Source organism: Daucus carota, chromosome 6, assembly GCF_001625215.2.
Source record: "Daucus carota subsp. sativus chromosome 6, DH1 v3.0, whole genome shotgun sequence".
NCBI lineage: Eukaryota > Viridiplantae > Streptophyta > Magnoliopsida > Apiales > Apiaceae > Daucus > Daucus carota.
In genome coordinates this window covers 5,031,184-5,094,137 of record NC_030386.2, presented here as the reverse complement: position 1 = coordinate 5,094,137, position 62,954 = coordinate 5,031,184, and the positions used below count along the sequence as shown (strand labels likewise).

The 62,954-nt window shown below is 35.3% G+C and overlaps 11 protein-coding genes and 1 long non-coding RNA gene across 22 annotated transcripts in view; 6 read left to right on the top strand and 6 right to left on the bottom strand.

Annotated features, from left to right (window-relative positions):
* LOC108227820 (uncharacterized) overlaps nt 1-4,685 on the bottom strand; it is a 4,842-nt gene extending 157 nt beyond the window's left edge. The window contains exons 1-9 of one of the 5 annotated variants that reach the window (XM_017403178.2): nt 4,459-4,685; nt 3,589-3,702; nt 3,251-3,324; nt 2,925-3,027; nt 1,668-1,718; nt 1,125-1,266; nt 890-1,028; nt 368-473; nt 1-296 (exon numbers count right to left, since the gene is read on the bottom strand). The exon at nt 1-296 is cut by the window's left edge and continues 157 nt beyond it. In XM_017403178.2, coding sequence (XP_017258667.1) covers nt 142-296; nt 368-473; nt 890-1,028; nt 1,125-1,266; nt 1,668-1,718; nt 2,925-3,027; nt 3,251-3,324; nt 3,589-3,702; nt 4,459-4,576 — 1,002 coding nt within the window. In that variant the 5' untranslated portion in view covers nt 4,577-4,685 and the 3' untranslated portion in view covers nt 1-141. Of the gene's footprint in view, nt 297-367; nt 474-889; nt 1,029-1,124; nt 1,267-1,667; nt 1,744-2,924; nt 3,028-3,250; nt 3,325-3,588; nt 3,703-4,458 lie in introns of all 5 variants that reach the window. The other 4 variants (XM_017403176.2, XM_017403177.2, XM_017403179.2 and 1 more) reach the window with 4 other exon arrangements.
* Nucleotides 4,686-6,803: 2,118 nt separating this feature from the next.
* On the top strand, nt 6,804-8,109 carry LOC108226924 (uncharacterized). Its single transcript, XR_001807757.2, has 4 exons — nt 6,804-6,983; nt 7,076-7,131; nt 7,699-7,740; nt 7,828-8,109. It is a non-coding gene; the product is annotated as an uncharacterized LOC108226924 (long non-coding RNA).
* Nucleotides 8,110-11,027: 2,918 nt separating this feature from the next.
* LOC108193060 (kinesin-like protein KIN-13B) lies at nt 11,028-17,422 on the top strand. Its single transcript, XM_017359633.2, has 12 exons — nt 11,028-11,344; nt 11,509-11,658; nt 12,247-12,441; nt 12,637-12,744; nt 13,845-13,922; nt 14,029-14,110; nt 14,440-14,599; nt 14,686-14,988; nt 15,527-15,745; nt 15,830-16,175; nt 16,260-16,325; nt 16,826-17,422. Exons 1-12 carry the CDS (start codon nt 11,189-11,191, stop codon nt 16,997-16,999), a joined length of 2,037 nt encoding a protein of 678 aa, XP_017215122.1. The 5' UTR covers nt 11,028-11,188; the 3' UTR covers nt 17,000-17,422.
* Nucleotides 17,423-18,035: 613 nt separating this feature from the next.
* Nucleotides 18,036-22,456, top strand: LOC108226763 (putative Peroxidase 48). The gene is made up of 4 exons (XM_017401758.2): nt 18,036-18,639; nt 19,812-20,000; nt 20,149-20,314; nt 21,747-22,456. The coding sequence occupies exons 1-4, from the start codon at nt 18,226-18,228 to the stop codon at nt 22,274-22,276; spliced, it is 1,299 nt and encodes a 432-aa protein (XP_017257247.1). The 5' UTR covers nt 18,036-18,225; the 3' UTR covers nt 22,277-22,456.
* A 355-nt stretch (nt 22,457-22,811) lies between these two features.
* Nucleotides 22,812-23,282, bottom strand: LOC108225666 (uncharacterized). Its single transcript, XM_017400592.1, has one exon. The coding sequence runs from the start codon at nt 23,280-23,282 to the stop codon at nt 22,812-22,814; it is 471 nt and encodes a 156-aa protein (XP_017256081.1).
* A 2,468-nt stretch (nt 23,283-25,750) lies between these two features.
* On the bottom strand, nt 25,751-30,783 carry LOC108225225 (uncharacterized). Its single transcript, XM_017400052.2, has 9 exons — nt 30,490-30,783; nt 29,521-30,162; nt 29,306-29,394; nt 28,174-28,524; nt 27,604-27,897; nt 27,268-27,510; nt 26,968-27,189; nt 26,275-26,848; nt 25,751-26,178 (listed from the first exon to the last, which is right to left on the bottom strand). The coding sequence occupies exons 1-9, from the start codon at nt 30,617-30,619 to the stop codon at nt 25,970-25,972; spliced, it is 2,754 nt and encodes a 917-aa protein (XP_017255541.1). The 5' UTR covers nt 30,620-30,783; the 3' UTR covers nt 25,751-25,969.
* A 4,273-nt stretch (nt 30,784-35,056) lies between these two features.
* LOC108225665 (rop guanine nucleotide exchange factor 12) lies at nt 35,057-37,856 on the top strand. Its single transcript, XM_017400591.2, has 7 exons — nt 35,057-35,333; nt 35,450-35,602; nt 35,701-35,852; nt 35,935-36,009; nt 36,098-36,358; nt 36,450-36,770; nt 37,253-37,856. The coding sequence occupies exons 1-7, from the start codon at nt 35,057-35,059 to the stop codon at nt 37,643-37,645; spliced, it is 1,632 nt and encodes a 543-aa protein (XP_017256080.1). The 3' UTR covers nt 37,646-37,856.
* A 196-nt stretch (nt 37,857-38,052) lies between these two features.
* Nucleotides 38,053-39,069, bottom strand: LOC108224294 (photosystem I reaction center subunit VI, chloroplastic). The gene is made up of 3 exons (XM_017398835.2): nt 38,853-39,069; nt 38,636-38,762; nt 38,053-38,399 (listed from the first exon to the last, which is right to left on the bottom strand). The coding sequence occupies exons 1-3, from the start codon at nt 38,978-38,980 to the stop codon at nt 38,220-38,222; spliced, it is 435 nt and encodes a 144-aa protein (XP_017254324.1). The 5' UTR covers nt 38,981-39,069; the 3' UTR covers nt 38,053-38,219.
* Nucleotides 39,070-43,101: 4,032 nt separating this feature from the next.
* Nucleotides 43,102-48,423, bottom strand: LOC108224279 (APO protein 4, mitochondrial). Of its 5 annotated transcripts, none has more exons than XM_064079930.1 (4): nt 48,046-48,423; nt 46,352-47,230; nt 44,346-46,248; nt 43,102-43,934 (listed from the first exon to the last, which is right to left on the bottom strand). In XM_064079930.1, exons 1-2 carry the CDS (start codon nt 48,330-48,332, stop codon nt 46,483-46,485), a joined length of 1,035 nt encoding a protein of 344 aa, XP_063936000.1. In that variant the 5' UTR covers nt 48,333-48,423; the 3' UTR covers nt 43,102-43,934; nt 44,346-46,248; nt 46,352-46,482. The 5 variants fall into 5 exon arrangements, with proteins under 5 accessions (XP_063936000.1, XP_063936002.1, XP_063935998.1 ...); XM_064079932.1 differs by having other exon boundaries at nt 44,346-44,649; XM_064079928.1 differs by having other exon boundaries at nt 44,346-47,230.
* A 467-nt stretch (nt 48,424-48,890) lies between these two features.
* LOC108225364 (pentatricopeptide repeat-containing protein CRR2, chloroplastic-like) lies at nt 48,891-51,359 on the top strand. Its single transcript, XM_017400209.2, has one exon. The coding sequence runs from the start codon at nt 49,120-49,122 to the stop codon at nt 50,971-50,973; it is 1,854 nt and encodes a 617-aa protein (XP_017255698.1). The 5' UTR covers nt 48,891-49,119; the 3' UTR covers nt 50,974-51,359.
* Nucleotides 51,360-51,480: 121 nt separating this feature from the next.
* On the bottom strand, nt 51,481-55,506 carry LOC108225040 (protein tesmin/TSO1-like CXC 6). Of its 3 annotated transcripts, XM_017399841.2 has the most exons (9): nt 55,362-55,506; nt 55,062-55,239; nt 54,472-54,540; nt 54,096-54,267; nt 53,560-53,898; nt 53,204-53,247; nt 53,009-53,100; nt 52,189-52,560; nt 51,481-51,897 (listed from the first exon to the last, which is right to left on the bottom strand). In XM_017399841.2, the coding sequence occupies exons 2-9, from the start codon at nt 55,136-55,138 to the stop codon at nt 51,815-51,817; spliced, it is 1,248 nt and encodes a 415-aa protein (XP_017255330.1). In that variant the 5' UTR covers nt 55,139-55,239; nt 55,362-55,506; the 3' UTR covers nt 51,481-51,814. The 3 variants fall into 3 exon arrangements, with proteins under 3 accessions (XP_017255330.1, XP_017255329.1, XP_017255332.1); XM_017399840.2 differs by lacking the exon at nt 55,362-55,506 and having other exon boundaries at nt 55,062-55,320; XM_017399843.2 differs by lacking the exons at nt 54,472-54,540; nt 55,362-55,506 and having other exon boundaries at nt 55,062-55,319.
* Nucleotides 55,507-56,139: 633 nt separating this feature from the next.
* LOC108225664 (uncharacterized) lies at nt 56,140-59,505 on the top strand. Its single transcript, XM_064079806.1, has 4 exons — nt 56,140-57,760; nt 57,852-58,388; nt 58,470-58,938; nt 59,028-59,505. The coding sequence occupies exons 1-2, from the start codon at nt 56,288-56,290 to the stop codon at nt 58,059-58,061; spliced, it is 1,683 nt and encodes a 560-aa protein (XP_063935876.1). The 5' UTR covers nt 56,140-56,287; the 3' UTR covers nt 58,062-58,388; nt 58,470-58,938; nt 59,028-59,505.
* Nucleotides 59,506-62,954: the final 3,449 nt, after the last annotated feature.

Sequence of the window (62,954 nt, the reverse complement as noted above, 5' to 3'; positions counted from 1 at the left end):
TAACTGACTAACTGATTTTAAGGAAAACTATAGCCACTAGCTCCGATCTTAAATTTACCCAAGACAAGAGAGTTGCCGATGGTTGAGAAGAGAAAACATCAAGCAACCAACTATCCAAGTATAGAGAGTTTTAACTAGTATTCATTTTTTCTCATACTTGATCTCCCAAATCTCGACATCTTCTCCTCTCTCGTATTCTCTCACATATTGTGGAACTTGTGTGAGATCGATGCATGTCCCGACAAAGCATGGATAAGAATCATTGTGATAACCTTCACATCCTGCATAATCCCCTGCTGAATAAAGCCAGGTCTCATTTTAGTCCTGCAACTATAGAAGGGAGGGTAACAAATAATAGAATTACTACCTTGCTCATTTTTCAGATATTTCTGGAAATGAGAGTAACCATTTGCTACAACACTAAGATCATCAAGAGTGAAGTTGTAACGTTTTTCCAACGCCATATACAACACCTGAAATAAGAAAGAAAAGACGCGTTGTTATAACTCTTACACAAGCCACTTCACAAGTCAATATTCTTACGGCCGAAGGGTCAAACATAGCCTCCATTTAAAGGGTGATTGCAAGGACTAAAATATCTTACGCTGCGATTACTTTATGAATTCCATGACAACGTAATCAATTAGAAATATAAAAGAGATTGAGCTAGACATAAACTAGTACCGAATTAGAATAAATTCCACCCTAAAGATATATACACAAGACATCATAATATTTTGGTTTGACTCCAACCTTAGATCCTAGAATCCCTTTACCAAACTTATATTGCTCAAGTGTAGTATAGTATTCTATGATGAACAAAATCTAGAGAATAAACATTACTCATGACAAGTATCGACCCAAGATGATATATCTAAAAGCATTCTACCTTATCTGAACTTCGTGACATTAATCTCTCCAAAGTACTGAAGAATGCATCAGTGAGATCATCACTGTAAATTACATCGGCAGCTACAAGCAAAGAAGCTCCCTGAAAATCTTCAAGTTCTTGAGAGGTCCAATCATACCTACATATGACAGAACAATGCTAAGGTGACCAGGCAATAGACTAAAGACATCAAGAACTGTTAAATCGGTTACAGAAGTTATGACGGAGGATTGACCTTCCCTGAGATGCAGCACATTTTTCCAGAGGAGGCCACGAAGCCTTCCAATCAAGTTCACGTACATAAACCGATGCAGAAAATCTTTCAGAATTAAGATGAACGTTCTGAGAACAGTTATCGAGCACTTCATCGCCATGGTCTGTCATAGGGCAGAATGTTAATAACCAGTTTCTTGTCTACTGAACCTCTAAATATGTAACCATACAAAGGTTATCTTAATTTTATAGAAAAGTTAAGACACCCAAAGATCCAGGCAAATATACAACCACATATATACACTTCACTGAAAACAGGTTGCTAAAATTTTTATTCAGAAGGAAATCTCTTCATAAGAGAATATCAGAACTACACAAGTAACCAAAACTAAAAAGAATTTTCTTAATCATGAACCATGAAGTGAATAACAAATAAGCTAAAAGTAAAGCAACTTAGCACAGACGACACGAGTAACAAAGTAAACAAACTAATAAAATTCAAAGTACTCAAAAGAACAAGCTGCAGAAGACAAATGAATGAAACTAAGACAGTTCAGTCACTGACCAGTTAGGAAAACCTTTTTAGCAACACGTGCAAGCAACATGCCAGCCAACCCTGGTAAAGATAGTGTTAGATCTACCTGTCATACAATAAATACAAATTTATATGGTGGCCATAATAGGGAAAAGCATAAATATTCAGTAAGAACATACTTGAGTGCATTTCAATTTCTTGAGAGATGTACACACAACAGAATGTTCACTAAAAGAAACGACAACTACATTACTCCAACTAGCAAAAATGTAGTATCATCTAACTTTACAACAAGGCCAGAATTTCAAAGATCAAACTGTGTGCAACTTTAACCATTTTAATTAATTACTGCAAAAAAATTAACTTTAATAGGTAGATAAATTTAATCTCAGAATTTCATTAATTAACTGGGAACAGAGTCAAATACAACACTTCTCTGTGGAATGTGGAGAGTATTAAACAGTATTATATAACTAGCCTTAAAGATGTACACGAATCACCATCTTCCCTGATAAAATTCATGCAAATCTGCTTTTCATCTAACATATATAACATAATTCATCAATCTTGATTTATATTAGCATAACAAAACAAAGAACAAATCCAGTTATAAATTAGATGTAGCTTCTTATATAATCTTTTGTGATTTGGTCAATTTGATCAGAAATACACAACATAAAAATGTTTGAGTGTGAAGGAGGGAGTATAAATTTTTGATATTTTTACATTGATTTGAAATTCATAAATTGTATGTTACTTCAATTAAATAGTTAAGATATATAAAATAATTGATAAGAATATTAGATAATTTATATATTTAAAGAGAGTTGATCCAATTTACTTCACTTTTTTATGTACAGGGCATGTTCAAGCATGAAACCTTCCTACACTAGTTTGGTGTACTTATCACGTGTTCTTAGTCAACTCAATACGTGAAGCTGCAAGATCACTGATCCTGGTATTCTATATTGGAATATATTGACACAATATAATACCTATATAATGTAGTAAAGATGAGGGAAGACATGTCATAATATGTAAAGGAAAAAAACATTAGGTTTCATATTCTTAAAGCAGATTAAAGCAATTCAATAATTCATTTATATATCCCAAATTGAGAATTTACTTGCATACAATACATTTGAAGTAAACAAAACTGATCCTATTCTAATATTTCTGATGCAGCAGCATCCTTTACAGGGATGGGTATTACTGACAAGAGTTTAAACTATGTGGTATCAGCATAGTAACTAAGACACACACTAAAAAGGTTTTAAAAAACTTTACCAGTACCAGCTCCAAGCTCAGCAGCAATGATTCCATCAAAATCAGATGTTGTAAACATTTTATGCATCACATAATCAGCTAGTACTAGTTCCGCCCTCCATACCTACCAACGGTGTCATATTAATGTACGTACCCGGACCCAGCATCAAATAAACAACAAAATATCAAGAAAAGGGAAGGCGGTAAAACACACACATAGATAGAGGCTAGAGGTAAGTGATGATATTATCTAAGATGACATGTGGAGTTATGACTTGAGATTACAATTTTTTAGCCAATTTGAAGAATTAGCATGGTTGTAGAGCATCAAATGATCAAGTTTTCACCTGCAAGCCAACACTTGGGATGGACGAAGTGATATTGTGCTGGATGATCATGACAAACTTGTACTTGGAATCTTCTGCAACACAGATAAAATAAACAGCAATAAATATACCGTCAGTAGAAACAAGTTGACTTTTATGCCATTATAAACACATTTGGAAAAAGGAAGGGTAAACAATGATATGTCATCTTCTGTAAACTATTTACTGGCTTAATAAAGGGGCCGAATTGACTATAAGCATGATATGCTAGGAGTTGAAACTTTAAGAGACATTTGCAAAAGCATAACAAATGAGAAAGAATCCATGTACGATAGTCCTTGAAGTTTACTAAGACTTACCATTCCGACGTCTTAGTATAAGATCACCATCCTCATCCAAACTTATAACTTGTTGAGTAGAAGTTAGTTCACCTCCTCTGACACCATCAAATTTACTTCCCACAAGCTCAACTTCTGTATGCCATGATAATTACAACTTCTTTATACAACCATTTGTAAAAAATATTATTAAACTATTCTCTTAGTCAAAATATCTGACAAGGTCCGAAACACACCTATTATTCATGGTGACAATGACCTGATTAACCTAAATATGACCTGAAACGACTTTTATTTTCCCATTCTATTCTTCCGCGCTTGTGTTTGAATATATTATGATCCTGGTAAAGCCATCATCCCAACACCTTGAGGTTTTGGGAAAATTGGTCACTTAACATCGTATCAGAGCTCAGTCTCGCGCCTTGAGATTTTGGGAGAACTGATCACTTAACAACTTGTGTACATATTCATTGTCATCAAATTCCACCGGCTTTTTAGATATTTACTATTAAGGCCCAAATTCAAATTTAACAATTATCCTTAATCTATGACTTGCACAAAATAGTCCAAATTTAAATATTCCTCATGTAAGAGTTTGTTACCTAAAGTATTGAACCCTAATAGATACTTACCTCCCAATTTTCAGGGAATGTAAGAAAATAAAATCGCAAACAAATTAATTCATAAAATGATAGTACTAATATAATTAGGCGAGAGAGGGAGGGGGAGAGAGAGGGGGGGGAGGGGATAGAGAGAGGGGCGAGAGAGAGAGGGAGAGGGAGAGAGAGAGAGAGAGAGAGAGAGAGAGAGAGAGAGAGAGAGGGAGAGAGGGAGGGAGAGAGGGAGGGAGGGAGGGGATAGAGAGAGGGGCGAGAGAGAGAGAGAGAGTACCAGGTGGAGGAGGAAGTGAAATGGTAAAGGTGGAGAAATAAGGGCCAGAAAAATGAGGAGGGCAGCCCAGGTGAACCTCGCTCATCACTACCTCCCCCTCTTCCGTCGATATGTCCATCGTTACCGATTTTCTCTACTCGCCGGACTATTCCACCAGGGTATATAACAGAGATGTTAGCATCGGAGTAAAAAAACTGAACAAGCTTGAAGGAAGTGTACGAATTAAATTGTGTTCACTTTAATAAAATCGAACGGTTTAGCCGGTGTTGTATTTCTATTGTCAGGGCTGTAATTCGAGTCGAGCCGGGCGAGTTTCGAGCCGAGCTTAATTCGAGCCAAGTTTAATCGAGTCGAGCCGAGCCGGCTCGATTAACTAATCGAGCCTAAATCCTTACCCGAACTCGACTCGGTTAATTTCACGAGTCGAGTCGAGCCGGCTCGTTTAGCTAAACGAGCCGGTTTTAACGAGTCGAGCGAGCCAGCTCGCATTATTTTACACTTAATCGAGCCCAAACCTCTACCCGAACTCGGCTCGTTTAATTTCACGAGTCGAGTCGAGCCGACTCGTTTAATTAAACGAGCCGAAACCTTTGCCCGAACTCGGCTCGTTTAACGAGTCGAGTCGAGCCGAGCCCATTTAAACGAGTTCGAGCCGGGCGAGCTCGCGAGCTGCCCGACTCGAATTACAGCTCTATCTATTGATTTGCAAATGGAATGAGCAGATAATGAAATAAAAATTTATATAAATTTTTGTGGACAAATATTGATTGTGAGAAAATAATTATTAACTATTAGTGAGTTTAAATTTTTTATTTGTAAGAATACATGGTGTTAAAATAGACTGAGCATTATTTCTGAATCATGTGTTTTAGATTTTTTTAGTTCAAATAAATGAAATGAAATAGTTGAAGAAATAAAAATATTATACATTTTTCTCTAGTCATCCCCGTTTAAACTACAAATTATTTCATTCCGTATCATTTCATTCCATACAAGTGTAAGGAAATTTAGGAGACGTTTGGTTGGGTTTGGGAGATATACGGAATGTAATCATAAACGGATTATAAAAAAAAAAAAAAAAAGTAATGAAGTTGAATTATTTTACTTCTTTGATTTTGATCTGAAGATAAAAAGAAAAACTATATGAAAAGTTATTTATCTGATTTCGATATTATATAATTTTAAAAAAATATGAAAAGTTGAATTAGATGATTATATAAGCATTTAGATCATATGCTATTCGAGTATGTTAGTAGGTCTCCGAATAATATAAAATATGACACATTTGTGAACTACTTATTCTACTTATTCGAGGCGGGTAGCTCGTGAACTCGTCCGGCTCAAACTCGTTTAACTGGGTTCGTCTCGGCTCGTCAAACGAGCTCAATTTGGACAAATTAGGTTTCAGCTCGTTTAATTAAACAAGTCGGCTCCACTCGACTTGTGAAATTAGACGAGTCAAGCTCAGGTAAAGCTTTAGCCTCGATTAAGTGTAAAATTATACGAATTGCCTTGTTCGACTCATTAAAACCGACTCATTTAGCTAAACGAGCCGGCTCGACTCGATCTGTGAAATTTTATGAGTCGAGTTCGGGTTGAGATTTAGACTCGATTAACCAAAAGAGTCAGTTCGACTTGACTCGATTAAATTTGACTCGAATTCGGCTCGACTCGAAACTCGACTTACCCGACTCGGATTACACTAAATTGTAAATCACCCCGAGTTTATGAATGTACTTGCTTCAGATATTATTTGATCAATGCAAGTAAGATTTCTTTCAAAAAAAAAATATTGGTATGTTGAAAATTAATTTTGATTATTTTTATTCACAAAATTCTTATATAAAAACAATTTCTCTAAATTAATTAATTTCTTATTTACTGGAAATGCCATTTTAGAGGATTCCACCGGAATCGGCACACATACAAATTTAATTTTAGGTTATTAAAAATTTCACTATATCCACATAATCAACTTTTATCAAAATGATAATTAAATAATTTAAATTAAAAAAAATATATGAATAGGTCTATTAATATCAAACACAAGTTCACACAAATCGATCAAATAAAAATTACATAAAATTGAAATAAGAATTATAATCAAACATCAAAACCTGTATCATTCAAGAATCATGTCTCAAAGGATTCAACAAAATTTACGTAATCAATATTTGTATTTTATTTTAGTTATGCCATTGTAGATGCCAGGTTAAACAATAGGAGTATTATTAAAGAAAATTAGTTTTATAGTTTTTCTACATTGATATATTTTAATTTAAAGAATATATTACTATTATTTTCTCAGAAAACATAAACATATTAGATTTAGAAGTTTACATCTCTGGAAATCAGAAAGAAAATAGAAAAGGTGTTGAAAAATTTAGGGTTATATATACACAGACGAAGCGCTCATACAAAGACAATCAATCTGTATTATTAGCTAGCTTTAGGGTTGGGTTATATTTATAATCAGGGCCAATCCTAACCCTAGACATCAACCATGTCGTCTAAAGGCAAGCAAGGTTGGTTTTCTTTTAACAAGTTATTTTATATATTTTTTAAGCAACAATGAGAAGAATTAAAATTAATTATAGATTGTTGTAATTTTGCGCAGGTGGAAAAGCAAAGCCATTGAAACAGCCCAAGGCTGATAAGAAAGAATACGACGAGGTATATTATAATTCTGTCTCTAGTTTTGCATGGACTTTACTGTTGTTTTGCCCTTTTTTATTCGATATTTAAGGTGGTTATTTATTTATTATTTATTTGTTCTTAGCTCTGAGTTATAAGGGGAGGGAACATATAAAATCTAAGAGTTTGTTGGTTGCTATAATGTTCTCTGAATTTGAATTTAATTTCCTCGAGGCCTCTGTATATTGTGATTATAATGGTTGCAGTGAGTTTGGATCGTTTTAGCGTTCTTAGGTATATACAGAGAACTATATGTCCCGAAGTTGTTCCAACAATGTAGAATGTTGGTTTAGAAGTATCATTACAACACATACTCGTCCCTTGTATTTAATTAATATATTGTCCTGGAGATTTTTATGGTATTGTTTTTGCATTCGAGTACTAGATTTGATCATATATCAGCAATCTTTTCGTCATACTGATACATACACAACAAATTTTAGTGTCTCATTAACAATGGTATGTGAATATGATTTTACGAAGGACTTGCCCATCTATGTGGTTTAATTATACTGATTTCTTTAATAATATTAATCTTCGTTGCAGGATGATTTGGCTAAACTCCAGAAAAAGAAGGAAGAGGAAAAGGTTAGATTGTGCTACAGGACGTCCTTCATGTATAACTCCTTTTTCCTTTTGTATACGACTTAATGTCATGGTTATGATTTTGTACAGGCACTCAAGGAGCTTAAAGCGAAAGCTCAACAGAAGGGTGCATTTGGAGGTGCTGGGCTAAAGAAAAGCGGGAAGAAATGAGGTCCCTAAAGTGTTAATTGACGTGGAACCTGCTCTTCTGTCACAAGAAATACACATCTGATATGTTTTCAATATTTTTGAATTTCATATGTTTAGTTTTTATTAACTACACGTACAAAACTTGTATGATTTATTCATCTATCATTGACCAGAATTATATTGTCAATTTCTGTTTAGTCAAAGTGAAAAGTAGTTTTATTAGATTGCGTGATTAATCTGGAGTTAATGGTGGTGGCCTTGACATAGCAAGGGCATGCCTTGTGTTGTAGCAACGAATAGCTGCAATGGAGTTGTTTAGAACAATGAAGAGTTTCAGATCAGAAGGCTTGTTACTTCAGGGTTCTAGAATGTTAAACATATGTTCTGTTTCTTACTTTCTTTCAGAGTCTACTGAGGCCTGAGGGATCTTTTGCCTAGGTACAGATGCTTGATTCCAGGATCGTTATTAAAATAACATGAAACAAGCCATCTAGTTCTCTCTATTTTTCTATTAAGTGGCAGATCAACAGAGGAGTATGTTTGTTGTTTCTGTCGGTTCATAGGGAAGATAAGGAGAAGCATAAGTTTAGTAGTAGTGATTTTGGTCAAACAAAACATGTCTATATATTTTAGCTTGTACCCCACCATGTGTGGAGGTTCCTGCCTTCCTGGTATATTTATGTTCAGATGCCAATGCAACACTAATGGTTTGTAGTGGGTTGGCTCTGTTGACGCTTTCTTTAATTGGATGAGATGTGCAACTCTTACGCCCTGCTCCCGAGTTTTAAAAAAGGAGGAAAGCAAGTGAAGAGGAAGTAAAGTTATCTAACTTTCACTCCTACTCGTGCTCCCGAGTTTTTTAAAGGGAGGAAAGCGAGTGAAAGTGAGTGAAAATATAGCATAGTTTCACTCTAAAATTTTCACTCCAAAAGTGGGATGAAAGTGAAAGCACACTTTCTTTCACATGCTTTCACTTACATTCACTTGCTTTCTCCCCTAAAAAAACTCGGGAGCAAGGCCTTAGCACACCAACTTGACATCCATTATCAACTCTATAGTTTTGACACATCTTTTCACACCGATATCGTTATGGGTATATCCTCTTCTTATAAGTTATAACAGTAAATGAACAGAGCCGCTCGAGAACAAAACTCAATATCGATTCATTTAAGTGGCGTCGGTCCTGTTTATCATGAACATTAAAATTCGCTTACTTTGTAAAGGAAGGAATTCGGGTTGAGTTTTGTCTGTTGGGCTTAAGCTGAGCTCGTTTGGTTTGAACAATTAGCCGGTTCTATCATGTAAATTATATTTGTCGAATATAATGGTGTATTCGATTGAGATTTTAATAAATTATTTTTAATTTATGAATTTTTTTTGAAATGAATCAATTCATTAATTAAAAATTATACGGCATCTACAAATACAATCGAAATTGGACAGAGGCTGAAGAATATCGCTGTTGAATCCTTCGTTCTTAGAGAGACAATTAAGCGATTTGAAGTTTTGAATATACACACTTGTTTTCATCTGATTGGTTTTCACATGACTGTTCTGAACAATCGACCATAGATTCGATCCCATAATAACCTTTAAACCTGAATCAAACCCATGAAAATCATACCGATCTATAACTTCGATCACGAAGAACATCAAAACACACAAAAAACAAAACAAACCAACTCTCACAAGAAAGAGAGACTAACAAAACTCAAATAAATTGAGAACTTATTGAATGAGAAAAATGATTTCAAAACAAGAAAATAGAAAAAAGAAACCGGGGCTTTCCACGGGTGAAAATCGATAGAAGCCCCTTCAAAAATCTTTGATGGAGGCTAGGGTTTTGAGAGGGGGGAGGGCGCTGAGTGAAACGATAATTTATTTAATATTTATGAATTTTAATAGATTGTATGTGATTTTGATATTATGCAGATTCTTGATAAAATGTTATAGAGTAAATATAGATTCTTTAGGATTTAAGTACAATACTTTAAAATCTCATGGAGTTTTGTGAATCTTCAAAAAACTTAAAATACATTCAGAAATTCCAAGAAATTCATTTTTTAATGAAATCCAAAAAAATCTATAAGCATTTGAATACCATCAGATTTTAATAGATTTTAAACAATTTCAATTGAATATCATCGGATTTTTACGCATAATTTAAAATCCTGATTGAATACAATCAAATTTTGTAGCATAATTTTATAATCCAATTGGACACCCCCAAAATTTTAATGAATTTTAAAGAATCCTAATTGAATACTCTCAGATTTCATGAATGAAAAAACATCCTTTAAACTCCCAATCGAATACAGCCCCTAAATACATGTAGAAATATTTCAAATCATTTAATATTATATTAAAAAAACATATTTTGTTTATTACAATTTGAAAAATGATTGATATAATATTTTTAAAATACAAGTAAACTATTCCAGGAGCCCTCTTGGTAAAATTACATAAATGATAATATTCTAAGTAAAAACTATAAATAATATGTTAAAATTTTATCACTTCAACCTTTTGAAATCTTAGTTAAAACTATACACCGATATCATAAATAAGAATTACAGATAATTTGTTATTTTTTTTTAATCGCTATAACAGACATTTTCATTTTCAAAAAATTTAGCCAACTTGATTATATTTGTCAAAACTCTAAGAAAATTGTAAAAAAAAAAAATTCTAAATTATCGATCATCATATTAAAATAATATATTTTATTTATGGTAAGTTTAAAACAGGATCAGTTCTAAAACGTTTAGATTTTGTACTAAGCTGGAGATTAAACGTTTTTAAAAATTAACCGGACTATTAAGCGGATTAAGCGGTCAAAATGATGTTGACTTTCTAATCTTTTAATTTTAAAATATTAAAATTTTATAATATAACCATAATTGTATTAAAAAAATTAAAAATATATATTATCTTAAAAATATTCAAAAATTTAAACTATCACCACAACATAATATTATTTTTAAATATAATAATATTATAACTAAATATTTAATTATATATTAGTAATCCACTTATTGACTCGTTTAAAATTCCGCTTTACTGCTTAAACTCTACAGCTCTGCAAGGTGCTGCACCGATTTACGCTTTTCTTTATTAATCTATAATTTATTTGGACTTGTGGCTCCCCCGAGTCCCCGTAGGCCGTAATAATACGTTAGATTTGAAATTAGGGTGAATACTGAATACGAACTGAGCAGAGTCTCAATTTGAATTGCCGAAGTAGTGTCCAGTCACTCATACCTTTTCTCGCTCTCTCGTCTAGAGAGAGAAAACCAAAAAAATGATCGGAAAAAGATCTGGTGCGCCGGCAAAACATCATCAGAGACAATTCTCCGATAACTTGTTTGAAACCACTTCATCGTCGGCGTCAAATAACCGGTGGCTTCAAACCGCCGGTCTACAACATCTACAATCTTCCAATCCTGCTGCCACACAGGTTACAACTTTATAAGTTAATAGCCTCGGGATTTTATTAATTTATATCGATTGTTGATTATCGAGATTAAAATTACACTGACTCTGTTATGTCGAGATTATTTGTTTATCGAGTTTGTATGTATATAGATCTTATTGTTATGTGTGCTGTTCAATTTGTGTTAGGATTATGGATTTTACGGTGGAGGAGGAAATTCGCCTTTGACTCCGCCGGGAAATTCGAAAGTTGGGAATAATTACGGAGGTGATGAGCCTAGTGAGTTCAGTCCTGGTCTATTGGATCTGCACGCTTTCGATACTGAACTTATTCCTGAGGTATTGCTCTGCTTTTCTATTTGTACGTGCGTGTGATGTGATGTGATGCAATTTACGATAGTAACTATATAATTATGCAATTTTTTGGGGAGGAGTGCTATTTTCATCGTTAAAATCGCTTGCTTGGAAGTTACATTATTAAGTGCTTTAAAATGTTTATTAGGTCATTGCAGTATAAAAAGTTTTCTGGTTTGTTTATAGATGTTGTACCAGTATTGTCATTATAAGGTCTGTGTATACGATATGAATTTCAGTGAAGCTGCACATTTTGTGCGGAATTTGATCTCCTAATTTTCAGGCTTTTAGTCCAAATACATAAAGCTATTGAGGGTTTGTCTCTGAATTCTGTAGTTGTAAGTCTGCCATAGTCATACTTATAGTAGACAGAGATGTACGTATTTATTAATGATGCTGATTTGGTCAAATTCATATGTGTTAACTAAAAAGTGTTTATACTAATATAAGGCATGACCTTCTGATTTTTGACTTAAATAATGTTAATTGGTGAGTTTTATATTGGTCAGCTTCATGCTGGTATATTGTAATTTATTTTTTTCCTTTTGTTGATAATGGGAATTACACTGGCAGATTCCTATTCCTGCAATGGTAGATGCTCCTGCTATGTATCGTTCTTCACACGGTCAAAGTTCTGATAAGTCTGAGCCATACTATGGAGCCAGTAAACTTAATATAAAAGATCGTGGTTTTCCGGAGAACAATGCTTTTAAGTCTTTTGTACCTGATAAAGAGAAGGCTAGCAATGTGGCAAAGATTAAAGTTGTGGTATGTTTTCCACTTTTAGGCCGTCTATTTCTCTTAAAAAATTTTGGCAGGGCCTATCTATTGTCTAACCATAAGTAATTTTCCTCTGTTTTCTGGATAGACACTATTTATTCAATTAAGCTATGAATAGTATTTTTAATATCTTGCTCCATGCAACATATACTCTAATTCTTACTTCTGTGGACTTGATTACAGGTTCGAAAGAGACCACTTAACAAAAAGGAGCTCGTTAAAAATGAGGAAGACATCGTAACTATAGAGTCACAATTGAATTTCTTAACAGTTCATGAGACTAAACTTAAGGTGAGTACAACTGTACTGGTGCTAGCTAATGCTACCAATTCAAATAATAGTGGAAAATCAACAGTATAAGAAGATAGGCTTTATATCCATTTCTTTGTGAATTTGTGTCCTAGTAACTTGCCATGACCTTTGTTTCAGTCCATTCTACTGTGACTCTGCATCAAAAATAATATATTTCGGACCACCTTCCAGAACTGGTGTGTTTAGGTAGTTTAATTGACAAATTGTAATTTTTTAACTTGTATCCTGGTTAAAATTTGTAGATTCACCAATAATATTTTAAGATAAACACACCGCATAACAGTCCGCCTCTAACCTTAAGCATTTTGTGATATGAGATTAGCATATTTCTCTTGATGTCAGATTCTCCCAAGATTTTATATATGTCATTTTGCACTCTTATCATACACTCCAGTTTGGCCACATGACTTCAGGAAAACTAAGGCCAGGGTAGGTTCACCTATCTATCCCCAGACACAATTTTTGGCATGCGCATTTCTGGTGCACAACTGCACATTTGTTTTTCTTGATACAGCTTGTTTACTATCAAAACATATACAGCATGTCTGTAGGACGTTATGTTGTTTTGATATGAACTAGTGTCCTATGTATCTGCTATCAGTTATCAGATATTACAATCTACTATATAGTGGTACTAAGCTCTCCCAACACCCTGAGATTTAGGAGGAAGAACAAACAAATTTAAGCTTAACTATGTATTAAAAAGCTTGCTACATATCCTGATACTCAAATGAACTTCCATTTGACATTTCCCATTACTAAAATTTTGTGTATACTAATACTAGCATGAGAGCATTGTAATCTGTGAATGAATTAGTAGGAAATAGGTTTTAAACTATTTCAGTTGCTTATATTAAATTTGTCATTTGACTTGAAAAACATAATATTACCCTTTTAGAATGTAACTTCTGTTATTTGTTACAGTATTATCATATATTTTCAGTTGTCTAAACTGATTATAACTTATAAGTACCTGCTTTAGAGCACGCCAATTGCAGCATGGTTAGATTTATTAGTTGTAATTGAGTAATGGCATGTCTTAATTGTACTTTGTTTATAATTTACTCTTGCTTTTGCAGGTTGACTTAACCGAGTATGTGGAAAAGCATGAATTTGTTTTTGATGCAGTGCTCAATGAGGAGGTTTCAAATGATGAAGTGAGTGCATAAAATAACTTGATATTAAATAAGTGAGAACAAAATATACTAGCTATTATGGGTTGTCACTCAGAGATGAAACTTGCTTTTAATGCTTTTACTGTAGGTTTATTTTGAAACCGTGGAGCCTATAGTTCCAATAATATTTGAGCGGACGAAAGCAACTTGCTTCGCATATGGGCAAACAGGTGATCCCCTGCAATATTGTTTTAGCGGTTAAAAGCAGCTTATGTGATATGCTTCTTTCTTCCTCTTTACCGATGTTGTGCAACGGACAAACATTGATTTGATTTTGCTATGTGAGCTCTATTTAGATGAAATTTAAAATGACTGTCATTGGCAACAAAATAAATTTACACATATTTACCCAGTGTGCTGTTTTTTCCAAAATTAACATTCTCAATCCCACAAGTTAGAAGATGTATATGTGACACCTTTGACAGCTTCCTTTGTACAAACTTTGCACTATAACTGCTATAATAGAGATGAGAAATGGTTCCCCTGCTATTGTTTTCAGGGAGTGGAAAGACTTTTACAATGAAGCCATTGCCACTCAAGGCATCCAAAGATATATTAAGATTGATGCACCATACATACCGGAATCAAGGATTTCAATTGTTTTTTAGTTTTTTTGAGATTTATGGAGGAAAACTTTATGACCTCCTTAATGATCGGAAGTAAGTTGACCTGTGTTATATTTATCATGTTACTTTTCTTTTATTTACAAGGGTTACGTATCATGTTTTTGACTCTGCTGTGGCAGGAAACTTTGCATGCGGGAGGATGGTAGTAAACAAGTTTGCATTGTGGGTTTGCAAGAATACAAAGTATCAGATGTGGAGACAATCAAGGAGCTCATTGAGCGAGGCAATGCTACTAGAAGTACTGGCACTACAGGCGCAAACGAGGAATCTTCCCGGTCACATGCCATACTCCAACTTGTTGTGAAGAGGTCAGCAGATGGGAGTGACTCTAAGCCAGCCAGAGTTGTCGGCAAACTCTCCTTCATAGATCTTGCTGGAAGTGAACGTGGAGCTGATACTACAGATAACGACAAGCAGACAAGGTTAATTATACTTTTTGCACGAACTTTTCCTATTATGAAAGGTCTTTATCTTGTAGCTGATAGAGGATTTCCTCTGTTTTTTTTTGCTTGAGCAGTACTAAATTCTTTAAGAGTCAGATATTAGACCATAAGTCAGTGAGGCATCAGTTAAGTAACAAGGGTTGCTTTTGAGCGACTCCAAAAATTATTTAAATGCATTTTGAGCCGCTTGATTGTTTAAACTTAAAACTAGAATGTCAGTCAGCTTGCTTTCTACTTTGTTGCTTTATAACATCTTTGGAAAAATTCAAGCCGCAAAATATTGGCAAGTACTGATAAGCAGTAATTTTAAATTCCTTCTTTAGGGTTTCTTGTAAGGATCACAATGCAGTTGATGAAAGTGCTAACCATAATATGAACTACGAGAACCTTGATTCACTTTATATTTGATCTTTATCTGAAACGTGGAACCTTGATGCTTGATGTTCACTGTGGTGTCATTTGCCTGCTCATTTTATACTTTAAATGTTCTTACCAATTTTTGGGATTATTAATGCAGAATGGAAGGTGCTGAGATCAATAAAAGCTTGCTTGCACTAAAAGAATGTATTCGAGCTCTTGACAATGACCAAGGTCATATTCCATTTAGAGGCAGTAAATTAACTGAAGTACTTAGGGATTCATTTGTTGGAAACTCTCGGACTGTCATGATATCATGCATCTCACCAAATGCTGGATCGTGTGAACATACTCTTAACACCTTACGATATGCTGACAGGTGGAATATATATTTGAACTTATAAATTTCTGCATGTTCTTGTTCTATCCAATATAGTTAAATTTACTTCTTATAACATTGTAGGGTGAAGAGTCTGTCAAAAGGGAACAAGAAAGATACCTTATCTTCAATAGTAAACCTGAGGGAATCAACCACCATGCTGTTATCATCTTCTTTACCTCGGGTGTCAACATATGAAAGTGACATAGCTGATTCATGGCCTGAACAAGCTGATGGCAAGGTTTATGATGCACCAGAGGACTTCTATGAGCCAGAGAAACCAGTATGGAAAAAAAGTATGAAACCCGAAGCATCCTATGCTACAGAAGATAAAATGAGGAGACTGAGTGACCAGACAAAACTGAAAAATCCGTTAAAAATTGATTCAAAAATCTCACACCCTGATGATCATTTGAATGCTCTACTAAAGGTGGGAGCTGTAGCAGAATTAGTTATATACCATTACTGGTTATGCTCTAAAGTCCAAGTTAACCTTCTTTTGTGTGTCTGTCAGGAAGAGGAAGACCTTGTAAATGCTCATAGGAAACAAGTGGAGGACACTATGGATATTGTCAGAGAGGTTTGCAACATACGTTTATGTTTTCAACATGGAGAATATTATCTAATGCTAGCTCCATGCATCTTATATCCAAGTTTGTAAGAAGTTTTTGGGGAAATAATAAGCAAAATGGAGCAAGATCATATACCCGTTGCTAAATCAACCAATAATATGTAGTAGGAGCTTTTCATTTTCTTTTTTGCGCCAAGTAGCTTATCATTTTTTATATGATTTTAACAAGTTTGCCCCCCTTGCATTAAAGAGGAACATCTGTAAAAAAATTATAGTGAGAAAGTATGTGAGTTTTAGCAACACATATGTATTATCAATGATTTAGCTTAATGTTTGAGAAAATCATCTTTAGAAAATTTTGTTCGACAGATCCTGTATTTGTTCCATATATTATGTTGGAATTTCTATAGTTATTTGCTGAAAATTTGGGCTGTGTACTTCTCATCTAAAAGGAATTGGAATTCATGCATGCAAAATATAAGCTGACTTGTTATTTTTTGTTCCTGCAGGAGATGAATTTGTTGGTCGAGGCTGATCAACCAGGAAATCAGCTGGATGACTATGTTTTCAGGTTGAATGCAATTCTTTCTCAGAAGGCAGAAGGCATCCTACAATTGCAAAGCCGTCTAGCTCAGTTTCAAAGACATCTAAGAGAACATAATGTCCTGGTTTCTAAAACTTGATTAAAATGTATATCGAGTAGCCAGGATATTGCAGATTCTTATTGGTGGAAACAAGTTTGTTTATGGAAGAATTTGACTGCTGGGAATGTTCTGTATTGCAGTCTGGAGGTTCAGGAACTGGAGAATTATTTCAAAGTTTTTTTGGGCCTGCTTCTGTACTTGTATGATATTAGAAACCAATGAGCTCCACAGTTGATCAGTTAATCAGGGGTATGAAATACTAGTTGGGGGCAGTGTACATTATCGACCATGAATATCTGCTTCCCTCTCTCTCGCCTTCTCGTTGGAGAAAATGGAGAAGGCAAACAATGGATATACATGGTTGTGACTTGTGAGCCGTGAGGCATGGCATGTAAAAAATCTGCAGCGATATATTGTTCAGATAAAGAACTTGTTACTTTCTTAATAAAGTGAATTGAACTAGTTTCTGTGCAGTTTAAACTTGCAGCATATTCCACTAATATAACCAGTATCATCAAAAGAAAACATGTTAGCAAATTTTACATAATGTCTTGCCGGTCCAATTTTACGAAAGATGATATCAAATCCTGTTGAAGATGCTTTTGGTGCAATTTATAGAAATAAAAATGAAGTAACATATTTAGAGGCTGTTTGGCAACGGCTTAAAAGCCGGTTTTATGGTTTATAAGTTAAAAGCACTTATTTCGTACTATTTGTGTCAAAAGTCAAGAAGTACTTATAAAAAGCTAGGAATGCTAGCTTTTGTTTCGGGCTAGGAATGCTAGCTTTTGTTTCGGGGCTTCTACTTATTTACCAAACATTTTAGTCACCTATAAGTCTTAACTTGCTTTTAACTTGTATTCCACTTATTTAATTTAAGCAAGAATCACTTATTTTAAACTCACCCGAACGGCTCTTATACCTGTGAAATTCATACAGAGGACAACATTTATGAAACTGAGAGAGTTTTATTCCAAAACGTTCTTGGAGTTTAACGAATCGTTTTGTTTGATGGTTGTTACTTGTTATAGGGACGAACCCAAACAAGTAACAAGCAGCTGCCAGGGGCATTTTCGACATTTAAACAACTTTCCCGCCAATCCTTGTACCCTGTTAGTCTGTTACCCCCTTCTCTCTTCACACAAGTCTGCTGTTCATTCCACTATTCTACACAAAGATATCTAGCGAGAGAGTGAGACGATCATTCCAGAGAGACAGACGAGAGAGAGAGAGAGAGAGACAGACAGAGAGATACAGAGAGAGAGATGGATTCAACAAGAAAGATAAGCTTCCTAGTGTTCGTACTATGCGTCTTCATCTCCCTAAAGAACCAGATCAACAAGGCCTCTTCTTCGTCTTCTTTGTACTCTTCGTCTTCATCGTACTCGTCTTCGTATACTGAAGATTCCGTTGATCCTCCTCCATCTACAAGTGCTTTTACCACTACTACTGCATCTACTTTTTCGTCGCCGTCCAATATCTTTTACTCGGTGAAGAAAGTCGATAAGAAATACGCAGAAGCTTTCGATGAAATTCAGCCTCTTCAATACGATTTTTACCGCGATACTTGTCCTGGTGCCGAACAAATTGTCCGATCGTCGGTTCGTCAAATTCATCAGCTCCGTCCTGATATTTCGCCTGCTCTCTTAAGGCTCGTATTTCATGACTGTTTCATTGAGGTATATTATCTGTTTTTACTTTGTATTTCTATGTATTACTTAGTTTAGATATTATTATGTATTTAGATGTTCAATCATCTGTCTAATTGCGATTGTAACTGGTGTGGAATCGATGATGAATTATGATTGTAATTGTTGTAGAATCAATGATGATGATGATACCGGTCTTTTTATGCATTTTATACATATGCATATACATCATTTATGCAGATATGTACTATTTTCTGCTGTGCGCGTCCATTATTGTGTTTCGATTTAATGTAATTACTTTCTCATATATGATTGTGATCTAACATTAGTTTTGCTTGGGAATTGTATATTTAGGACTTTCATTATTGTTACTAGCTCTTCTGATTTGGGGAGACTTTTGTTCAAATGCCATGTAGGCCTAAATTGCATTATTTGAGCCCTTATTTTACGATTTGTTTGATGAGTAAATTGGTTATTTATGCAATTGTGTAAGTTGATTTTGTCTGTTAGGGTTCTGATGCCTACATATTATTGGATGATGCTAATAGAAGTGGTAGCATAATGTTCATTTTCTCAAAGGTGTCTAAAATAGCATAATGTTCTGATTTTTTTTATTTTTTTTAACTTTTTTAAAATTATATGCAGAAGATGTACAATCTTATACTCTGCTGTGCGTGTTCATCAATACATTTGGATTTAATGTAGTCCTTTTATCATGTCTGGCCAGGATCTAATTGTGTTTCTAGGAAATTATATATATATATGATTTTATATACCTTTGAGCTGCAATTTTAAGCCCTAGTTTACTGTTTATTTGGTAATTAATTGGTTAGTTATCTACGGTTTGATGTTGTAGAATTATGATGCCTCCTAGTGTTAGATAATTCTGGTGAAAGTGGCAGCAAGATGTTCATCTTTCAAAGGCATCTAGAATAGCATAATGTTCTGAACTTTTTTTTATAGTTTTTAAATATAAAGAAGATATAAAATGACTTCATGATTACGTTGGATTTGATATAGTCCTTTCATCATGCTGCATTGAAATCTAAACTTAGTTTTTCTTGTGAATGTATATAGTTGGCTTTTAGTTATTGTTAATGACTTTTATATACACATGGTTTGCAATTTGGCCCCTGGTTTTTATTTGTTTGTTTGTTGATTAATTGGTTGGTTATGTAATTGAGCGCAATATGTGTTGTTAGGGTTGTGATGCCTCAGTGTTATTGGATGATGCTGGTGGAAGTGGTAGTGAGAAAGATTCTCTTCCCAATCAATCTTTAAAGGGGTTTGATATAATTGATATGATCAAGTCCCAACTCGAAAATGAGTGCCCTGGAATCGTTTCTTGTGCGGATATTCTTGTCTTGGCTGCTAGAGAAAGTGTCGTTTTGGTTAATATCTCTCCCTCCCTCCCTCCCTCCCTCTCTCTCCCTCTCTGTCCCTCTCTCCCTCACACACACACACACACACACACACACACACACACACACACTCAGTCTTCTATCACTAAAGTTGATATGTACTTTTCTGTTTGCACAGGCTGGTGGTCCATTCTATCCTTTGCACACTGGGAGGAGAGACAGCCCTGTTGCATACCCAGATCTTGCAACATACGAGCTTCCAAGTCCCCTAGACGATCTTTCAAGAACCACTGATTTATTTGCATCCAGGGGGTTTGATGAAAGAGAAACTGTATCTCTGTTAGGTAACCTGCTCGAATTCAATATTTATAGTTTTCATGTTTTAACTGTAGATTATGCATTCCTCTTGCCTCATTTAATAACTTTCCGATAATAGAAAATCAGTTGGACTTCATCTTTATGAATATAGACTTGAATTTAGTCATTTAGCGATGAATACCTATCAGAGTCATCTCAATCTCTTATATACCGACTGAAGGCAGTTGTCCCTTCGTCCTCACCACATTTAGTGGCCTCTCCCAAAATATTCTCTAGCTTAGCGGACCGCATTGTAGAATTAAAACCATTACATTTTTTATGCAAAGCCAAGCTTCTTTACAACAAAATATGACATCATTAAAATTGCCATGTTTGACTCAATTATTTCCATTTTCAAACAGAAACTTCTTCCTTGTGCCTAGATGGTCTGTGATGTCTATATAACCATTGTTTAGATCAAAAAATTTAGCGGAACTTATATGTTTTGAGAGATTTCCTATAAAAAATTTGAAAGGCAGCTGTTTATAAAATCATTGTAGATATAGTTTCTTGAGCTAATATATTCTGAAAGTAGAAACCTAGAGTATGAATTACAATTAGAAGAAAGAAATTGTCAAAAAAATGTTAAAGCTCCTTTGAGGAGCAGAAATCGAACATATATAATGCCACCAGATTTTGAAATTTTGAATGACCTTGTATTTGTTCTAGTTATGTTCTACATCATGAAGTTGGGGATAATGGTACACCACAAAAATTTATATCTAAAGAGGTTGATTTTTGAAGGCCATACAATGAGTTCAGAGGATAAAAAGAATAATATTAGAATTTGAGATAGATTACAAAATAGGTTGATCATATATACCACTAATTAATTAAGAATCGATGATCAAATATTTTTTTTCAAGAATTTCAACAGAGGTTTGTGAAAACTTCAATGTATTCTAGAATGAACAATATTAGCAAAATAATACTTTCCCAGGTTTACACTTCAAAACTCTGAAGTAACTAGTCAAATTCGATGCAAAACAATTAAAGAGTAGTAATTTGATATCAGCTTTAGAGCTGGGGAATGCTAAAGTAGTATACTAAAGTTCACATAGCCCAAATATAGAAGATGCTAAGAGCATATTACTCCTTGTAATATAAAAGTTTTTGTGTTGATACTAGAATTGGATGATTTTCATTTTAACTAGGATACATATAATGCCGCATTGAAGACTCAATCCAGTTTCTAAGAAAAGCTATCTTACTTCCTATATGCTTAGTATAATCTAGTAATACTATGCATCACTACTCTAATATATTTACTGAATCAGATCATCTGTACCAGTATATATATTTCCTTGATCTTAACCTTTTTTGCTTCTACTTTGGACTGATTGCAATATTGAAGGACGATAATTAAGTGCTACTATGAAAACTAATCCCTGTCATGTCTTGGTCTTTTGTTTTTACCAGGAGCACACAGCACTGGGATGATCCACTGCAAATTCTTCCACAGCCGGCTTAACAACTTTAAGGGGACTGGTGTGCCAGACTCAACCTTGGACAGTGATTTCCTGGACATCCTGAGATCAAAATGCTTCAATAACCAATCCTCATCATCATCACCATTGTCTTCACCGTCACCATCTGCATCAACTACAGCATCATTGCCCCTTTCACCTTCACCATCTTCAGTTTCAACTATAAACGTCTCTGCAGTTTCCTCGATCCCAGACACAGCAATGAAGATGGACTATGAGGGACCTGGCAGAGGTTTTGGCACTTTATATTATAGGAGTCTTCTGCAGGGTAAAGGACTCCTCTTTGTTGATCAGCAACTAACTTCAGGGGAAGAAACTGAGACTTGGGTCAGGGCTTATGCCTCAGATGTGAACCTCTTTCAGCGCGACTTTGCCTTGGTGATGATGAAGCTTTCAGATTATCGTGTATTGACTGCACCGATGGGTCAGGTTAGGCTGGATTGTCGCAAGGTTGTGATATAGAGCTTAAGTGTTTGTTTACTACTCATTTTATCTGCTATTGCTGTATATTGTGTGATTGATGTATAGATATTTGTATAGTCAGGCCTTCGTTCTTCAACTTAATCTGAGACATTAGCTCAAAGGCAGACAATATAGCTGTACATTTTCATTGAGTTTTGAATGGAATGATCATTTTCGACATTGGTGTTGTTCATCTGCCAAGTTATTTAGTCCTTGCACCGGGGTGCAATAGTTGCTGAGTTTTTCTCTTCAATTTTTGTTAAGATTTTACCAGGCAGGAAACTGATAATGAGAAAATCCCCACCACGAGATATCTATACAGAAAACTGACATCATAATTTCATGCTTCATACAATTAATTTACTAGCAACAGAGGGAAGACAAATTAAAAATGAACTACAGGTCTAAATAACCGTGACGTGATCCTGGATCCAAGTGCACTGAACAAAAGAAATGACCACAAATGAAAAAAAGATTGGAAACATACAGATATCAATATTTTGTACAGAGAATAGTCGTCATTTGATTGCAGCAATTAAACCTTAACTGTGTTGAGTCTTCTCATCAATTTGTTAACATGAACGGGGGGCAGTGGAAGGTAGAAGTCAGGATACATGTTAATGAAAAATTTGTCAACAATATCCAAATAAACGGGGCTGGTAAGGTGTGAGTAGTGGTGTAGAACTTCTTGTACATCGAACACATGGTCCATATTATACGCGTCCAGCATCTCCAGCTCTTTTATCTTTTTGGCCAAAATATAGCTCCTTTCTCGTGCATTCTGGCCAACAAAGCCTCCTCTTATCTTTTCATTGACCCTTGCTGGCTTCTCCTCCTCTTTTATTTTCACTTCTTGTATGGTCTTCACGACGACATGTTCTTTATGAACCACGACGCTTCTGTGAGCTGTGTAAGTACTCTTCTTCTTCTTCTTGCAAATCAGTTCACCACACCCGGGTTCTCTTTTCTGGATGGATTCTGTATATAATTTGCAGGAGTGCTGCATTTTTGTGTTGCTGCTACTACAAGGAGGTTCTAGGCCACTTTCATAGGTTCATGAAGAGAGTGCAGTGACATATATGGTTTATTTCAACACTTTTTGTAAATAAAATTAGTCTACTAACAGATACACTCTCCTAACCTACATGTGTGGTTTTGTCAGGAATTGATTTTCCTTAGTTGTATTACTGTAAAGTCTTGTTTTTATACAAGATTACAAGCTTGTTACACAGCTAATATTACAACTAATAAGGCCTGGAAATCAGCCCATAAACTACAGAAATTAAGCCTAAATATCAGCCTCTAAATCATAACAATATCACCTACAACATTAGTAAATCTGAATAATATCACCTGTAGCACCAATCATGGCTTAACACCCCCCCTCAAGTTGGAGCATGTAAATTACAAATGCCCAACTTGTTGAGTAAGTATAAAAACTGTTGCTTTCCCAAAGCTTTCGTAAAGATATCCGCGAGTTGTTCTTTGGTATTAACATGACTAGCACAGATAATTCCTTCCTGAATTGCATCTCGGACGTAATGACAATCAACCTCAATGTGCTTCGTACGCTCATGAAATACGGGATTGTGAGCAATATGGAGTGCTGATTGACTATCACAGAATAAATTTATTGCCCGAGGGTGTGCCACTCCTAAACTATTCAGCAATGCTTTAAGCCATTTTAACTCTGAAGTGACCGCTGCCATGGACCGGTACTCTGCCTCGGCAGAGGAACGAGAAACGGTGTGTTGTTTTTTGGTTTTCCAAGAAATTGGAGAACTACCAAGAAACACTAAAACCTGGCTCTGATACCATGTCAAGGAACCAGTTACTCTAAAACCTCAAGGTGTTAGAGAATGGCCCTTTCCAGGATCTTATATTCTAACATTCCCCCTCACTCGAGAGCCCATTTATGGGTCGAAGAGTGGATCACGGGCGCTCATCTTTGGAGCATTAATTTGCCATTCGTGCCACTATAAATTGTGAGAATATTGGGGGTGGCAGGGATCGAACCTGAGTCCTCTGCCAACCTCGCTCTGATACCATGTCAGGAATTGATTTTCCTTAGTTGTATTACTGTAAAGTCTTGTTTTTATACAAGATTACAAGCTTGTTACACAGCTAATATTACAACTAATAAGGCCTGGAAATCAGCCCATAAACTACAGAAATTAAGCCTAAATATCAGCCTCTAAATCATAACAATATCACCTACAACATTAGTAAATCTGAATAATATCACCTGTAGCACCAATCATGGCTTAACAGGTTTTAATGTAAGGCTTATCTATTTGTCACCTCTCTCCAGCAGCAACAAGAAAGCAACTTCTAGAATTTTGTTGTTTTCCTTGCTCTTTGAACGTTGCTTTCTTGTACAGCTGAAAGAGAGTGAGACAGTACGTTGAGATTTCACTTTGTTTTTTCGCGACAAAAGCCAGAACACAGTCCACAGCTACTATTGGCTTTGTGTACAAGTCCTGTATGTGGGATGATGATAAGAGATGATAGGCAATGACTCTTTCATTATAAGATAATTAAAGTTAATTTTGTCATGTCTTTGTAGTTTTTACAAACCAGGAGTTGAAGATAATAAGAAGGGAGGTCCAAATTGGGGTTAAATATCAAAATGGTCACTGAAGTGAAAGTCATATATCACTTTGCTCACTAATCTTATCGGGGTCTCATTTCAATCATTAAAGTCACAATAAATATCAATTAAGTCCCTTCAAATTTCATTTCAAGGAGTAAAAATATTATTTAGAGAGTTTGACACATTATTTTTGAATACTACCACAACCAATTAAAAGGTTATGACTTCTAGCATTTATGATAATATATTCAGATTTTATCAATTTTATTTAGTATTTATTTTTAATTAAAACAAAAAAATGTATTAATATAATAAAAAATAAATAGTAAATAAAATTTAAAAATCTAAATATATTATCATAAATAGTAGAAGTCATAGCCTTTTACTTGGTTGTGGTAGTATTCAAAAATAATGTGTAAAACTCTATAAATAATATTTTTACTCGTTAAACTGAAATTCGGAAGTACTTAATTGATATTTATTGTGACTTTAATGATTAAATGAGACAGTGAACAAAGTGATATATAACCTCCACGTCAGTGATGACTTTCATATTTAACCCGTCCAAATTGTTACATTGAGATAAGGACACTATAGGAAGTTAAGACTAGTGTATAGTCAATTTCCGACAGCTAAATCAATTAGCTTCTGAAACTTTTCTCTTTATTTAAATCAATCAACAAATTTCCACAAGTTATGATGAAACAATACAAATATTAGGTATTATAGAAACCAGCAGTTTTTTTGGTTTATGAAGCAACACCAAACTGAGACCTGGTAGTGCAGTAAAGGTACAAAAGACCATTTACAAATGCTAAAAGAAAATACATAAATATTATAAAATCAACACAAGACTGATTTTGATGGGAAGAAGATACAGATTAGTAGATGACCAAAAGAATGGTTTAACAGTTAATCTCGAATAATTCGATAAAAATGTAATGATATAGTCGGAACACTACTTATCTTTTACAAGTAATAAAATGCAAATTTGTTTAATCTCTAGATGACTAAAGTTTTACATATAACTTGACATGTAGAATGTATATACTGATATCTTACAAAAAAAATCGCAGATTTTACTTCTGATAAGTAAATGGTCATCCTTTTGGCTTCTTAAGCCTGAAAAACTGATGCAGTTGTCTGTGGACATCCCCATAAGTCCCAGTTGCAGAAATGAGGCGGCATTTGATCCACTGCGGAAGCTTATCAGTAGGATGAGGAAAGATTCTCTTTGAAGAACCAGATGCATAGCGAGCATCCACCAACAAGATAGCTGCATAATCATTTCTGTGCCGAATTGCTCTCCCTATAACCAATGTCAAAAATAGGAAAATGTGTCAGAGTCAACTGAAACAAATTTGCAATACTAACTGAAATCTGCTGCCTGTTGTTGAATACGCACCAATTGATTGATTTACAGCTTTCATGCAAAGATTATCATAATACTCTCTCCCTCTGCGTTTGCAACTTCGTAGAATATCAAACCCGGTTTGAACATTCCCATTACAGTATTTGGCATCAGCAGAATAATTGGAAGATCGATTTGATGTCGTGTCTCCAAGTCCTTCAATGTGCTTAATCCTCTCTATAAGCTCAACATCTGATGGACTTGGGTACGGAAGTCCAACCATAACTATGCATCGTCCCATACCATCACTAAAATTAATACCTTCTGATATCTTACCACCAACAACAGCAAGTAAAATTGCACCAGTGTAAGATTTTAAATCATCTTTTATATTTCCACTAGTTACAGCCTCAATTGTCTCTTTATACTCCTTAAGCACAGTTTCCACATCTGTGCTTTTTCTAGGTTCTCTAAACAAACGTTTCTTCTTTATAATCCTTGTTAGGATGCCAGAAGCTTTCCATGCATCATACACCTGTCCTTCATAATCGAATGATGAAAAGAAGACTACAATTCCTTCAGGGATCACTGATACCAAGTTGCAAAGCAAAAGGCCAAGCTCCTCAACCTGTCAATTTCAAGCCAATAACATCAGGCATTTGTTTCAAAAGAAGAATTTTTTCAAAGATTACAGATCACTAAAACCAGTCATGCAAGGGACCGTGTTCATTATAAACACGTGCTTACCATAACTGATGATCCTCTACAGCTGTAGCTGAAATCAAAGGACTGTCCAGAAGGACCTCGTGAAACAGCAATTGGTAAAATATTTTCAGAAGGGACTATGTGCCCACATGAAAAGAAATGGAATCGGTCTTGTGGCAAAGATGGAAAAAGTCTCTCCCTTGTTTCTTCTACAGGTTGTAGAGTTCCACCAGCCATTATCACAGCATGTGCTTGATCCGCAATCTATCCACAGATCAGGTAAATCTTAATAAAAATTTGAGATGATTACACTTAAAATTAGGATCATAAATTTGAGCAAACCTCCGAAAAAATCTTTTCCCCAGTGAGCATTACATATTTAAGATATCCTCCTTGTTTCTCGGAGCAAGTTGATCTTGCCCTGGAAATTATTATCCTACCATCACCATTGTTATTTGTCAGTGCAAGCAACATGCCATCAAATGCTCGAAAGCAGGATAAAGTGCTACCCTGTTCGGCAGTTTCTCCATCAGCTTTTAGTGCTGAACCTTTTTGTGAGCTTGCTTTGTCTCCATACCCACTGACCTGAAAACAGTAGATCAGTGCAGTTACAATGAAAAGAAGCTAATGCAAATTGTGGGAAGCACAATGATATAAGAGAAAGTGAAAAACACTGACCTTGTGAATTATATTGCTTTCGTTTATATACTCTAACAGCTTAACTAAGTTTATATTGTCAATATTGAGAGAAAATAAGAACTCGTTAATGGCCATAGACGAATCTAATGTAGTTGAACCAGAAGAATCCTCTGAAGACAATGTATCAATGTCGCTTGCAGAGTTTGTGCATAAAGTTTGTAGAAAAGCTCGAGCAAGAACAATCATGATTTGAATATATCTTCGGTTGCCTGGTCCCAACATATTGCAAAATCGTTGCATGTACATCTCTAAATGGGAAAGAACATGCTCCAGCTGAAATGATGGTTATAGTACTATTACAAACTTAAGATAAATTAAATTTAAAAAGATTCTTTTAATTGTTACCTAGGTATGAAGAAAGAAAAGCGTGCTTGTTCTGTTTATGTACACTCAACTTTTTAGTCAAGTAAAAACTTAAATCTCTCCTGTGTCTAAACAGCAGAGAAAAAGCGAGAAGAAACAAAATAAAAGGAGAGCAGCTAAGGAAAAACGACAACTGGCTTTCAAGAAGATGCTATAATTGTGAAGATAACTGTCTAATTTTTTTACCTGATATGAAGTGACTCTTGAATCATACATGCTGATGAGAGAATCAGCTAGATTATGTGCCTCGTCTATAATAACAATATTATTCTTCAAATCTAAGCCAAGTGACTCTCGTGATGATTTTGAAAGAAGGGACTGATAGGGAAGAATAACCAGATCAGCTCCAGGAACCATGCTGCGAGAGCCATAATACGGGCAGGCTCCCAATTTCGTTCCAAGGTGAACAAGGTCTTCAATATCCAAAGGGTCCTGCTCCTTTATCTCTCTCTTGATATTTGTTTGCTTACGTTTTTTAAGCATAGGGCATTTGCAAGACGCTGTAGTCCGTCTTACTCTTCCATCAGTGCCTAAATTCTGCAATCAAATTCCAGCACTATTTAAATCAAACGAATAGAGGCCAACATCTCCTATGAAGGTGGAGTCACTACACGAAATTAAACTGCACTTTAGAGGTAAGTTGCTTTGACAAATAGTGACCACCCAATACTAAAGCACCATGATATATAGAGGCTAATGATATTAACATCATGCTGAGTCTTTGTTATGATAAGAGAAATATTTAATAAAATATTAATTACAAGTAAAACATATGTTCTTCCTATGTGTAACATAGTGCGCAATTAAATAACATTAATGTTAGCAAGCCAAACGGAGAGTATCATAATAGTTTTATTGGTCATCACTTAATTACACAGGTAATTCGTAATTAGATTGTATGGTTATGCCTAACCAGGGGGAGACTCTATTTTAAGCAACATGGGATGGTATTGAAAATGATCAGAGCCTATATAATAAATCATATTATAACTTAACTATCATCTATTATGACAAATTGTGGGGAAAAGGAGAACCATAACATAGCAAAATTTATACATATATATTACCTAGTACTCAAGTGCATTCAACCAGAACATGGTTTTACACATCTGATTCATACTTTTTAAGGTGATAAATAAAGTCTGCTATCCTTTAGAGTTCATAAAAAAATCCATGTTGCTACAGTTCATATTTTGTTTAAAAACAAGTGCACATTATGCACCTCATAAGGCATCTGAACAGTACCATCTTACTCAGGAATGTCCTAATTTGCCACATAGTTTTAAGTCAGCTGATAAAGCAAAGACATGTTTAGTACCTTCCTTTTGGAAACATCTCCTTTCTTGTTCTTTTGAAGTTCCAAACATCTCTCATTAATCTGACCAGGATTCCCGAGCTTTAAAACCTCTGAAAGGATTACCCCCACATAAAGATTCAAATTAGTGACACTGCAAGTCCTAAGTCTACATAAATTTGTTCCCAATCAAAAACAAAAAAGAATAAACAATAATGGCATGAAACATATCCATTTACCTTCATTTATACATAAATTCTTCCTAGAACCCAAGTTAACGACATTTAATGTACTTGCAAAAACCGTCTTCCGTAACTCCTTGACAAACTGCGATAACTGTGAATGTGTCCGACTACAAAAGTATATCTTTATCGCAGCTTTTGCTTCTTCATCATCTGTTTCATCTTCGTCTCCATCCTCCTCACTCGATGAACTAATCAAAACATCTCCAGCCTTCCGCTTTGAAATCCCAATTCCTTCCTCTCCACTCTCATATTCTTCAAGCAAAAACTCCTCATCCCCCAACTCAACTTCCTCAGCCCTCGCCTTTCCCCCCTTCTTCCCTAAACTAGAAACATTCCCATCATCCCTCTTGTAACCTTTAATCTCCGTGAAGTTAGCAACTTTTCTACTCTTCTCAACTTTCTTGGACCTAAACCCTGATCTACTTTCTTTCTTAGCTTTCTTCTCGACTGCCTCGTCGTCCTTGTTAACCACAAAATTCTTCATCCAATCAGGCTCATCATCTGAACCACATTGCTCATTCCCTATTCGATTACTATTACTATTCAAATCAACCGAAACTCCCATTCTTTCATTCTCCTTCCTATCAACAAGCCACTGCAGAGCACTACAAATTATACTCAAGGTTTTTCCAGTCCCTTCACAAAAAACCAAGAATTACTAAAAGGGTCTTGCCTACTAAAACAGCTTTACTAAAAAATTCCAGAAAATCATATAACAAAAACAAAAATTGCAAATAAAATAAAAAAAATAAAGCAAGAATGACAAAGGGTAGGTAGAGCAACAATATATTTAAACAAAAACCTATTAAAATCAAGAATCATACAAGTTAGCACTTGAAATAATACTCATCAGGGTTTTGCCAAGAATTACGAAAAGGGTCTTGGCTACTTAACCACAAAGAATTGAAAAGGGTAGCTATTGAAAAAACAGTAAAATGAAGGAAATTAGCAGCAGCTAGTTACCAGTGGGGCTCTCGAGCATTGAGACGCCACCATTATCGAGACAAGTATAGAGTGCGTTCATGAAATCAATTTGTATTGAGTATGGCTGTTCATATGGAAATCCTGGGAATTTCGCAGATTCTTGTTCCATTTCTTTGATAATTATTGCTCTTTTTTTCTTTCTTTCCCTCTGGATTCACTCTCTATTAGTATTACTGTACGCTTTCCCGCGTTTTTTTCGTGGATTGGGCTCTTTACTTGGGCTTCTTTTCTCGTTCCGCCTAGTTTAAAATTTGGCTCTCTACGTCGAACCAAATCAAACATTTGGATCAAACATACTCAATATATCCCGCTTAGAGCAGGAAGTCATGTCTCTCTCTTTAAGGTAGAGATTGTTTCCGTGAAGACCCCCGGCTTAAATCATAATAAATTAAATAAAATATAATATGATAAGAATATAATACCTTAGCTCAGACCCCCGGCTTAGATCATAATAAATAAAACAAAGTGTAATATGATAAGAATATAATACCTTAGTCCATGGCCTTCTTCACATGAAACTTACCTAAACAATGTTAATTGGCACGAATGAATCTGGTAATGACTAAGATGAACCCTTCCCTTAAAACATAACGCCATAACCCTCATAATCTCTGTAAGCCACGAGACCTAGTCTCAACTACTCTAATACGTTGTCTCCAATCATTCTTTGTCGACTGTCTACTCTCCTTCCAAAATAATCTTTTTTTCTTTTTCGCTTCACCTCATATCATTATTCTTTTTTTTTCAAGCACTTTCATATTCTGCTTGTTTTTCAATAAATTTTTAGTATTTGACTACTAAGAGTTCCAAAATAATCTTGCAATATTGAGTCCAGTCGATTTTTGCTCATCCTAAAAATAAATCTTTCCTGCTGGCTTTTGATCATCTTAATATTGGTTAAGTAAAGTTTCTCACAAATACGATTTATAGACTTATAAGGAGTATCTATTTTAATAAATTTTCGGGCTGAGTCAGGGTTCAACTCACTGCCTGAGATGACAGACGATAAGTTATGGTTGGAAAGTTTTTACTGGAACACAAGTTTAAAACTAATTATTACACTTTTTGTTTATTCTATCCTTTTCGTTGTATTTTTAATTATATAATCAAAAAATTTATTTAAATCATTTTTTATTCATTCTATCTTTTTTGTTGGATTTTTAATTAAATGATCAAAATAATTATTGAAATGAGAATGCAGTTCTTAAAAAATCGAAGAATATATAATTATCATATCAATTAAATTATAAATGATATGGATGATATTTTCAAAATTATTGACTCCATTAAAAAAAATAATTTTAATACTATTAATAACCAATTCCAACTAATATATCTGTGTACACAGAATTATGTTGGTGTTTGACCGGGTTTAAAAGTCCGACCTGTGAGTTTACGAGTTAGAGACATTTATCCGTATTGTTGGTGTAAAAGTCAAGAAGCATTTGTAACAAGTTGAAAATGCTAACTTTTGTTTCATGCTTCTACTTCTTTTCTAAACACTTTTATCAATTATAAGTCTTGACTTACTTATAACTTTTATTTCATTTCTTTGTTTTAAGTAAAAACTACTTATTTTAAGTTTACCCGATCGGATATTTTTTGAGAGGAATTAATTCAGTAATGAAAAATTATACAGTATTAATAGAAATAATCAAGTCGAACAAGAAAAAGCAAATTATATCTTTGATTAATCCAATCTTCTTCGACAGACAATCTACTGATTTGATTTGTTGAAAATGATATATGTACATGCACCCGCTTCAGCACTACTAATTTGATTTGTATTTTTGTTCAAATTTTTATCACCGAATAAAATCTTGAAAATGCAGCAGATCTTAAGTCCTCAACATTGAATCAGACCAAAACACGTAAAAATAAAACACATAACAACTCTCACAAGGAGAGGATAAAAAAATTCTAAATAAATTGAAAACGTCTATATTTTTAAGACCCTGTTTGTTTTATATTATTATTCAAGGGATAAGTTCTATGGAGACCAAGTTTTTATTGGAGACTTGAAAACCACTTATATACTGCAACTAAAATACTCTATAAAAACATTGCAAAACTTATTATTTTCGAATCATGTTGTACAAAGATCATTGTTTTATTGACAATCTTGCAAGTTTTATACATTTGGCAAATAAAACACTAAAAACATATTATTTTACAAAATCATGTTTAGTGTGCAGAACATTTGTTGATCTTGCAGAACATACATGTTCTACTTGTTTAACATAAATAATTTTCAACATTTTCAATGAAATAGTGATATTTATCGAATGTACTTCGCAAAACAATAAATTTGATAGTGTTTTAATTGCAGAATATAAGTGGTCTCCAAGGTCTCCGATGAAAACGTGGTCTCCATAGAACTTGTCTCAATATTCAAATTTAAATTATCCATTTCTAAAAAAATATGAAAATGAGTTTTTTTAAGTTCACCCAAACACATCCTAGATAAACACTTTCCATATTTTTCAGAAAAACATTTTTCTTAAATTATTGCTTATCTGGGACGTGTTTGGGTGAACTTGAAAGAAAAATGCACATTTTCATTTTTAAAAAAAATAAATGACTTATTTATGAAAATAAGATAAATAGATAGCGTTACGATAATTTTTAACAAAAAAGCGGGTTGAGGTCAGAAAATATAAGAGATTATAAGTTTTAGATTACAGACCGTCATACAGAGAGAGATAATTATTCATGTGAGTTTGAGCCAAACTTAAGGATTATAAACCGTAATCAACTCCATTACTACCGGGCAGTCCCTCACAGTAGGGGTGTACACGGATCCGTGAAACCGACCGAACCAACCCAAACCGATCATATTTCACCCGAACCAATCCGAACTTTTTTGACCCGATTGATAATTGGATTAAAAAATGAGTAACCCGATTTAATTGGGTTGGACACGGGTTTCGTTTTTTTTTAACCGATCCAACCCAACCCGATTAAAAAATATTAAATTACATATAAAAATCATTCACCCTACCCTAGTAACCCATAATATGTTAGCATAGTCCATTTAACAGATTTATTGATTTGTTATGCTTTGCTAATTGTTGATTTGTTGTGCTTTACTAATTGTTTCTGTTCAACTTAATTTTTAAATTTATTGCTATAATTTTGAAACTTCTGATATCGAGCTTAACATGGTATCGAGCTTTAATTGTTTTGATAAGTAGTGCACGTTTTTTTAAGATGTTATAGTGCTCAACTCATTTTGTATACACGGGGTATTTCACCTTGCTGTAGTACATTCAGTTAAAGTTTTATCTTTTGATGTGTCGAAATTTGGTTTTGCTAGACCATGGAAACAAAATTATATTATATTTCATAACCCGATCAAACCAATAATACAAATTGGTTTGGGTTATGAATATAATTTTTATGGTTTGGATTGAGAATTTAAAAACCCGATTTAATTGGGTTGGGTCGTTAAATTTTTTTAACCCGCCCAACCCGAACCGTGTACACCCCTACCTCACAGGATATGGTCCAGGATCACCGCCGTTCATGTAATCAGGCCCTCACATTACTAACTTGATCAGAGCTTGTAAATCGTCCAGAGCCGAGAGCCCTGTGTAAATCACAGAGAAGTTCTTTATGTGCCCATTCCATTGTCAAGAGCCCTTGTCAAATAGCATATGGGAGTTCAAAGTAAGCCATTTCACAATTTAAACGATAATTCTTAATTCAATACAAGTAATGTCACTTCAATGCTCCAAAAGGAACTCTAACTCGATTAAAATAAGTACTTCTGGCTTAAAGTAAAGAATTGTTTTTTGCTTAAAGTAAAGAAGTGAAGTAGAAGTCAGAAAGTCAGAAGCAAGTTAAGACTTATAAATGATTATAATATTTGGGAAAGAAGCATAAGCCATGAAACGGAAGCCAATACAATAAGTGCTTCTAACTTATAAACCCAGAAACCGAGCTTTTAAGCCCGGCCAAACACCAACTGTGAGATCCTGATAGCAGCAGAAGGCATATAAAATGTTAACAGTATCGATCGGCCTCTGCAAGTTGTCAAGTTCTATCTAGTAGCTTACCCCGACGCCTTAATATTATTAGACATACATAAAGATCCTAAATCACCCACTTAAGGCTGATGGAGATTTGAAGACAGGGAAAGATAATAGTCAGGGCTGTGTTTATTGCCAGCCTTCACCTTCAAATTTCAATAATGTCCATCCAAATAAATTAGTATGGTACCAACCAAAAAAAGAAAAATAAATATTGAGAAATAATCATTTCATCGAAAAACAACGTTTGGCAGAATTATTTAGCTTTGACCTGTATTGAGATTCTCTATCAAACATGCACCCCACGTTCTTCTTAAATTACACAGCAGCAGCAAATTAATACAGCTTCATATATGCCAACAACAAACACTTGCATTATTTTTTTTTTGTCAATCAAGGATAATCCGGTCTCTAATCAACTTGGAGGAAGATTATTATCATAAAATTTCTGTATCTAGACCAAAAATTTGTTCTGTTGTTCCTACATTATGTAAAAATCATTGCTCAGACTGAAGATGGTTCAAGCCTTTATGGGAGAACAGGAAAATCTCGAGGCAATAAACGATTTTACAGAAATGCATGATGATGGAAGTCGACAACCGGGTAGTTTGGGAGAGACACATACGCGCTCTGTGTCATTAGATGACAGGATTATCAGAAATAAAGCATTCAAACCTTCAAATTATCAATTTGTCGAGGAAGAAGAAACTGGTTCTGCGCCTAATCAGCAGGACACAACCATGTCTCCCCTGGGACGTGATAACGAGGCAACAGACTCTGCTAGTCAAGCAGGCAAGTTTCATAACAGATTTCTTTCTAAAATTTGGAAAAGAGGCAACGATCAAAAATCCTGCATTAAATTTTTATATGTTAAATATTTCACTGCAACAATCTCTTATCCTAATTAGTATTTGGATTTGCGTGTTTGGATTATATATTAGCAGATATTGATCTGATTAAAGAAAGGTTCTCAAAGTTGCTTTTGGGCGAGGACATGTCTGGTGGAGGAAAGGGTGTTTCATCAGCATTGGCATTGTCTAATGCCATCACAAATCTTGCAGGTACATGTTTATTTACACTTTCAAACGACACTTTGTTGAAAAGGTTAGAGTGAGCTCTAATTTCACCTAATCTGGATTCTCCGATGAAACAATTTCAGCTTCTATCTTCGGTGAAATTGCACGGTTGGAACCCATGCAACCAGAAAGAAAAGCAAGGTGGAGGAAAGAAATGGATTGGTATTTATCCGTCACAGATCACATTGTAGAATTTGTTCCTACCCAACAGAACAATAATGGGGTTAATATGGAAGTAATATTTTCTCCCCTTAATCTGTATATATGTTTATACTTTATAGATATTCTTGCAGATAATTGTTAGGTTATTTTGACAGGTCATGACCACAAGGCAGCGCAGTGATCTCCTCGTGAACGTTCCTGCCCTACGCAAGCTTGACGCGATGCTTATTGTAAGAACCTGTACCTGGTACAGAGTCCTTGTTGCATTTATCATTCCAAGCTAAACTAAGTAATTTCTGTTTTGGTTAACCATGACAGGGGTGTCTAGACAACTTTAAAGATCAAAATGAATTTACTTATGTGTCGAAAAACGCAGACAAGAAAAATAAGAGAAATGAAGATAAATGGTGGGTACCTACCCCACAGGTGCCTCCAGATGGTTTGTCTGATATTACAAAGAAATGGCTCCATTTTCAGAAGGAATCTGTAAACCAAGTACTTAAAGCATCCATGGCCATAAATGCCCAAATTATAACCGAAATGGAGATCCCGGATAACTACATCGAATCTCTCCCCAAGGTACTTAATTTGATCTTCAATATATAGAACTCTCTTAAATTTGTTATTTCTTGACTAGCATTTCTAACATTTTAATTCATTCTAATGCTAGAAAGGGAAAACAAGCCTTGGTGATTCGGTGTACAAAAATATTACAACGGATCATTTTGATCCTGACATTTTTCTTACAACAATGGATTTATCAACAGAGCATAAAATTCTAGATCTCAAGAATAGGATTGAGGCGTCCAAGGTGATCTGGAGGAGGAAGTTGAACGCTAAAGATGGGAAGTCATCTTGGAGTTCAGGTGTAAGTTCGGAGAAGAGAGGACTATTTGAAGAAAGATTGGAGACCATCCTACTCATTCTCAAGTATAGATTCCCAGGAATACCTCAATCTCAACTAGACATAAGTAAAATCCAATACAATGGAGTAAGTTATATTCCCTACATATATTACTCAAGTATCTTTATACAGAATTTACATTTTATTTCTAAATTATAGGATTAAAATTCCATAGTCAAAGTTCTATATAAGCAGACTTGAGCCTAGCTATCTCAAATTGTTGACGGGTTGGAAAGGCCAACTTAGTTGCCCGGGGAAGAGTAAAATTCATGCTTTAAAAAATGACAAACGCGATTAAAACAGGTTTCATCTATACAAATTATAGAAGATCTATACAGCTTGGAATCTAGCCCGTCAACAATTTAAATTAGGTTTACTCAAAACAAGCTCCTATCCAGCTCTGGCTGGTGACCCATTCGCAAATTAATTATCACCAACATTCCAGCAATCATATTACCTTCATCTGATTTTATCTAGTTCTACTTTCTTATCTTTGTGTTTGCCTTGTGAATTTAATAACTATAAGTACATAGATTATTTAATCCTTTTCTCTTGTTCTTGTTTTATAGGATGTTGGTCATGCTGTGCTAGAGAGTTATTCAAGAATACTGGAAAGCTTGGCCTTTAAAGTCATCTCACGTATAGAAGACGTTCTTCATGCAGATGCTCTTGTACAAAATCCATCAAACGGAAAGCAGTCCTCTTTTAGAGAATCTGCAATCAAGAGCTCACGAAAATTCCTTAATGCCAGGGAAGAGGTAGAAAGGCTTGGCTTGGACACAGCACACACCTCAATGTCATTATCAGATTTCATGGGTTATAATTACGACCAAAGCACCCCTGATCAGAAACAGGATTTGCAAGATGATTTATGTAAGGATGGTCTGGGAAGTAAGAAGAGATATTCCTATATAGAAAGACTTGAGAAAAGCGGGTTAAGAAGTCCAACACCGCGAGACTAATGAGTTCCACCAAAGAACCAAAACAGTGAGATTCTTATCTATATTACTGGATACATTGGTTATATCAAGTTATTCATTTAGCTAAGTGCTGGGAAGTGAGAAGCCTATAATGTCTAATGTGGAGTTTCTGGATTATTTTATCCATGCCAGACTTTACTTTGCTGACTGTACCATAATAACTAAGTAATTTATATTACTCTAGCATATTCATTGGCAATTCTCTTAACTAAATGATTAGTAGACTTGTTAGTTTCTAACAAAAAAGAAAGGATTATGTCAAATTCATTTGATAAACTCTTGAAAATTGAGTTAGCATAAGGTCAAAGATGCATGTTACACAGAACAAACCTTTTAAGAACATCATTTTGATAACAACCTTGCATCCATGAAACAGAAATGTAACAAACTGGTAAAATAATAGTGGATCGGATTATCATAATTTAGTACTTGTAACATATAACGAGAAAGCTCCCAATTACTAATACAATAATTAATCAGGTCTTAGTCGGGATTCAGACATACTTACAAGGAAGATACATTGATCATAATCAAAAGGTTGAAGGTTGCGAAAGGCTTAGATTTTTCCACGTGGACCAAGCTTTGGTGGTAGTTGTGGACCCTTTTTGATTGGTAGAACGTCTCCGGTGGCTGTGGAGCTGACGTAGGCAAGCGTGGAACCACCTCCCAAAATCAAGAATTTGAGCAGCAGACCTCTCTTAGTGAAGGGAGCGGCAAAAGTTTCAAAGAACTTGCTCTGCATTTCAGACAAGAATGTATTATCAACACAAATTCCTCTAATCAATCATACAAATGGTGAGTAAACATTAAAAAAATCTAAATAGGAAGTCAATTTACAACGAGTAAAGTTAATGTATACACATGCACAATTAACAATTAGCACATATAAGTAGAATTCATCTAAAATGACAAGCCCTTGAGTTTGAATCTTGTGCTAGACAATATATAAAATTGAAAGAAGATATAGAGTACCTGAATAGGAGGGTAGGGTGAAGGTGCATCAGATCCATACAAATCCCATTGGCCAGTAGTGTTGCCCAAATCCTCCAAATCAAAGTAGACACTCTTGTCACCATATTTAGCCACAACAGCACCAGACCTACAGAGCATCAAATGCATCAGTATTAGCTACCAAGATGAAAAATACATTTGAAACTTGTTATAATCAATGTGTGAAGAATCTGAGTACTTGTAGCTGATGGGCTTAAAAGTCTGGCATGAAGGCTTGATGTGAAGCTTAGTTCCGGTAAGGGAGCTTCCGGCAAGACCCTTAATGGTCATAGGCTGAACAGCAGCAAAGCTTGCTAGAGATGCCATCACTTCTCCTTTAATTTTGCTTCAAACTAACTGTAAATGAGTGCTCTATATGGGTTATAGATGGTTGGTTCTGTTTAGATTGTTGTTTGTGTTGGTGCATGCATGGATATTAGCAAGCCACGTGGCTAGTTAGAGATTTTGAGATTCTCAATATGAGGTGCCACTTGGGTAGCATCTGGATAAGCCTATCCTATTAAAGATCATTTGATTATATGCTCAGCTTCTCAAGCTCTTTTATTTTTTCTACAAACACTGTTTTGGACCTTTGGTAGAATGCCGCTGCTTATTTCTCCCACCCTTATTAATTGTGATTATGTTATCATCCATTTTTTGAGAATGATAATAATTTTACTTTGCAACCAGCACGACTTAGAACGCTAGAGAACCCTTGTAGATCAAATACAAAATCAGTTATAACATTCGGTATCACTCTTCGTCATATGTTATTCGCAATGTTTTTTCTACATTCAAGCAAGTTACCACATTTGTTGTTAACCGCTTTCTCCCATGAGTGATAAACAAATAAATTTTTTGTTATAAACTTTCAAAAATAATTGATTATATATTTTTATCCATAGATTTTAAATTAATAATTTTAATCATTCCATCAAAAAGTTTATAGGAGGGAGTCGGTTGCAAAGTAAAACTATTATCATTTCTCGAGATAGAGGGAGTAGTTTTAGAGAGAACCCACAAAGAAAGTGTATAAAGCTTATAACTCTTCCACTGGGGTCGACCTAGAGTAAAAATTATGAGAGAGCTTTGCTGGAGAACGAGTCCTAAAATGATGACCCCTAAACTTGACATCCCAAATCATAACGATCCCAAGTGGAACGACTCAGGCTATAGCGATCCTGGGATCATCATCATATTTGTAGCAATCCCTCCCTCTTCTCGAGAGGGTTAGGAGCTTGGATCATTTTTTAAAATAATAAATCCAAATTATAAAGTGACCTAATAATGAGTCCCAATTATAAAATGACTTAGTAAAATGACGAACTCATTAGAGTTGGTGTAATATTAATATAAGATTTGAGTGCAAACAATTTTCTTCAATTCAGCTAGACGGGTCCACCTTAATAGTTTATATTTAAATATGAGCTTGTCGGAGCCATGTCAATTTTGGACATAACTCCATGTGTGTCAAATAAAAAATGGAAAGAACGACACACAGATATTGGTGTGAATTATTGAAATAAGGACATTATTTTATTATATATATATATATATATATAACATTTTTAAAATAAATACTAAACAAATAACTTATATTCCTTATATAACAAACTAAATATTAAATTTTAGGGAAAAGAGATATATTTATTTCTTTTAAAATATAAAGACTTATCTTTAAAATTAAGCCAAACGTGAAGAAACAGCTGAATTGCGCTTACATTTTGATTCATATCACGAGATAGGACTCAGTTTGATTCAGCGTCTCAAGGAATGCTTTTCTAAATGTAAGGATATTTTGAAGGATTTTTCTTTTAAAATATTTAGCAGCTATTTGATTTATAAAAGATCCATTTCTTATTTGATAAAAAAAATCTCTTTTCTATGTGTTTTTGTTTAATTTTATGAAGTCATAAGAGCATTTCCAAGAGGTTGTCAAATCTTATGGAGCATGGCAAGCTTGATTGTCAACTTATTGAAGTTGTATTGTTACCAAGAGATTGCCTACTTAGTTCATGAGTCATTTGTAATTTAATTGAGGGAATCACATGTTGGGTATCAACCCAATAGGAATAGGATTCTGATTTGAGTTAGAAATTAGAATTGGATTAGGATTATGATTAGGTATATTAGAGTTAGATTCTGATTTGTCTAAGTTTGATGGCTATATATACATAGTCATATTGTTTGATAGGTATGCTTGAGTATTGGTAGGCTTGAGTATCCTAGTTTGTTGGATTGTATTATTGATAACGGTTTTGATTAATAATACAAGTTGGGACGTGGATTTTCACGTCATATAATTTTGTGTGTGTGCTTTGTATTAGAAGATTGATCTCGTATATTATTCCTAACAAGTGGTATCAGAGCCAGGTTCATGATGGATAAGATGGGAGGAAAATTCGAGATTGAATTGTTTGATGGCAGAAACAATTTTACTTTATGGCAGAGCACAGTGAAAGATTTGTTAATTCAACGAGGATTATATGCAACTCTCGAGGATAAGAAGCCCGCTGATGTGGATAATACAAAGTGGGAAGATATGAAATTACGTGCTGCGTCGACTATCCGGTTGGCTCTTGCACCGGAAATCAAGTATGATGTTCTTGAGGAGAATAACCCTAAAAATTTGTGGGAGAAGTTGACAAAGACATATCACTCAAAGTCTTTGGCCAACAAGTTGTTTCTCAAGAAAGATTTGTTCGGACTTAAGATGGAAGAAAACGGAGATTTGAGAGATCATCTAAATCGTTTTAATGGGTTGATCAACCAGCTGAATAATTTGGATGAAAAATTAAAGGATGAGGACAAAGCCATTCTTTTACTTGTTTCCCTACCATATAAGTATAATAATGTGATTACTTCTTTAATGGTTGGAAAAACGAAGTTAACTTTGGATGAGACTACTGTTGTTATTCTTGAAGCTGAAAGATTGATGAAGCAAGGATCGAGTGATACATTGGACGGAAGTGCACTTATGATGGATGCATATAACAGGAAAAAGAAGTTTGATAAGAAACATAACCCTAATATCAAGTGCTTTTATTGTGAAGAATTGGGCCACCATCAATTCATATGTCCGAAAGCAAAAGAAGACCTAAAAGAGTTAAAGAAAATTCGAGAGAAGGGTAGTGCTTCGCTTGTTGAGACGGTTGATGATGCTCTTTTGGTTCAAGAAGACAAGGGATCAAAAGAAGAATGGATACTTGACTCGGGATGTTCTCATCACATATGTGCTAGGAGGGAGTGGTTCTCGTCCTATAAGGATTGTGAGGGAAAGATGATAACTTTACCAAATGGTAAAACGATAAAAGTTACCGGCGTTGGTGAGATAACAATGAAACTTCATAATGGTCGTATTCGAAAATTAGCTCAAGTAAGGTATGTACCGGAGCTAAATCGAAATCTAATTTCATTGGGTAAATTAGTTGATTTGGGATGTACTGTTATGATGAAGAACGGTTGTTTGGAGGTCACCAAACAAGAATTGGTGATACTCAAAGGTTGGAAGGATAAGAGAAATCTTTTTATGCTAGATGGAGAGGTTGTTACTCAAGGGGAGGCATTGGCGGATGGACGTCAACGTCTTCATGGTGATCGTTAAAAGAATTTGAAACCGTATTGGGTTGAAGGGGAGGATTGTTGGGTATCAACCCAATAGGAATAGGATTCTGATTTGAGTTAGAAATTAGAATTGGATTAGGATTATGATTAGGTATATTAGAGTTAGATTCTGATTTGTCTAAGTTTGATGGCTATATATACATAGTCATATTGTTTGATAGGTATGCTTGAGTATTGGTAGGCTTGAGTATCCTAGTTTGTTGGATTGTATTATTGATAACGGTTTTGATTAATAATACAAGTTGGGACGTGGATTTTCACATCATATAATTTTGTGTGTGTGCTTTGTATTAGAAGATTGATCTCGTATATTATTCCTAACATCACATACACAACTTTCAAAGGTTGCTAACTATTGGAATAAAATGTTGCCGAGTTGATAAAAATTTGAGTGAAAATTAAATATTAATATATAGTGATTTGGCAATATTGGCAACTATTTTGACAATCACTTGTTGTAGATGCTCTGACAGGATGAAATAGGCCATGATGTTATGCCTCAATAATATTAATATGTTTTATATTTTATATATTTATTGCTTAAGAAATTATATAATTTTAGTTTTTGATTTTATGAACGGTTAAATTTCTCACATATAAGATTGGGTTTATCTTTTTTGAAAATATTGATATCATAAGAGATGAATTTTTGAGATTTTAAAGAATTTAGAGTGTTACGTTGATTGGTATTATATAAAAGTCTTTTTATATATTTATATTTCAATTTAAAAATCGATGAATTAGTTGCCAAATTCTAAACACAAATTTGTGGAACTAGTGTTACTTTGAATGGTGTTACACCACCAAATTTGTGCATGTTATAATTTTATATGGCTGGGTAGAGGAATTTTCATATCAAAATAGTACATAAAGAGGATTATGAAGCTGTATTGGAGATTCTCCTATGAGTACAGTCTGAGGTTATATTCTATAGTCTGATCAAGAACACCACATATTCCAACATGGGGCCAGATATGGCATATAGTGCTGCTGCCATTTGTTACTAATAATTACCAAGGTGATTGTCTGCAACCACTTCCTAACTTTTGCCTCTGTTCTCTGCAGATCAATGAGCTGAGAGTTGCTCTTGGCCCTCTATCAGAGCACAGTTTACAATACTGCACAGATGCTTGCTTGAGGAGATTCTTGGAAGCTCGTAACTGGAATGTAGAAAAAGCAGAGAAGATGCTGGAAGAGACTCTAATGTGGAGATCAACCTACAAGCCTGAAGAAATCCGCTGGGTAGTACTGATAACCCCCAACTCATCTTTTTTCTCTGAGATTTCACTCCCTCCGTGCATAAAGATTCTGCGCTTCTTATTGGGATCGCACCTTAAAAATTTAGGCCTGGGAGAAAGGTAATTAGTAAAAGGGTCATATGGCTTCTTCGAAGATGTATTACCATCAAAACTGTTCTCCTCATCTTCATCGTAATCAGAACTGCAAGAAGATCGAACAGAACGAGCAGGAGAAGTTCTTGAATCAAGAATTGGGGGTTTTGAGGAATTAGTGAAAGTAAAAGCCTGGTTTCTTTCAGCCAAGATTTTCTGTTTAGCAGTCTTTTTAGCTGCAGATAGAGTAGGTTCCATATAGTGCTTCTTTGCAACGTTTTTGGGTTTTTGTAATCTGGGGGAACCACATTCATCATTTTCATCCCCTGCACAAATTCAAATTCCAGCAAGTTTTTTACATTAACCAATCAATATAATCAAGTTAAACCTTTATTAGCACAAGTGATAAATCAGTAAGGGTTTGCAATTGAATGTGTGAAACAAATATTTTCAGTTTAAACAAGATTTCAACTATTTTAAAGTAACAAATGTCAAGTAAAATAATTAAAACAACTCATCTATCTATATACAATAAACACATCATGATTCATCTCTCTGGGTTTTTGTAATCTGGGGGAACCAAATTCATCATTTTCATCCCCTGCACAAATTCAAACCCTCTCCCTCTCCCTCTCTTTCTCTCTCTCTCCCTCCCTCCCTCCCTTTTTCTCTCACAAACACACAAGTAATCAACTGAAGTAAAGAACCAAGATTCAAGTCAGATGATAAGAACTTACCAAACAGTTGACAACAAGAGAGCCATGGATCCAAGAACTGGTGAAAAGGTATATCCTCTATACTTTACCCAACGATCTTCAAAGTTTCAGCCTTTACCTAAAGTATAAACTAATGGGAACCAAATGGCCTGCCTATATATATAATCTCAATTTCTCAACCAAGAAAGAGGCTATGCAAAAGCTAATGCAAACGCAGACAATATAAAATCAAATTAACAGATAATTAAATATTAATACATGTGTGTCACATAAGCAGCCAAAACTCCTACTTGACGACTTTTGCTGGTCTGAATCTTCTTATTTCCTATATAAATGGAGCCACACATAAATAACATATGTACAGTGTGTATGCAACTATTCTATATCTCATAAAACCAACATTCTCATATATAATATAAACATTAACATATCAAATCATGTCAGTCAATAAAGGATAGCAATTCAATTTATTCTTCTATCATTTTATAGTAAAATCAAAGCAAAACAATTAGACAAACTCGACCCCACGTCACACAGATCCAAGGAAATGACTGAACAAACTAAAAAGACAAAAACTTGTTGACAAGACCATAACATAAAAACCCAGGAGTTTCACAACAGAACCTGTGCTGGTTATATTTGGTGGCGTTTGGGAGAAGTCGCTGAACCATTTTGTTTGTATTTTATGCGTTGTCAACTGAGATGAGATTGCAAACCAAAAAAGTGTGCTCTGATAATAAAAAGGGAAAATTAATTTAAAGGTCCGTGAACTATTGGTGTTTTATTGTCTAGGTCCCTGAAATAAAGATTCCAATATCCGGGTCACTTACGTTTTCAGTTTTCTTAATTGAGTCCTTCCGTTAACTGAGATTCTAACGGACGTTAGAATCTCGATGACGTGGCAGAATTGTTGACACGTGTATATGAATTTTATTTTAAAGGTCCCTGAACTAATAGTAATTTTCTTATTTGAGTCCTTTCATTAATTTTCTTAGTAATCAGAATTTACAAATAATAAAAATCGGATGCAGCGCTAAAAAAAACTATAAATTATTAAATTCAACAACTAATCGCTTCATTTGATCAACACAAACACATCAGTACATCACCACACATAATAACACTATAACTTCAAATAAAGCTAAATCATAAGAAATGATAAATCAGAGCCCAGAACTAAAGGGCACTCCAATGGCTCTTAACTATGTCCTGCCTGCTATAAGCTTGTTCACCGTGAACTTAGAGGCCTCATTAGCACTCCTAATAACATGATAGCCCTTCCATTTTACTCTGTTTCTCGTTGAAGAACCAGGCCCAATATTTTTATACTCCCCATAATATAAAGTATCCCATGCAAAGTTCGTGTTCTCCCATGCCAACCAACCCTGTGGACTCACTAAACTATCTATGTAACTCTTTAGCAACACTGTTCTCAAAAATTCTTGCCAAGGCCGCCCCAAGTAAGTTCTAAAGTCTCGCGCTACCCTTTTGAGATCCGGGGCTGCCTTGATGACAGTATATTGGATCGAAATGCCAGTGTTTTGGTTGGGATCAATGCGGCCTTGAGCTGTGATGACATTACTAATAGCCAAATCAATGAAAGGACTCAAATAAGAAAATTACTAATACTTCAGGGACCTTTAAAAAAAAATTCATATACACGTGTCAACAATTCTGCCACGTCATCGAGATTGTAACGTCTGTTAGAATCTCAGTTCACGGAAGGACTCAAATAAGAAAACAGAAATTGTAAGTGACCCGGATATTGAAATCTTTATTTCAGGGACCCAGACAATAAAACACCAATAGTTCATGGACCTTTAATTAATTTTCCCTAATATAATGCTTATATTTACGTCCCCAACCAAGAGAACATATTTGCAAGGCTACAGTGCTAGATATACAATTAAAACATAAATTTGGACTGCAAGACACAATATTCAGTCAATCAAATGGAACAGAAAAAAAAAGGCGAGGAATTAACGACATATAATTTCTACAATGTCATCATAAGAGAACAGACATACCTAAAAAACTGTCATAAGAACCGGCTGGTTAGGCATATCATGCTTAAGAAAACGCTCTAAGACTTGCAATCCTGGAACACTACAATCATGTGCTTTGGACCCAAATCAGCATAATCAAATACGAATAAGCCTTAATCCACCACAACAGCTGGTGCTAATAATGGCGCTGCTAATCCTTGCATTTTCATCATACACAAGTATTTTGATGGTGGAATAGCACCAGCTTTTACGCATAGATCCACTACAGCTGGGGCATGCCCATAAAACTCTCGACATGTGTTAAGGAGGAGAGGAGGATCTTGAGGTCTACGAAACCACACGATCTGTGGAGGAACCAAATCATCTACTTCTGCTTTTTTCCAGAAATGAGTCCCCCGCCATCTCTGGTATTTAAACACACCACAAAGTCGTGCTCTGTGACCAGATGGCCCCACATGAACTTCTGAACAATGTTCACAGACCTTTGTAGGATAAGCCAGTAACAATTTCTGGACTCCAGACTTGACAGTCTCCCAAGCACTCAATGTTCCTCTTGCTACAAACCTCTGATCCTCTTCAGACATGTATGCATCTCCAACAAACGAATTCACATCTGTATCAAAATTCAAGTGCCTTGAATATAACCTTTCATCATACAGAAAAGCACCTGCCTGTAAGCACAATTCAACTACTGCAGGAACACGGTCGAAATCGAACCTCTCTTGATGCTCAATTACATTTTGGAACATGTTCTTAAGATGAAATGTTTTCACAGGAACAATAATATCATTCAAGCTCCCTTTTACCCACTCATGATGTTGATTCTTGGCATGGTGTCTATAACCACCACAAGTCTTTATTAAATGGCCTTCCTCACCGATATATACTTCTGGACAGAACCTGCCAACAAGAAAAAACTCAGACAAAACTGATCCAACTACAAAAATATTCTGATAAAGATTTACTTACGCTTATATGATTGAGGTAGGGTTTATTTTTATTTTTATTTGGGGGGGGGGGGGGGGGGGGCACAGAATTCCATTCCTACCCATGTGAACTAGAGCTCGAACCTACTACTCTTGTTATATATGTATACGAATTATTCTCCTACCTACTCATTTTTTTCACAAATCTCATGATAGAACAAATATGCACTCCGACATTTTTTCACTCTTACGGCTTCTTCCGCTTTTTGTTCTTGTTAAAGTATAATGCTCTATTTGAATTGGGTAAAATAATATTTATACTGTCGTATGATACTAACTCATAATTTTCATTTCTGAACAAATACAACAATCTGCTTTCATATATGAAGTACTCAACACAAATCAGCTTTAGGCACATTTCACACAATATAAAAAAAACAACTAAGTACTGCAGGAACAGATTGAATTTGAACCTCTCTTGATGCTCAATTACATATTGGACTATGTTCCTATAATTATAGGTTTTACATGAACAATACTATCTACCTAAGGCTCATTTCACACATCATAAAAGCATAAATGAAGCCAACTTTCCAGTCTAAACAAAGAATATCACTTTATAATCAAAACCTATAACAGACTATTAGTTCATAATCAAACCCATAGCTTTAATATACAACACAAAGAGAGAGAGAGGGTGCGGAAAGAGAGAGAAAGAGGGGGAGGGAGGAGGGGGGGTGGGAGGGAGGGAGACAGAGAGAGAGAGTGAGAGAGAGAGAGAGATTTTACTTGCAAGTCCAGACAGGAACAAAATTCAGAAGTGTAGAGACCCCTTGAATGAGAAGAACTCTAGCTTTAAGCACATCTTCAGCAACAGGAATCATTGCTTTAATTGGGTAATCTTTGGCTCTATTTTTAATTCTTTCTACAATCATTGGTCTTAGCTTCTTCAATTCCGCTTTTTTTCTTGGATGACCACTGTACATTCTCACCAACCCACCGTCTCTTATCGCCGGAGTCGTCCAAAAAAGCCATATTTTCCGGTGGGTTCTCGAAATCGAACTCATCTGCCTCATCAAACGGGTCAGTTAGAAATGATAGGAAAGTGTGCGTATATGTTTGCCATCTGGGCTTGTATTGGGCTTTATGTAGGAGCATCTCAAACCGTAACAAACTTTTTCCTAAAATGAGAGTTTTCATACCAAAATTAAAAAATATACCACGTGAAAAAATGCAACTCCAACCACGATCATCTATTGTCAATAATTTTAACCATCCTCTTGTAAATGGCTATATTTGTCGAACCTCATAGGTATGTAAGAAATTTGTAGTAAGATTGCACATCATTTATTACGAACTGATATATTCTATTTTAACAATCGAAAATATTAATAACATACTATTTTTTAATTATAACCGACCAATATAGCCAACACGACTAATGCACACTATCTTACGGATTCAACAAATTTTACTAACGTAGCGGGACTAAAAAAAATTTAGGTAAGATTGCACATCATTTATTACGAACTGATATATTCTATTTTAACAATCGAAAATATTAATAACATACTATTTTTTAATTATAACCGACCAATATAGCCAACACGACTAATGCACACTATCTTGCGGATTCAACAAATTTTACTAACGTAGCGGGACTAAAAAAAAATTAGCCTATTTTTTCGAGATCAGGGGCTCTATCATCCCCGTTCCGCCGCTGAATCTATGCTTAATATCTATTATGCTAGAGCCCAGAAGGCGGCACTTTCAAAATCTCTGTAATCCAATCATAAACATCTCTTTCCCTCCATCTGTGTGTATATATACTGCCTAAAACATTTCTTGTAGTAATATCTTGAAATGCTCCTTCAGACCAGAACAATTCTAAAGAGACTCACAGTTGCTCAACATTTAGCATTCACTAGTTTCACTCATCCTTGTTTATTCCATTCATCATCAACTACTCATCACCCAGCTTTAAATTACTCAAATCTTGATTACTCTTCTATCCTCCAATCTTGTATCAAACACAAAGCAATTGAGCCTGGTAGGCAGCTTCATGCCCGCATTTGCCTCATCGGGCTTGGATACGATACTAAATTAGCTACCAAACTTGTTCACTTTTATTGTTCCTGTGATTTCTTAAGGAATGCACGCAACTTGTTTGATAGAATTCCCAAAGGAAATATTTTTCTTTGGAATGTGTTGATTCGCGGGTATGCTTGGAATGGCCCTTATCAGGCTGCTATCTCTCTTTATTACCAAATGGTTGATTTTGGGCTTGTGCCTGATAATTTTACGTACCCGTTTGTTCTCAAGGCGTGTGCAGCCCTTTCGGATATTAAAGTTGGGAGGGATATTCATGAGAATGCTATACGAAGTGGGTGGGAGAAGGATTTTTTTGTGGGAGCTGCGTTGATTGATATGTATGCGAAATGTGGGTATGTAGACTGTTCTCGCAGAGTGTTTGATAATGTTGTAGTTAGGGATGTTGTGTTATGGAATTCAATGTTAGCGGCTTACTCACAGAATGGGCATGCGGAAGAGTGTTTGACTTTATGTGGTGAGATGGCATTGGTGTGTTTGAGGCCTACTGATGCAACCCTTGTGACTTCTATCTCAGCAGCTGCTGATATAGCTGCCTTGCCAAAAGGGAGGGAGCTTCATGGTTTTAGCTGGAGACAAGGGTATGAATCCCAGGATAAAGTTAATACTGCATTGGTAGATATGTATGCGAAGAGTGGTTCTTTGATGGTTGCACACAATTTGTTTGAACGCTTGAAGGAGAAAAGGATTGTTTCTTGGAATGCTATGATTACTGGGTATGCAATGCATGGTCATGCTAATGAGGCTCTTCATTTGTTCGAGCAGATGGTCCAGGTGGCTCGACCGGATCACATTACTTTTGTTGGTGTTTTATCAGCTTGCAACCGTGGAGGTTTTTTGAATGAAGGGAGAAACTTTTTTGAATCAATGATGAAAGATTACCATATAGAACCAACTATTCAACATTATACATGCATGATTGATCTCCTTGGGCACTGTGGTCGACTGGACGAGGCTTATAATCTCATCACAGAAATGAGAATGTTACCAGATTCTGGTGTTTGGGGTGCATTACTCAATTCATCGAAAATACATGGAAATATGGAAATGGGGGAACTTGCACTGGAGCGACTGATTGAGCTTGAACCAGATGACTCGGGCAACTACGTAATTTTGTCAAATATGTATGCTCAAGCAGGTAAGTGGGAAGGAGTTGCAAAGCTTCGAAAACTAATGACAGACAGGGGGCTAAAGAAAAGCATTGCTTGCAGTTGGATTGAGGTGAAAAATAAAGTACATGCATTTCTTTCTGGAGATACTTCGCATCCAATGGCGGATGAGATATATGCAGAGTTAGAAAGGGTGGGAACACTAATGGCTGAAGCCGGGTATGTGCCAAACACCGTACCTGTTTTTCATGATGTGGATGATGATGAGAAGAGAAGAATGATCTGTAGTCACAGTGAAAGGCTTGCAATTGCATTTGGTCTCATTAGTACATCTCCTGGATCGAAGCTTTTAATAACCAAAAATCTACGCGTATGTGAAGATTGCCATGTGGCTATTAAGTTCATTTCAAAAATTTCTGAAAGGGAAATCATTATCAGAGACGTTAATCGATATCATCATTTCAAAGATGGAATTTGTTCCTGTGGTGATTATTGGTAAATTGTGTTACGAAAAAAAAAAAATCCTCTGATCATAAGATGCAACAAATTGGTAGGTACTAGGTACCCAGGAGACTATCACAAGAATCAAATGGATATATAGCATATGCTGATTTTTATGGTTCAACATTTGTAGTTACAATCCTGAGCAAGGTGGAGGGCGTATCCAATAAGTTGGGCTGACAACTTAATCGTCAAACCCCGGATGTGATAGAATTTCTGAATGTGTGATTCAGTTCCATAGAACTAGAGTGGTGCTATTATTTTGATTTTTGGCTACGCTGTGTTCCTTGTGATGTATATCTCATAACCTCTAGTTGCATACCAGAAACAAATGAATATTTTTTTGCCAAGTAAAAACACAACTCTTTAAGTTGTGAGCGCTGATGACAGATGTGTGCGATCCATATTTCTTTCAAATACAGAGTACCCACTTTAGCACAGAAACTTTTCGTCGTCTCAAACTCCTAGGAAAGAAATCAATATAAATATAAAGAATGCAGAAGAATGTATGAAAAGTGTTCCATAAGAACGCATGTTTCCAGACCCAGAAATTAAGTGCAGAACTAGACAACACAGCATCTTGTATCAATATCGCTAACTATTTTAGTTACATCTGTCTAAATTCTTTTCAGTATGTATGATTAACCTAGTCCATACTTTTCAGTATGCAAGACTTTTGACAGAAAGATTGAGGCTTGGTATTCAAGTTAGCAAAGCAAATTTTACTTCTCATGCTTCACCTACAAGTCACTAAAACAGTAAAAGTTTGAGGACTTGCATCATTTTCCCAGTAACAGCTTCTGGTGTCTATGATTTCATTTCCCAAATCTCTGGTTTACTCATAGTTCCTCTTCATGATCCAAGACAACAGGCTCATGCTGATCATCTGTATCAAAGCGAAGTGACATCATAACTTGCCTTTCTGCAATATCCGCAATGTATGATCAGAAATTGAAGGAATAATTACAATTTATACATAGTTTATGTACTCGTGAAGTAAAATATTTGCTACAGAAGGGACATTGCCCAAAAGTTGACAGCACAATAATTATGAAACAACCTATGCCCAGCGGAAAACACATGCTCAGACACAACTAAGGCAAACCATTGTGGATCTGCAATACCTTTTCTCAGTATATCTGGATCTCAGGTTTCGGGTTATCTCTAAAATAAATAAATCTACCTGATGTTTTGAATGAGGTACACTCTTTACCTTTTGCTTTTCCACGACAAATGAGCTTCATAAGACAATCACAAAAGTGTCTTAACACGAGCCTTTCCTGCTGTGCATGTACATCTGCATTGCAGCCATAGTCCAGAATCATATCTGGAGTAGTATTATGATTAAACAGTGAAGCTTGCTCATCACACATCAGCTCAACTGTTCCATGAGATACTGGCTTTCCATTCTGTTGATCAGTATCAGTGGATCCGGAATCAACAAGTTTTCCATGAAAATTGTATTTTGTTTTGGGGTTGAGGTCCAAAAGTCCATAAGAGATCTCCACATCTTGGTTTGCAAGTGAATCAACTATACCCATCTGGCTTTCTCCCACCGTTCGCATATTGGTGGAATAATATTTTGCTATAACAAATGCAGAAACAGATATAATTATATTATCAAAAGCATGTACATACTTCACAGTTCACACTGAGCATCAAGTGCAAGTAAAATTTTAGTTAAACAAATCATATGAAAAATCCAAATTAACGCAGCATATGAACAAAATATGCAGAATTTTGAATAATAATAGAAGTAATAATATTTAATATTTTTATAAATCATCCATGGTTTCCCCCAGGTAAATCGTTTGCTTCTGTTTGATAGTTTTGACACATTTCATCGCCAAAGCCATTTATGATTTAAGACATTTTGAACCTTTATATCAGGTCCCAGACTCCCAGTTGTATATATGAGCAATCAGAAATGAATGATTATGAATGAGCACGAGTGATATTCTAATGACAGTATGAGACCAAGATCAAAAATTTCTGTAATTGCAGCTTTATACTCCATCTACATCAGACCATACCTTTGAAAAATTTGGTTGCATCAGAGACAACTACTAAATGCGCTGAAAGTTCTCTTATGTCACCTGGTTGGATGAGGCCAGCTAACAAAGATCTTCAGCCACATTTATGGACACCTTTAATACTCGTGAATGCTTGCACGTGAACAAGAATATGAAAATTTTACAAGAGAGGGGACTTCGAGTATAGATATAAACCTGTAGGCCACCTTAGAAGAGTCCATTGTTGCAGGTGCAGGAGGCTGAAGACCGATGGAAGGATAGGCAAGTTAGAGAAGGAACAGAATTAAGTAATGTATTATCAATACTTGGTTGGAGTATATCCAACATAATAGACAAAAATAAGTTCTGTGTTTGATATTCAATTCCAACTAGTTGACAAGAAGGTCGATCATGGAAATTCAAATTTATGAAGTAAAGCAAGCATGCTGCTTCCTACAAATGCGACATGCTTTCATGTGGTTAACTAATATAGAATAAAAGGTGCTGTTACAAAGTACAACACAAGAAAACATCAAAGTTGATCTATTCATTGAGTCTGAAGCATATAATACCTGTTGAATTTGTACAGCTTCAAAAGTTGACGGGTCCTCCTTGTTTAGGCTTTGCAAATTCTGATCATTCCTGTTTATGCAATTTTGAAATGAACTATAGCTAGAGTGCTCAACTTCGCCATGTATTACAATATTTGCCTGCACAACCTTTGTAAAAATACTAGCATCTTTCCCATTATTAGAAGCCAACCTCTCTTCGCATCCTTCAAAATTATTGCAGTCCATACATCTACACTTTTCAGAGCACAAGCTGTTGGTTCGGAAGCAATTGCAATACCTCTTGAGGCATCTTGATCTCTTGCAGTTGCATCCCTCCACCAGTACAGTTTTTGCAGGATCCTACGTTTGTTTATATAAATAATAGATGAGAAGGAGGCTATATTTTTAGTAATTCACATATATAACATGACTTACTCCAAGCATATTTACCTTATCTTAGAATACTCAAAAGTTCTATGAGTTTTAAGTGAGAACTACAGAATTGCGCCCCCCCCCCCCCCCCCCAATGCAAAATGCGTACAGTGGGAGTGGCATACCTCGGCATTCAAAATTAGATGCTGACCAGCCATACGCCTGAAAGCATTTGGTTTTCGCTCCAAGGTCAAACTAATTGCATCTTGTCTTGCAGATTCATTTTCAAAATTATTTCGACAATTATTGCAGCCACAGTCATCACAATATGTTCCAGAAGCAAAGCACTCGCAGTACCTTGGAGTTATTTCAATAAGATACTCAATTTAAAGCCAATAACAGTCATTTAAAACTATGCTTAATTAAACTAAGCGGAGGATACCTTATCCTACGTGCCCGGTTCTAAATCAAAAGCAATGATGGAGTAATATGGAATATAATATTTGTCTGTAAAGAAAACGCCTACAAAATTTTTATACATGCAAAGTGAAGCAAACTTACAACTTAAGGCATTTTGAATGCTTACACCTGCAACCTCTCCACTCATCTGGAGAAGTGTGGACAGTGCTTCTGTTTGAAGAGGCAATAGATATATTGTCACAACAAAGAATGTGTTTGCTCTAAATCAGAATTTCTGAAACTCTGTATGATAATATAATATAGTTACTGAAACACAGATGCATTCATCGGATGTGATATGCGAGAGCTGAGGTTCAAGCTGCATTAGAGCTGTAACCAATTGACTTTATAATAGCGCAAATGTGTTCATTACATAGTGACTTAATATTACAGGATCATCTGGCATAATATCACCAAACAGGCACTGTCTAGTCCCTACAATTGAATAAGATTCATCTGAGCTTCTATAACATATATTTTCCAGTAAAGCAATCTTAATTCGACTATAACATAGTTCTCAGTACTCGGATCAAATTAATTAGCATAGCTCTTAAAATACGCAAACATGTCCACACATATATGCTTCATAATTCCGGAATCCAAAGCAGTATAATCTCATATACAAATATAAAGATAGCCTAAACAAATTGCGATATCAAATAAAAAAAATGCTTGCTTAATTAGATACATACACAGCTAGTGATGGCGGCACGGATATCGAGAACGGAAACTCGGATTCATCTGCAACTGATTCACTTCGCTTCCTCATTTCACAATCTTCACTTCGCTTTCTTTTTCGCTTCTTCGCTATTTATTGCAACTGAAGAGCCTGATCAGTGTTCGATAAGTGTAGAATCTCAGGCAGAAAATCTACGTGAAAACACATGTAATGTGTGTGTGAGAGAGAGAGAGCGATGATATGCACAATAATGTTAAATTTCGCAATTAAATATATGAAAAAGAAGTGAAATAAGTCTAAAGTGAAGAAAAACTTGAGGTGCCGAATGATTGAAGTGATAGAGTCCGGCAATCTCTTCGCCGGGGGTCTTGCCGACGGCTGTGCGGAGGCGAGTTGATTTTAACGGTTAAAGGTTTGTTTGGATTTAAATTTTGGCACAAAGTTCAGATGACAGTTTCATATTTGATAAATTGTGGCACCAAATTTAAAAGACAATTTTTTTGATAGTTTTTGAATGTTTTGATTGTCTTACACTCTTTTAATAATGATGGTCCTACTGCATTCACACCAATCACACCGATGAAAACACACCAAATTTATGATTTTTTGTGGACTTAAATGCATTATGTGTACCTCTAGTTTCCACTTCGTGCACTTTGTGTACCTGGATTTTGTTATCTTGCAAAGTGTGTACCTGCGTTTACAAGATTCTTGCGAACTGTGTACTACCGTTAGTAAACAACTAACACCGTCAAGATCGTAGGGGCATGGTTCTCTTCTCACAGCTCCTCTCTTTACAAGCATTCGCGGCAAAACAGAATAGATACACACGATCATAAATAACCTAATTATTGTAAATGTCTTAAATGCGATACTCTCTTAAATACCTAGAATCTTTGTCCTAATGACTTGGAGTTTGCGAGAGGCCAGTAAAGGAGATGATGATGGTCCGATTTACAAGGGTAATCTAGCTAAACTCACTCTGTTTTTTGTGTTTTGAATGAATAGATTTTGTGTTAGACGATATAAAGATTGATTGTTGATATTTGTTGCTTGTTTTGTCATCTGTATGAACCGATTTTGATGGGTTTTGTTTGTTTATTATTGGTATGTTTGTGTATTTTAGATGGGACTGATTTATTCACAATCAAGATACATGGTCGAGATAATTTTGATGGAGTCTCTGGTGCCTATGTTGGTGGTGAGTTTAGGTATGTGGATAATTGCGATATTGACGAGATGTCAATTTTAGAACTTGATTCCATGCTTGTAGAGGCATTTGGCACCATAGGTTACACTGAAATTTTTTATAAGCTGCCACATATGGAAGGTGCATGTACTAAGGTTGAAAAAGATGGGGATGTACTAACAATGTGTAGCAAGGTTGATTGTAGAAGATTGGTGTATGTTTATGCTGTTACCGTACACATTGAACAGACCCAAACTTATTGTCCCTCACAGTTGGATTTCAATTATGAATATTTTGATAATATGAGTGCAGCTGAAAGAGAAGAAATTGAACAATTGTTGTTGCTTGAGGGTATGGCAGAGGAGTTCAACAAAGATGATGATAAAGGAGTTGATGAGAATGAGAATCCTGTTGTTGAACCACAGGTGGTTAGTGATGGTGAGCATGGTAGTTTCCATGATGACAGTTCAAATATAGATAGTACTGATGATGAGTTATGTGCTGCTAGGGAGAAAAGAAAGAATGTAAAACAAAGCTCAAAAGATGATGCAAACAAAGAAGATCATTTTAGTGATGAGCTTGTATCAGACATTAGTGACAATGACTATAACAGTGAGGATGAAAGGATGGCTGCAAATAGCACTGATGAGGAAGCTGTTAGTTGTAAAGTATTTAATGAGAGGACAGATATGGAAGATCCAAAGTTTGAGATAGGCATGCTGTTCTCCAGTGCAAACTCCTTTAGGGCTGCAGTGCAAAAATTTGCCATTCTCAATAGGAAAGCAGTTGTTCAATGTAGAAATTTTGGCAAAAGAATAAAGTATGTGTGCAAGGGTGGACAATGTAAGTGGAGTATATATGCCTCTCTAATGCAGGACAGCAAAACTTACCAAGTAAGGACATATATCAAAACTCACACATGCCCACCATCTTTTAAACAGAAGTATATGACTTCCAAGTGGATTGCAGAGCATTATGAAAATGAGATAAGGATGAACCCCACTTGGCCACTTGGTGCTTTCCATAAGAAGATTGTAAATGATTGGGGCTGTGAAGTAAGCCTTTATGCAGTTGGTAGGGCTAAGAGAAAAGCTTTACAAGTCATAAAAGGGCATCATGTGAAACAATATGGTCAGTTGTGGGATTATGTATATGCAGTTAAAAAGGCTATGCCAGATAGCACAATTGAGCTTGTATTAGATGAACCTGATGGTGGACCTGAAGATGGACCAAGTGCTAGGAGATTTAAAAGAATTTATGTATGCTTAGGTCCTTTAAGGAGAGGTTTTACCAGTGGTTGTAGGCCCATAATAGGTCTAGATGGTTGTCATTTGAAAGGGCCATTTGGTGGCCAACTATTGACAGCAGTGGGATGTGATTCAAATGATGGAATGTACCCAATTGCTTGGGCTGTGGTTGAGGCAGAAAATTCAGAAACTTGGAATTGGTTTTTGAATTTGTTGGCTTATGATGTTAACATCATAAATTCTGGTGCTTGGACCTTTATATCAGATAGACAAAAGGTTAGATTAAAGTTGTTGCACTTGTTTACAGTTGGATGGTATAGTTGTTGCATTTTTTGGACTAAATCTAACTACTGTTGTACCAATGCAGGGACTCATCAATGCTCTTACCACTGTTGTACCAAATGCAGAACACAGGTTCTGTGTTATGCATTTGTACAGAAACATGTACAAAGATCATAAAGGGGTTGGCAGCAGAACTTTATTGTGGCTTGCAGCAATATCCACTACAGAATTTATGTTTAACAAACACATGTCAGAGCTTAAAAAGGTAGTTGACTTGCTTGTTAACTGTTTATAGCTTGCTAGGAATTTTATTCTAGTAATGATTTATTTTACTTTTGTTTATAGTTATCCAAAAAATGTCATGACTGGTTAATGGAAAAACCAAACTCACAATGGTCAAGAGCAGGATTTAGGACTACATGTCTGTCTGATATGTTTGTCAATAACCATTGTGAGGTGTTCAACAACAACATAAGAGAATACAGAGATCTTCCTATTATTGGACTTCTAATGGGTTTTTACAAAAGAGTGCAATGAGAAGGATTCAAAGCAGAAGAGATAAAATGGCTAAAAGTTATGCATTAAATCCCATATGTCCTAATGCTATGAGAAAAGTTAACAAGTAAGTTTGTCTAAATTGTGTTCCTATAATGAGATTGTTAATTAGTTGTCCAATTAGTTATAATTTTTAAAATATTTGTAGGGCAATGAGTCATAGCAGTGGATGTATGGTTCAATGGTCAGGAAAAAGCAAATATTTGGTTACAATGACAGATGAGGGCCATGAAATAGTAGTTGATCTTGATGGTAGGACTTGTGCTTGTAGGAAATTTGACTTGACTGGCCTCCCCTGTTATCATGCATGTGCTTGTATACACTGGAAAAACTTGAAGTTGGTAGACTACATTCATCCTACATATGGAAAGGACATGTATTTAGCCACTTATAATCACACTGTTGAACCAATTAATAGCTCAGAATATTGGGAGAAAACTGGGAGTCCTGGCCCCCTACCACCCCTGATCAAGGTTCAACCTGGAAGACCAAAAAAAAAAAGAAACAAAAAAAATGATATCCCACTAGATACCACCAAATTGAGAAGGCAAAATACAAATGTATTTTGTAGCTACTGTAAAGAAAAGAGCCACAATGCCAGAACCTGTCCTGCCAAGGTACATTATTTACTTCTAAATTCAAGCATTAATTAATATGTTTGACATTATGATTATAGTTTACTTGGTAATTTCCTAATGTTTTGTAGAAAACTGATCAAGCAAGTGGTGTTAAAACAAATGTTAAAGCAAGGAAACCAAAAAAGGCAGTGGCATCAAAAGTCAGCAAGAAGCAGGATACAAGCACATCAGCTACACCCTCTGACCAAATTCCAAAGATAATAATTCCTGATTTGTCAAGTGGTGGTCAAGGTGGAGTATTTGGTTCATACAGTCAACCTGCTAGGATGGAGGGCACACCACTAGGCATACAACCACAGAGGTTTATGGCAAGAGGAAGTCATGTCACCACTTTGAGACAAATTGAAGCTGAGGCTAATGCAAGGAAGGCAGCTTTGGGTAAAAAAGCTCCATGAAAGTAGTCATACCAGTGGACAAAGGATGCATTAGAAACTGACTTTTTTGGGCACACTCATCATGTTTTTGTTGCAGCTAGCTAGTGGACTGCTAGTTGTATTTTTTGATAAAATTTGTTGTACAAATTTTATTCATACATTGATGTTGTCAGTTTCTTTTGCATGGTTTAATGGAAGTTTTACTTTTGCTCAACTCATATTGGCTTGCTATCCTATTGGCTTAATATTTGTACTAGTGTTGGTATTACAAGTTTTTTTTTTTTTTTTTTTTTTTTTTTGATAATGAGAATGAATCTCAACAAAAATGATCCGGCAATTCACCGTGATAATTCTTTCATTCAAGAAAGCTTATCATCTAACCATCGGACATGCAAGATGACCGGGGAAATTTAGATAATAAAACTTTAATGTCCGAAAAGAAAAACCCGTCTTCTTCCAAGCATCCTGAAATTATAAACAAAGGAAACAAGGAGAATATAAGTCTATATATATATATATATAACTGATTATATATATATATTATTAAAAAATAAAGGATAATATATCCAATAACTAATAAAAATTAACATCATGTGATAATCATTCAACTAGTGAAAAAGGAAATTAAGTAAAGTCTCAACCAAAGATGGATCTTTGGTGAGACACTAATGAAAAAGATAATATACCGAAAATATAATATAACAATTATTAACAAGCCAACAAAGTGGCACATAATTGCAGCCAACAAAGTGGCACATAAATGCCTCTTACAAGCCAAAAATAAGCCATCAATCAACCACCCATAAATGGTACAAAATTAGCCATCAATAGATGCACAATTAACGTACGAACTCATTAAATGACAATCAAGACAATTTCAAAAAAATTCAAATAATTTTCATAAATACAAACGAATCAACTTTAAAGTGATAAAGGAAATTTTAATTAAGAAAATTAAAATTTTTATATAAAATCCTTATAAAATTTAAGTAAAACATCAATCAATAATGAGAATATAATAATTACTAAAAAGGTTGATATGTAAATTTAAAATATATATAAAAAGGTTGGTATTACAAGTTTGAATGCATTGTAAATTACAACTTTTGACAAAATGTTGCAGGTGGTTCAACATGGATTTAATGCATGATCTAGTATATAAACACACACTGGTCACACTACTTTGCACAGCATTTTATTTACATAATTCTCTATTTTAATTTGTAGTCATGGCTGGGTGGAGTAAACCATCTCCTCATGTAGCAAAAGTGAACTGTAAGGGAGTGTTTGATAGGGCTAGAATGAGAGCTTCTATGGGTTGTGTGATGAGAAACAGTCGGGGGGAATGGATCAGGGGGGCTGCAGGAATGATAGGCTTGGTTGTTCCACTTGGTGCAGAACTTTGGTCCATGTTCTATGGCCTGAAGTTGGCTTGGGAAAAGGGTGATACCAAGCATGTTGTTGTGGAGTGTGAATCTCAGGAGGCACTGAATGCAGTTAGTGATCCGGATCCAGAGTTTTGACTTGCTGATTTGGTTGATCTGATCAAAAAACTGGAGAGTGAGGCATGGGATTCATGCCGTATTGAGCATGTCTCTGTGGCTGGAAATAAGGCTGCTACCACTCTTGCTAACTCTCAACTTGATGGTGAAGGTGGAATCATGGAGCTTGCTGATGCTCCTGCATTCATGGCTTCCGTTCTCGCTGCAGATCTTGAGTGAATGCATTCACTCAAGATTGTTTCTTAGTTTCTGCGTCTGTTATCTTGCTGTTTAATTTCAAAGTTTGTGTTAATGGTGCTTTAATGCATCAGTGCTGGTTGTAATGGCTATCTATCTATTTTCTTGTTATTTATCTATTTCCTTGTTTCTTGTTAATTAACAAACAAAATCAAACACAAATTGGATTCAACAGACCTCATACATTCAACATAACAATACATCAAAGTGGATTAAACACCACAAACACAACGATTCCCGGATAAAACATACAGAATTAACACAAGAGCAATGAACAACACAAATGCTCTGCACACACTACTTCTAATGGGCAGATTTGCTTCATTTGACCCACCATTGTTGTGGACTGTCTTCACAATCTCTTTCTCTTCTTCTCTGTTCTCGATTCGCCTAAGCAACCCTCGAATCACTTCACGCCCACGCTCGCAAATCGGACCTTCAACCCAACGGAAATATTTGCAGCCCCTTTTACTATAAACACAGCTCACAAACCTTCTCCCAGCATTCTTCTCCGTCCAAGCCGTTCGTTCAACAACCAACATACGATAATAACAATACTCAGCCATACTACAATGACAATCACAAAGCTTAGTGTCTATTTTCAAAAACAATAAACTCATCTACACTACAAAACCCAGTAATATACACTGCACCAGCTCAATATAGCCGTTGTAGGTTCCAAAGGACACCAAATGCCCCTGCACTATGCATAAACATTAACGGTGTTAGTTGTTTACTAACGGTAGTACACAGTTCGCAAGAATCTTGTAAACGCAGGTACACACTTTGCAAGATAACAAAATCCAGGTACACAAAGTGCACGAAGTGGAAACTAGAGGTACACATAATGCATTTAAGTCTTTTTTGTGCTTAGCATGTGCCCATAGGCACACACTAGACAAACATTTTTTTTATTTAATTATCATAAGTAAATTATATTATATTTTAGATAATTTATTAACTGTGATTTTGATAAATGTGCTAAGATTTATATATCTGGTCACTCGAAAATCCTTAGATTTTATTCTAGTGAGAAATTGGTAATATTTGTGTTTGTATTTTGATGTTCAATATATGACAACTTTATACTTTGATTTATATATATTTTTTTAAAATTATAAGAGGTGAAATGTGATTATTTTGCATGATATGAATTTTTTGCTAAGCCAAAAATATTTTATATATCAGGTATCAACCTTGAATAGAACAAACACTAACCGAGGTCGTTCATATTTGTTTCTACAACTTGAAAATTAAGAGATCAACATACATTTATGTAGATCGACAAGTAAAATCTAGTGAATACTCCTCGGCTGTGATCAGCTTCAGAGGAAGTTGCAGGAGGCTTGTGATATTTTGGAGGACTTGCATCCACCACTTCTCGCAAACCGAAACTGGTACTCAAATTTAGAATGAACTCCGACTAAACAAGTCTCGTATCGTGATCTAGGTGACTCTGATATCCCTATAAATTTCTTCTATTTCTTCAAAACTCACCATTCTCCTAATTCCATAACGTGCAATATATTCTGCAGTGTCGTTCATGACCACAAGAATGATTGAAATGTGACATTCTAACTTTCCATCCTTAAAGTGATTTACATGTTTAGTTTTGAATGGGGTTACCACTTGTGAGAAGTCTTTGGGGACAAAAATGAACTCTTGGAAATCAATCATGTCATATACTTCACGGCTTACGGTCTCAACAAGGATATTATCATCCCATGTTGTATGCATGAATGATTCCAACCTAGATGCCCCACATTGTCCCTTGCTACTCTATTAAGGTGGCATTGGTCTCACTGCCCCTCATAATTTTCTTCCTCCTGAAGAATTACCTCCACGCCATTATGATTTTCATTTGCAGGATGGTCGTGCTGAT

Bases quoted from the DNA above. Each gene is read 5' to 3' on its own strand.
- LOC108193060 (XM_017359633.2), top strand. From the start codon at position 11,189: ATGATCGGAAAAAGATCTGGTGCGCCGGCAAAACATCATCAGAGACAA. The intron at 11,659-12,246 runs GTATTGCTCTGC...TTACACTGGCAG, and splicing joins ATACTGAACTTATTCCTGAG to ATTCCTATTCCTGCAATGGT. The intron at 15,746-15,829 runs GTGGAATATATA...ATAACATTGTAG, and splicing joins ACCTTACGATATGCTGACAG to GGTGAAGAGTCTGTCAAAAG.
- LOC108226763 (XM_017401758.2), top strand. From the start codon at position 18,226: ATGGATTCAACAAGAAAGATAAGCTTCCTAGTGTTCGTACTATGCGTC. The intron at 18,640-19,811 runs GTATATTATCTG...ATGTGTTGTTAG, and splicing joins TTCATGACTGTTTCATTGAG to GGTTGTGATGCCTCAGTGTT. The intron at 20,315-21,746 runs GTAACCTGCTCG...TGTTTTTACCAG, and splicing joins AGAAACTGTATCTCTGTTAG to GAGCACACAGCACTGGGATG.
- LOC108225666 (XM_017400592.1), bottom strand. From the start codon at position 23,282: ATGCAGCACTCCTGCAAATTATATACAGAATCCATCCAGAAAAGAGAA.
- LOC108225225 (XM_017400052.2), bottom strand. From the start codon at position 30,619: ATGGAACAAGAATCTGCGAAATTCCCAGGATTTCCATATGAACAGCCA. The intron at 27,511-27,603 runs GTCAGTGTTTTT...TACTGTTTTCAG, and splicing joins AAAGCAATATAATTCACAAG to GTCAGTGGGTATGGAGACAA. The intron at 26,179-26,274 runs GTGCGTATTCAA...CATTGGTTATAG, and splicing joins AGCTGTAAATCAATCAATTG to GGAGAGCAATTCGGCACAGA.
- LOC108225665 (XM_017400591.2), top strand. From the start codon at position 35,057: ATGGTTCAAGCCTTTATGGGAGAACAGGAAAATCTCGAGGCAATAAAC. The intron at 35,334-35,449 runs GCAAGTTTCATA...TATCCTAATTAG, and splicing joins AGACTCTGCTAGTCAAGCAG to TATTTGGATTTGCGTGTTTG. The intron at 36,010-36,097 runs GTAAGAACCTGT...TAACCATGACAG, and splicing joins AGCTTGACGCGATGCTTATT to GGGTGTCTAGACAACTTTAA.
- LOC108224294 (XM_017398835.2), bottom strand. From the start codon at position 38,980: ATGGCATCTCTAGCAAGCTTTGCTGCTGTTCAGCCTATGACCATTAAG. The intron at 38,763-38,852 runs GTACTCAGATTC...GATGCTCTGTAG, and splicing joins TTTAAGCCCATCAGCTACAA to GTCTGGTGCTGTTGTGGCTA. The intron at 38,400-38,635 runs GTACTCTATATC...TCTGAAATGCAG, and splicing joins CACCCTACCCTCCTATTCAG to AGCAAGTTCTTTGAAACTTT.
- LOC108224279 (XM_064079928.1), bottom strand. From the start codon at position 48,332: ATGAGGCAGATGAGTTCGATTTCGAGAACCCACCGGAAAATATGGCTT. The intron at 47,231-48,045 runs GTAAAATCTCTC...TCTTGTTGGCAG, and splicing joins GTTCCTGTCTGGACTTGCAA to GTTCTGTCCAGAAGTATATA.
- LOC108225364 (XM_017400209.2), top strand. From the start codon at position 49,120: ATGCTCCTTCAGACCAGAACAATTCTAAAGAGACTCACAGTTGCTCAA.
- LOC108225040 (XM_017399841.2), bottom strand. From the start codon at position 55,138: ATGAGGAAGCGAAGTGAATCAGTTGCAGATGAATCCGAGTTTCCGTTC. The intron at 53,899-54,095 runs GTATGCCACTCC...AAACAAACGTAG, and splicing joins ATCTAATTTTGAATGCCGAG to GATCCTGCAAAAACTGTACT. The intron at 53,248-53,559 runs GTATTATATGCT...ATCGGTCTTCAG, and splicing joins AAGCTGTACAAATTCAACAG to CCTCCTGCACCTGCAACAAT.
- LOC108225664 (XM_064079806.1), top strand. From the start codon at position 56,288: ATGTCAATTTTAGAACTTGATTCCATGCTTGTAGAGGCATTTGGCACC. The intron at 57,761-57,851 runs GTTAGATTAAAG...GTACCAATGCAG, and splicing joins TTATATCAGATAGACAAAAG to GGACTCATCAATGCTCTTAC.